Here is a 72,089-nt window from a genome sequence, read left to right as displayed (position 1 = left end):
CTCTTCCTTTTTGCTTCCGAGGGTAAGGATTATGGTGAGTCAGGATTTTGGCTCAAGGTTTGTAGAATGGCTAGACATGATACATGTCGGGGTTTGGTTTGGTTCAAGGATAAAAAGGGATGCCCCACATTATTTCCATGACACAAATGCAAAAATGATGATTTGGAAACTTTATGCAAAACTGGTCGTGCATGCACCTATGCGGACACTCAAGTGTCAAATTTTTATGGTCATGTGATGCTAGGGCTCAGGATTCATTTCCTCTATTTTAAATCAACCCAATGTTTCCAAAATATGTTCTTTTATCAATTTGTGCATTCATCCGAGTCCATTTCGGGCGTCTGGGAAAATCTTCACAGCATTCACCCTTCAGGTGTATACACATTTTTTTCAAAAACTAGTTATGATCAGTGAATTTTTCCAAAGAAAAGTTGGAAGTCATCTCTTTTCAAAAGCATGTTGGTTTTTCAGCTTGACAACTTATTTTTCTTTTTTCTCCTTCTTTTTTTTTTTTATCATTATCATTTGTTTATTTCTTTTTCTTGTTTTTTTTTCTTTCTTTTTTTTTTTTTTTTCATGAGGTATTTTGCTACCTAAACATGTGCATATTTTTGTGAGGTATTTTTGCTATATACATGCATATCCAAGGTATCTTGCCACCTAAACATACATATATATGTTTTGTGAGGTATTTTTTTGCTACATACACGCACATCTAAGGTATCTCTCTACCTAAACATACACATATATATTTTGTGAAGTGTTTTTTTGTTTACATACATGCATATCTAAGGTATCTTTCTACCTAAACATACATATATTTTTTGTGAAGTGTTTTTTTGTTTACATACATGCATATCTAAGGTATCTTTCTACCTAAACATACATATATATTTTGTGAAGTGTTTTTTTTTTTTTTTTTTTTTTTACATACATGCATATCTAAGGTATTTTCACTACCTAAACATACATATATATATTTTGTGAGGTATGACTACCTTCCGAGCTTGCGCTTGTTTTATTTAAATCCCCAGGATCATGAGCAACTAGGTGCATCCTACTATAAAAAGCGATCAAATAACAAACATAGATTCAAAAGGTACTAGGTTGCCTCCTAGTAGCGCTTCTTTAACGTCTTTAGCTGGACGCCTTATGACTTGTCGGTCACTGACCTAGTACTTTCCTTACCTTTGGCTTTGGACCTGGTTGCCTATTGGTCGGCCATGTGTCGTAGGCAATACTCAAACCTTTTTGTGGATGAGCAGAGGTGAACTCTAAAGGTGGTGGCGGTGCGTCTATTGCCCGCTACCGACCATCCCCAGGCTGCTGTGGTGTTTCGCCCTGCGCCTGTCTGGGGCGCAGTACTTCTTGATGAAAGCTCGATTAGTAGGGGGCCTGATGCCCTTGCTGGAGGTGACAGGTACTCCGTAGAACTGACAGAGACCCGTAATTAGAGCTTGACAACTCCAAGATCCTGTTGGACTTCTTCGGGTCCACTAGGTGTCTTGCAGTCGCGATCCCTGCAAACAATAGATGAAATCAGAAATCAGTTGAGCGATGTGCATACTTACCTATGATGACGTGACCTTGCCGGGGGGGTACGGGCACCCTGTAGGACTGATAGAGGCCCGTAACCAGAGCTGGAAACCCCAGGGCCCTGTTGGACTTCTTCAGGTTCACTGGGTGTCTTTGTGGGTGCGATCCCTGCAAACAAATAAATGGTATCAGAAATCAGTTGAACCATATGCATACTTACCCATGTTGGGACGGCACAGACCAACTGATACTTCCGCAGGGGGAGATTGGCATTGCGGTCGCTGGGCAGAATGTTGCTAAGTAGCAATGTCATCTATATCTGTGTAAGAGTGGTCATGTTGGTGCGCATGGTCCGCACTCTTCTCTTTGCAGTGGCATGGGTGAAATCTTGCCCCAGTATGCATAGTAGCTGTGTGATAGCCTCCCCCTCTGGTTGTGCTCGCACAGTTGGCCCTCCTCCAATATCAGGGGGTGGCCCAGGAACCGTTAAAAGGAAACTACTGGTCCCTTAACCGGGAGTGCAAGTCTCGGTTAAGCATTTAAGGACAGAGGACCTTAAATTATCTTAAGGTGTGGATATGGAGCCCACTGAAAGTGAGGACGCGTAGTCCTCTAAAGGCGAGGGCGTGTAGCCCTCTGAAGTTCAGGACGTGTCGCCTTTCGAAGGCGAGGGAGTGTAGTCCTATGATGGCAAGGACGTGCAATCCTCTGAAGGTGAGGGCATGCCCCCCTTTGAAAATGGGGAACATGTAGTCCTCTGATGGCGAGGACGTGTAGTCCTCTAAAGGTGAGGGCGTGTAGCCCTACGAAGGCGAGGACGTGTAGTCCTCTGAAGGTGAAGGTAACTAGTACCCAAGGTGAGGGCGTGTAGCCCTCTCAAGGCGAGGACTTATAGTCCTCTGGAGGTGAGGGCGTGCAGCCCTCTGGTGGTGAGGACGTGTAGTCCTCTCAAGGCGAGGACGTGTAGTCCTCTGACGGTGAGGGTAAGTAGTACCCAAGGTGAGGGCATGTAGCCCTCTCAAGGCGAGGACATGTAGTCCTCTGGAGGTAAGGGCGTGCAGCCCTCTGATGGTGAGGACGTGTAGTCCTCTGAAGGTGAGGGCGTGTAGCCCTACAAAGGTGAAGGCACATGACCCTTTGAAGGCGAGGACGTGTAGTCCTCTGAAGGTGAAGGTAACTAGTACCCAAGGTGAGGGCGTGTAGCCCTCTCAAGGCGAGGACTTATAGTCCTCTGGAGGTGAGGGCGTGCAGCCCTCTGGTGGTGAGGACGTGTAGTCCTCTCAAGGCGAGGACGTGTAGTCCTCTGACGGTGAGGGTAAGTAGTACCCAAGGTGAGGGCGTGTAGCCCTCTCAAGGCGAGGACATGTAGTCCTCTGGAGGTAAGGGCGTGCAGCCCTCTGATGGTGAGGACGTGTAGTCCTCTGACGTTGAGGGTAACTAGTACCCAAGGTGAGGGCGTGCAGCCCTCTCAAGGCGAGGACATGTAGTCCTCTGGAGGTGAGGGCGTGCAGCCCTCTGATGGTGAGGACGTGTAGTCCTCTGAAGGTGAGGGCGTGTAGCCCTACAAAGGTGAGGGTAACTAGTACCCAAGGTGAGGGCGTGTAGCCCTCTCAAGGCGAGGACTTATAGTCCTCTGGAGGTGAGGGCGTGCAGCCCTCTGGTGCTGAGGACGTGTAGTCCTCTCAAGGCGAGGACGTGTAGTCCTCTGACGGTGAGGGTAACTAGTACCCAAGGTGAGGGCGTGTAGCCCTCTCAAGGCGAGGACATGTAGTCCTCTGGAGGTAAGGGCGTGCAGCCCTCTGATGGTGAGGACGTGTAGTCCTCTCAACGGTGAGGGTAACTAGTACCCAAGGGTCCACCCTTATGAGAAAGCAAGAGATCGACTCATCGAGAGGGCCGGTCATCCCAAATCCACAAGATTTGGACATTAGATGTAGGAAATCTATGCAGTTAACATGATTTTTAGGGATGCAGATGCATGCAACCTTTGCCGTGAAATTTGGTAAATGCGGACTTCATATGAAACAATGCAATGTAATGGAAAGTTGTACAATGTTCATGACATTCTTTCCCTATTTTGTGATTTTGATTTTGATTTAATTTTTTTTGGAAAACACAGATTGACTGTCCTTTTGAAAGAGGTGATAATTCATGCAACCTCATCCTATCTTTTTTGCAAATCTCTCCGGGAACTCCCTCAGAGTGTGTGTTCTGTTTGATTTAGTCACTTGACCATTTTGGAGTGACGGCAATGGAGTCGTTTGATGTTTGATCAATCCATTGAAATCCTAGGGTTTGTCCCCCCTTTTCTTTTAAAAACATCGACAGGTGAGAACTTTTGATCTGCCCCTATGTTCACTTGAGGCTCATGCACGATGCCCCTCATTGCCCCAGTGTAAGGCTTTGAGGTACCAATCGTTGTCTTTCGTCATGACCTTGTAGCTGGGAACCTATTGAGTGAGAACTTCTAATCTGCCCCTAGGTTCACTTGAGGCTCATGCACGATGCCCCTCATTGCCCCAGTGTAGGGCTATGAGGTGACCATCGTCGTCTTGTTTTCACAACCTTGTAGCAAGGGAGAATGAAAGAAGCAGTTGATTCTTGCAAAAAAGAATTTTCCAAGGACGAGAAATAATTGAAGGATCTTTCAGTTGATGGATTAAGTCAAATGACTCCTATGTAGAAGCAAGATGTTTTGATGTCTTGATGATGCTAAAGGATCAAGTGCTTCTAAGTTTTATCCAAGAAAATCAAGATATATGATCAAGTTTGATCTCTATAGAATCTTTAGGAAGAAGTTTCCAAATTGAAACAAACAAAGGTTTGACCAAAGAATTCTATCATTTCAATTTGAGATTTGCTCTCTGGTAATCGATTACCAGTAGTTAAAAATGTTTTTATTCAAATTTTTAAAACCTGTAATCGATTACATAAGTCTTGTAATTGATTACCAGAGGGGATTTTCAGAAAATAATTTCCAAGAGACATATCTATTCAAATGTTTTATGAATGGCCATTCAAATGTTTTAAAGAGAGTTTTCATTGCCCAAACAGTTTTACCCTCTCGAAAGATCAAGATTTTTTCTGAACTGAAATGTCTTATCCTCTCAAAAAGATTCCTTGGTCAACCACTTGCTTATTCAATAAGGAATTTTTGATTGATCTTCATTTTACAATCTACCTCTTTTACGAGAGACCTCTTCTTCTCTTCTTCTTATTTCTGAAAAGGGATTAAGAGACCGTGGGTCTCTTGTTGTAGAGGATTCCTGAACACAAGGGAAGGGTTATCCCTGTGTGCATTGTTAATCCGAAAAGAGAGATTGATAGTTCAATTGGGGAATAGTCTTTGCATCTTAATTCAACCCCCCTTTTTCTTAAGGTAACTGAGGCCATTTGTCCAACATCCTATTCTTGATAACTCACTTCTCTCTAAAAAGACAAAATGAGGTCACATGAACGTCTATATTTTTACTTGAAAACACAGTCAATCAAATGCCTTTTTATTTTTTTATTTTGAAACTTATTTTTTTGAACTTTGCTCGTTGTTTTACGGCACCCCCACCAACGTGCAAGATGAGTAATCTCTGATTGAACGGTCTTGGAAGTCAACACTCAGGAGCGCAGGTTGCTTGAGCAAACAGACCAATGGCTTACACCCACATTCCGGTGAAAGTTGAAAATCCTGGTGAGTCATTAGAGACATCTAACAACAGCTTTCAAAATTGCCCCATGTATGGTGTTGCTTGTCAATGTTAGGATTTACACACAATTCTCCTCAAATTTCAGCCGGCATCAATTAGACCTCGCACCTTACGCTTCAGAGCCCTACCATGCTCAATGGAACGCCCCGGGGCTTCTCCGTGACAAGCACACGTTGCGTTCGAGTTGTATTCTCGGAGAAATGGAGGTTGATGAACCTTGGCTAGGGTTATGGCTACCATTGAATTATCAAGTAGATATGGGAGCAAGTCAGCATAGGACACTGGAATTGGGGTGAATTCTACAGGCTTTCTCGCTGCAAAATTCACTTCTTGGTTGGTGTTTTTGGTTTGTGCTAAAGGTGGTGTTCGTCATTGGAAGTGCGGTAGACAGACTTTGTGGTAGATTTAGGGATGGCCTTTGTGGATAACTGGGTGGTGGGTAAGGAGGAGGTTTGTTATTGGCTGAGTAATGACATTGTTGGGTTGGTGGGAAACTTGGCCGTATAGGAATGGCAGTCACAGCATGGGTTTCTCCCTCATCCTCACCCTCTTTATTTGCCCCAGTTTTCTAGTCGTCCTAGTAGGATGATCAAATTTGCCTCTTTTCGGACCCACATTGATCCTTTCACTGGCGAAGACCAAATCTGCAAAGCTTTGAGGGTGCGTAGCCCACCATTTCTTTCATAGTAGAACACCGGTCACGTGTCTACTATCATTGTGATAATCTCTTTCTCTGTTTTTGGGGGTGCTACTTGAGTTTCCAAGTCTCTCCATCTTTGGGCGTATTCTTTGAAAGATTCGTGCCCCCTTTTTGCACACTTTTTGTAGTTGCATCCTATCCGGAGCCATATCAGAATTGTACTGACACTGCTTAACACAGGCAACCATTAGGTCCTTCCAAGAATGGACTCGGGAAGGTTCCAAGTTAGTGTACCAGGTAACAGCTACCCCAGTAAGACTTTCTTGGAAGGAATGTATCAGCAATTCCTCATCTTTTGCGTATTCCCCCATCTTCTGACAATACATCTTTAGATGGTTCTTGAGACAAGTAGTCCCCTTGTACTTGTCAAAGTCCAACACCTTGAACTTGGGAATGACCATGTTTGGGTATTAGGAACAACTTTCCTAGGTTAGCAAAGGCATAATCTTCACCTCCTTCAATGGCCCTGAGCCTTTCCTTTAGATGATCCAACTTTCCCATTCCTGCCATAGTCATGAGGGTTTTTAACCGCTGTGGAATGCAAGAGGTGCAGTTGTGGGTGATACTGAGGGCCCTCCAAAGGGTTTTGTAGGGGTATACCACCAACTGCTTGCCCTTCAGTGGTATATCCGAGCCAAGGCTCGAAGTCAGCTAGATTGTGGTGGGGAATTTCATGTGTCTCCCCCATGGTTTGAGAGATATGTGCCTGATGAGGTTATTGGTTCTCAATGAGTATCGGAGTGGAGTTATTGAGATTTTCATTGAGAGTGTATGCCACATTGGGTGGTGTATAGTTGGGAGGCAAGTCATACTCGTTTTGAATTTGCACATCATGGGGTCATCCGTACTTCCCAAATCTTTGCCTACCATATTTGAGGTCGGATGATTCATTTGCTTGAGGCCAGATGGGAGCATCGGGTTCACCTTAGCGACAGCGCTAATAGCGGCAACTATAACCGCATTGGCTTCCATTATCTTCTTCATGCTCATCATGGCCTTCATCATTGTGGCCATTTGCTCTTTTATGGCCTCCATTTTCGGCCTTCATCTTCTCTTGCACCTCCTCTGCTTCACCCATTACTCTAGCTCTAGCACGAGTTCGGTAAGGGCGCCGTAAAGCGTGTCCTTTTCTTTTTTATAACAATGATTAAGTTCATTTTATTTTATTTTTCAAGGAAAGAATGCAACGAGCAATGCAACCAATGAAAAGCATGGATGCATGCGAATGATGTACAGTTGAAGTATTGCGAATTTTTACGCAAGATATGGGGTTGAATCAATTTAGATTTTCAACATGGTCCATGACATCTTTGTCAAGGTGAAACTGGAAGTAACAAGGACATCAATAATCCTAAATATGTTTGGCAGTAGACGAAGCAGTGATGTGACTCGATTCATCTTTTGCCCCAATTTTGCAAGACGGTTACTTCCATATTTCAACTTGACTTGATGAACCTTTTTGTAAAAGCATGAGCTTGGTTCAACCCTATAATCCAAAGAATGGCAATTCTGATCGCCAATACTTCAACAACATCTCATAGGGATGAATGACTCGGGCATACTTTAAGCTTATGCACGGAAAATGTAATTATGAAATTGAGATGCCCGAAGAAACACCATTTCCTAGTTAACCATGCATTAGGTACCATGTTCAATTATTTTGTTTTTAAGTGAAATGGGTTTATGATCCCAACATGGTTGGCTCATGGTGCCTAACACATGAAACTAAGAATGTAGTGTGAAGTTTCACGCTTCCCCCTTTTTTGTTTTTGTTTTGTAGAGGAAAACGCAAGGATGAGCAAACATGAAAACAAATGGTATGCAATTTTGCAGATCAAAAAGTTTGTTGAACGCATATGCATGATGATGCCATGACTCATGCAAAATGTGAGGCTGGAATATGATAACGGACAAATGCAGGAACGATATGTTCATTATGATGTTATGAAGAGATGCTTATGCGATGCATGATATGAATGCATTTTACGGACACGAGAGCCCGGAAAATTATCTCTTCTTACTTGCGCATTTGGGGGCGCAGTGCCCCATGTGTACAATTAAGAAGGTGATATGGACCTTCCGGCTTCCCGTGACAAAGGACGAGACCAACATACAATGCACGCTAGAGATAAAATGCGGGAGTGACTTGATTCGCACTGATTTTGGAGTAAAAACGTGGGATAAACTCATTTTATTCAAAAAGGTTATAACTAGTCAAGATCTGAGCGACAATACAAACTTTCTAGCGATTTCTAATCATATGGTCCATTAAGTCTATCATATGCTGACAATAGCCGAGAAGCCCATGAATCTCTTCGGGGGCGGAGTAGGTGTCTGCCATCGCCTTGGCCTTGGCTAACAATCGGGGAAGTTCTTGACTCCCGTTCAAGGTAAGAGCAAACCGATCCATCCACATGGTTGCCTCTTGGTGTAAAGAGTCGATCACCCTTCCTCTAGCCTCTTTTTCCGCATATACTTGGGCATACTCATCCGCGATTCTATGCTCGTGGGCCGTGGCTAGACCCAACTCTTCTTGGTACTTGGCGATGATAGCTAACATGTTGGTCTCTGTCTCGCATAGACGCTGAGACAAGCTTCTTTTGGACCTTGAACAAGCAATCAACTCCTCTTTCAGAACCATGCTATGTGCTCGCGACTGGTCCCTTTCTTCCCTTCGCAACTTGAGTTCATTATTGCTACCCCATAGAGCTCCGCGAAATTTGTTCCGGCCATACTCTTCCTTGCGAGCCCTCTTGGTCTCTTGTTCAAGGGCTCTTGCGGTAATTGCATTCTCTTCCCGTAACCCGGCGCACTCCTTCCGAACGTGTGTAGCAGCCAACTTGAACTTCTCCTTGGCGAGTTTTGCCTTTCCTAACTCACTTTTGAGAGCTTGGACTTCTTCGTCCTCTTCCGGTGCTTCAAAATTCTCTTCGCTGACGACTTTCAACTTGGCGAGCCAATCTAAACCTCGTATGCGAACTTTCAGCCATTCGTGGTACCCACCAATGATGCCATTACGAATGCCTCTAAGCTCTTGATCTTTCCTTAACGGGGTTTCCCATGCCTTATGGATTCTTTGTATAGTCTTGGAATTTTGTGCGCCGAGATCCCTCACAAGGAAAGGAGACATGCTTTCTTCCGTCGGTGCTCCCCTCATGGGGTACCCTAGTTGTCTTATAGCGAGCGTGGGATTGTAATTAATACAACCCCTCGTTCCTACCAGCGGAATGTTTGGGTACCTTCCACATGAGAAAAGGACTCCTTCTTTTCCTTCCTTCCATCGGGGGAACCAACTGATTGTTCTACCTCCTATCCCGGCCAAGAGCTGGTCCCAATCCATTCTCCTCTTTTCAGTACACGAGCGATGGCTCAGGAGCGGACATGGATGTCTTGTGTCTTGTTGGAACAAGTGTGAAACCAACCAAACACAGAGGGCGGGTAAGCAACAGATGATCCGTGCGCTACTCTTCTCGCACCTTCGGTCAAATGTGTCAAATAGATCTGCCAAGACAGCTACCACCGGACTTTCCTTGCTATGGTGGTAGGCAAGGAAAGCGTCGATTGCTGCTAGGTCTATCAAACCATCCACGTTTGGAAAGAGGACGACCCCAAAAATTAGCAAAGCTAACACATCCATAAACGGGACCCAGTCTCCTTGATTGGCCATACCCCTCGCCTTGTCTTCTAGGTACTTCTGTGGTAGGCCCGCTATGCCGTTCCGAGTCTGTTTTATGCGGTCCAAACCTCTTGCTGAATCCTTGACCACAGTTGCAATTCTGCTCAAAGAGGGGAGACACCCGGAGGAAAGATATGGTTTTCTTCCCCTGAGAGGACATCCTAGAATTTCCTCAAATTCTTCAATGGTTGGTACTAATTGGAAGTCCCCGAATGTGAAGCATCTCAAAGGCTGGTCGTAGTATTGGGTAAGTGATGCAATGGCTTCTATGGACACCTCTGCTATGGTCAACTCTAAGATCTTTCCGTAAGTCTTGCGGAAGGCTTGCATTTGGAGGGGTTCCATCAACCGCCCTAATTCCTTGATGCTGGTGGTATCTGGGCTTTTGACCTTGACTTGGTAGAACCTCTTGCCGGTTTGATTTGTTCCCATGCTTACTAAAGTGAGATAAAAGCTGGTGCAAATCAAAACTCCGATATCTCATGGGTGGAATGGATGAATGCATGATGGAATGCATATGACACAGATGCAATCTAGGAATGCGGGGGTCCGGAGAATTTGTCCCCTTCTTAGATACGACGTCTAGGGGTAGCAAAATGCCCCAACGCACGTTTTTAAGAAGGCGACACGGACCCTCCGTTGGTTTGTTTACAGTAGGGATCAAGACAGAACCCATATGCAATGCCTATGCAAAAGACACCATGCGGGAATGTACACAGTATGACAATATTTACCGAACATAAGCAAAAGGGTATATGATACTCATGCATGGCAGTGTGAAAAATGGCACGCAGCGTGTTTGCTTCGTGCCCCTATTTAAGGGACCTATAAGGGAGAGAACTAACTAGGCTTTTAGCAATAATCCCCAAGGTAGTTATATCTCTCTTGATGGTTTCTAGAGGTATCATCCCCTTTGAAGAACATATTGTAGCAGTAGGGACTACTAGCAACAATAGGTTTTCAAAGAGAAAAGCTCTAGATGAGGGTTCACTGTAATCAAGCAAGTCGGAGACCTAGCATGATCACAGATTCACCTCCACTCCTTATGCTCCCATGAACCCGGGTATAGGGCCCTTTTTCACTCACAGTGTGTGCAAATAGTGTTGGTGTTTGTGTGCATCAAATGAATAAATATTTACCTCATGCATACATTCTAAAACACACTAAAAGCAACAGATAGTTTATATACACAAGAACATAAGACAAATAAAGGGAAACCAACAAAGGAGAAAGTCATGATAAAACATTGCACAAGATTAAATGGCCTAACTCTCTAAAAATGGTCCCCAATGGAGTCGCCAACTGTCGCAACCTACCCTTCGGCGGGAGGGCGACGCGTGACTCGCGGGATGCGCGTTCCACGAAAGGAATACGCGCGGAGTCGCCACCAACGTTTATTTGAGGAAAACGTCGGAAAAACCGGAAAAGACGCGATCTACGAACTTTTTAAGTGAAAGGTTCGGGAGTTGTATTTACGCACGGGGAAGGTATTAGCACCCCACACGTCCGTCCCAAGGGACGGCAGCCTTTAATCGAATGTGCAAACATGACTTTGATTTTTATGTTCCCTTTTTATGTTCTTATATCCTTTATACCCTTTTTATATTTTTTTCTTTTTTGTGGTCGACAAGGGTGTTTCCCTTTGCTCCTACGTATTCCTCAATTTGTGATGAGGAAATCAGACCTACGTAGTTCTTTCGGAACAAAGTGTTTGGTTAAGTTGTTTTTTGTCTTTTTTGCAAAATATGTTTTTATTTGAACAAAAGGTCATTTAAGGTGTTGGACCATTAAACGGTCTTTTGATTTTGAAAGATGAGAAACGTTAAGGCGTTGGACCATTAACGATCTCTTGTTTTTGAAAGGAGAGAAACGTTAAGGCATTGGACCATTAACGATCTCTTGGGGTGGTCGACAAAAGCGGGGCTTTTGCTCCTACGTATCCTCAATGAGGAACTCAGACCTACGTAGTTCTTTCTTATCAAGTGATTCTTTTTTACTTTAAGAGGTGATCATTTTAAGGCGTTGGACCTTAAAAATGATCCATTTTACTTAGTGAGGAAATGAAATGACAAACTTCGAAAACCTATTTTTTATGGACGAGCTTGACTAGGCGAATTGATTTTAGCCTTTAGTTTCACTTTAGTTATTAATCAATTCGATTAAGAATGAGAAATCCCAAAGAGAAAACGTCCACTTGATTTTCCGCTTTATTTTACTACAAGATGTCTTTTTGATTATTATATTATTTTTTACCTCTTTTTGATTTCCAACGTGGTTACGGCACGACCGAACGGTCGGAATTGATTTTAACCGAAGTTAACGGATAATATAATTCAAACGTTCGGTGGAAATTTATTTTATTTTTAAGTTAAGCGAGAAATGACTTAAGTAAAATGGCTTTAAGCACGTCAACAGGGGGTATAAAAAGTAAACAAAACGAGAATAAAAATGCACGAAACACAATGTGGACCACTACGGGTACATAGAATGAATCGAAAAGCTTGGTTCGAGGTACTTACCCGTTGAAGATCGAAGAACGATGAAGAACGAATGAAGAACGTCGAAGAACGGTTGAAAGCTTTGCGAGATTCCTCACGGAAAACGTTACGGAAACGTTTCGGAAGCGCCTCGGCTTAGATTTTCTTCACGGAAACAATTTTTCCAAGCAAATTCGAAAGAGAGAGAAGTGCCTAAGGGGCTGGACCCTTTCCTTCTTGCTTTCCTCCCCTATTTATAGCAAAATAGGGGAGGTGGTTGCCGCCCAGCTCGCCCAGGCGAGCAGGGTTGCTTCCTCCAGAAGCAACCGCCTTCTGGAGGAATCTTCTGGAGGGCCCAAATGGGCCTGGGTGCTATTTGCACCCCCATTTTTACTAAGTACACCCCCCTCTGCTATTTTTTGGTGATTCTTTTTTCGTAAAGTTACGGAAACTTACGAATTTCGTAACGATACTTGTTTTCTTTCCGTAATGTTACGGAACCTTGCGGATTACATAATCATCCCCTTTTTGACTTACGGAATGTTACGGAACCTCACTTAATTATGCAACGATGCTTCCATTTGATTTCCGGTGTGTCACGGAAACTTACGGATTGTGCATCAATATTTTTTTGGTTTTTCGGCATGTCCTGGAATCTCACAAATTGCCTAATGATGGGTGCCAAGCACCTCACGAGGACCAAAGAATGGTCGCACGTCATCGAGCAAAGGTCCCCGGACGAAATTAGGGTATGACACACACAGAGACAGGCCCAGGGGGATGCTCCACAAGCCGCAGACGCGCCGCCACCTCATCAGGCTGGCCCAGCTGGATCATTTGATACGGAGCAGTATTTGCGGCATTTGGTTCGCCAGCAGGCGGCCAACCATCGGGCGCATGTACAGACCCATGATTGTCTTTACCAGTTGAGCCTCAGCTTGCAGAGCTAGGGTTTTACTTCTTTTATATGCCCTACTCCAGACCAGTTCAGGGCAGAGGTCGCATGGCCTGGAGATTGGCCTGAGGCCCGGGCGCCAGAGGCACCAGCAGAGGCTCCCGACGAGGCAGATGAGGCCCGCGCGGATGAGGAGATGGCCGATTTACTTGATTTCTTAGGAGGGAGCGGAGCCACATGATTGGTAGATCCCTTGGTCCATATTTCTTTTTGTTTCCATTTTTCTTGTTATATATCATCTTATTTTTGTTTGACTAAGGGACTAATGTTTGTTTCGTGTTGATTGACCTTTGTTTTGTACATACATATCATTTGAGTTGTTACGTCGGTACTTGTTTCGTTGTTGTCAATAATGTTCATTGAAATTCCGAAACCGTGTAGAGTTTTTCATTTAGGAACGTCATCCTAAAAAATAAAATGAACCAAAAATCCTAATAAAAAGAGAGAAGCGTTGTAAATAAAAGTCATGTTCATAAAGAAAAGAAAAGGTTTTTATTTATATATGTGTGTAAAAGGAAAGTGTGTATAAAAGGATTCTTGTGTGTAAATGATGCGTGGAAAGGAATTCTTGTGTGTGTGAGCAACGAGTGTATATGAAGAAACTTTTGTGTGAACCATAAGTGTGTGTTGGGAAAAATGAAAAATCTTGGAATGTAAATAGGGTTTGTATATAGGCCGTGTGACATAAAGAGAAAGAGTTCTAATGCGTGTACAGAAAAAGTTTGTCATGTATAAGAATGTAGATGTACAAAGAAAAGTTTTCCTCATAAAGGACCACAGGTGTATAATTTTAGTGAATATATATAAAAATAAAACAAAAAGGAAAAAAGAAAGAAAGACCGCGAAGGTCGACATGTTATATTTAAGAAGTATAAATCATTCGTAAAGAGCAAACGTATCTTCTGGAAACAAGGGACTGATGCTAAGAGTTTATTTTCCAGAATGAACCGAGATAAGGATGGATGAATTCATTGAACTGATGAAACAACATAACTTGGAAACGTTGGGTCTGTCTGTGTAAATTCCCAACCGTAATATCACAATGCCATAAACGGGATGCTTGAGGGCCCACCTGGCTGTAGCCATGACTAATTTTGCACGTTGTTTTAAAATCATCATTGTCACGCGTGCCTTATGGAATAATATGGAAGTTCGGCCCGAAATCGACACCTTGACACCCAAATTTCTTTCGCCCCAGATATCAAGATTGGGGTTCCCACGATAAAAGACCCCATTGAGACACAACCTTAGACCTTTTTGAACCTTGGCCTATAAAAAAGGAATCCTCATCCTTTCCCCCGAAGCAAAGGACAACGGAATCTCCTCAAGGGAGAGCAAATAGAATGCTAAAACCCGATTTCCCAAAGAAAGGGATGGGGAAGGAAAAGTGAAAAGAAAGAAAAGGAAGAAATGGAAAGAAAGAAAAAAGAAAAAAAGAGATTAAAATAAAGAAAAGAACAGAAGAAAGGAAAGAAGGATTCCCGATCAAAGATCAAAAAGAAGTGGAAAGGGAAAAGAAGCAATTCTCGATCAATGAAAGAAAGAGGACAAAAATTCTTCAAGCCTGATTGCCACTCAAAATCATTCTCGACTGGCAATATCCCACCCCACATGAACAAAGAGGAAAAGACCGAAACACCCAGCTTCCTCTCCAAAAACACTAACCTCGAGAAAATCCTATTGGTCTATGATCGTACGTTTGATCTCTGATTCGATAGGAAGTCATGTGCAAAGTAGAGTCATGGTGCAGTTATGGTTTGGGAATAGGATAAAACACTTTCCTGTGTGAGTTTTATACACTATGAGTGATTTATTTTCAGCTTAGCCCGATGTTTCCCCTGCATGTTCATTTAAAAGCTAAAAGTTGGCATCCTGCCCTTCATTCTCGGTTACAAGGAAGATTACCATTGGCACAAGTATATTTTTTCTCTAAGATGTGGTGCTCTCGCGAATGATTTATTTTTCTTTGCAAAAAGCATGTTTTCCTTTTACGTGGAAAAACCCGGTGGACCGTTCGGTCCTGCCAATCTTTTTTCGGAGCCCCATGGATTGCGTTTTCGTTCATGCGTCCTCCACCCACGAGTTTGGAGCCATGCGTAGTGATTGCTTAGTGCAATTCTCCATTCTTAATCTTTTTCGGAGCAACATGAATTGTGTTTTCGTTCATGCGTCCTCCACCCACGAGTTTGGAGCCATGCGTAGTGATTGCTTAGTGCAATTCTCCATTCTCAATCTTTTTTCGGAGCCCCATGAATTGCGTTTTCTTTCATGCGTCCTCCACCCACGAGTTTGGAGCCATGCGTAGTGATTGCTTAGTGCAATTCTCCATTCTCAACCCTTTTTCGGAGCCCCCATGAATTGCGTTTTCGTTCATGCGTCCTCCACCCACGAGTTTGGAGCCATGCGTAGTGATTGCTTAGTGCAATTCTCCATTCTCAACCCTTTTTCGGAGCCCCCATGAATTGCGTTTTCGTTCATGCGTCTTCCACCCATGAGTTTGGAGCCATGCGTAGTGATTTCTTAGTGCAATTCTCCATTCTCAACCCTTTTTCGGAGCCCCCATGAATTGCGTTTTCGTTCATGCGTCCTCCACTCGCGAGTTTGGAGCCATGCGTAGTGATTGCTTAGTGCAATTCTCCATTCTCAACCCTTTTTTCGGAGCCCCATGAATGTTATTGCCTAGCGCTGTTCATGCATCCTCCACCCACAAGTTTGGAGCCATGCGTAGTGATTGCTTGGTGCAATTCTCCATTCTCAACCCTTTTTTGGAGCCCCCATGAATTGTGTTTTCGTTCATGCGTCCTCCACCCACGAGTTTGGAGCCATGCGTAGTGATTGCTTAGTGCAATTCTCCATTCTCAACCCTTTTTCGGAGCCCCCATGAATTTCGTTTTCGTTCATGCATCCTCCACCCAAAGAGTTTAGAGCTATGCTTCATGATTGACTAGTGAGGACCCTCTAGTGCGATCCTCCATTCTCCAGAGTTTTTCATCGTCAAGGGCGGATCCTCTTGACTGGGAAATGTGATCTTTGTTTATTTTCCCGTTTGGTTCCTTTCCCTAATGTGTATATGTATATTATTTATTTATTGTTCTTGTTGTTGTTTGTATTTTGTTTTGTGTTGTGCAGAAAAAAAGAAGGAGTAGAGACGAGAATTATCATGGACTAATCACGGAAAGGGCAAGACGGACAAAATCAGTGTCTTATCTTTGCTTTCCTCTTATCTCCGATAAAAGGTAAGTAAAGAGGGGCAACTGTCATACCCTAATTTCGTCCGGGAATTATTACTTGATGACATGCAACCTTTGGTTAGCCGCTTTGAGATACTTGGCGTCCTTTGATACACAATAAATGAAGTCCCGAGACGTGTCAGAAATCAAAAGGAAGCGGGCTTGCGCGATCCGTAAAATTCCGTAATGTGACGAAAATTGAAAGGAGGTATTTTTCGCAATCCGTGAGTTTTCGTAACTTCTTTAAAAACTATAAAAGACTAAATACATAATCCGTAAGGACTCGTAACCTTGCGGAAGGAAAATAAGTATCGTTACGAAATTCGTAAACTTTCATAACGTTACGGAAAAAGAATTACCAAAAAAGGTAGAGGGGGTGCATTTAGTAAAAAAGGGGGTACAAATAGCAATCTGGCCCACTTGGGCCTTCCAGATTCTTCCTCCAGAAGGCTGTTGCTTCTGGAGGAAGCAACCTTGCTCGCCTGGGCGAGCTGAGCTCGCTTGGGCGAGCTGGGTGGCAAGCTCCTCCCCTATTTTGCTATAAATAGGGGGAGGAGTGAAGAAGAAAAGGGTTCAGCCTTCTTGGCACTTCTTATCTCTCGAAATTGCTGAGGAAAATTATTTCCGCGAAGAAAATCCAAACTGAGGCGCTTCCGTAACGTTTCCGTGAGTAATTACGCGAAGATTCTCGACCGTTCTTCAATATTCATAGTTCGTTCTTCGTTTTCTTCAGTCTTCAACGGGTAAGTACCTCAAACCGAGCTTTTCAATTCATTCTATGTACCCGTGGTGGTCCACATTTTGTTTCATGTATTTTTATTCTCGTTTTCATTCGCTTTTTAGACCCCCTTTTGACGTGCTTAAGTCATTTATTTAAGTCATTTCTCGCCTAATCTAAAAATAAAATAAATTTCCACCGGTCGTTTGAATTGTATCATCCGTTAATTTCGGTTAAAATGAATTCCGACCGTTCGGTCGTGCCGTAACCGTGTTGGAAATAAAAAAAGAGGTAAAATAATAATATAATAATCAAAAAAATACCTTTTAGTAAAATAAAGCGAAAAATCAATCGGACGTTTTCTCTTTGGGATTTCTCATTCTTAATTGAATTGACTAGTCAAGCTCGTCCACAAAAAATAGGGTTTTGAAAGTTTATCATTTCAGTTTCTTACCAAGTAAGATGGATCATTTTTAAGGTCCAAACGCCTTAAAATGACCACCTTTCAAGTAAAAAGAATCACTTGATTCACGCATAAGAAAGAACTACGTAGGTCTGATTTCCTCTTTGATGGAGGGTACGTAGGAGCAAAAGTCCCGCTTTTGTCAACCTCAAAAATATAAAAAGAAATAAAAGTTAAGGTAACACAATTTCCACAATTCTAAAAAATAGGTTGTTGTCCTTTGAGACAAACGTGAGAGGTGCTAATACCTTCCTCAAGCGTAAATACAACTCCTGAACTTAGAATTTTCATTTTGACCGGTTTCCTTCGGTTTTCCCGACGTTTTCCACAAATAAACGTTGGTGGCGACTCCGTGCACCTTTCCCCCTTTGGAAAGCGCACCCGTGAGCCTCGCCTTCGCTCGCCCGCAAAAGGGCACGTTGTGACACTCTCTTTGAGGTTTTGTTATTAATATTAAATCCTGATCAGTTTTTCCCCTTCACCAATTATTTTGTATTTGTTGCTGATATTAATCCATGCATGCTTAATGCTTGATTAATTGTCTCTGTACTTAATTAACGTTCATGCTTAATGGACATGTGAGAGGAATTAATTGGTGTATGTGTTGCTTAATCACATAATGACAGTCTTGTGCTAATTTTCGCTTAGTAAATTAATTTTGGGTTGGATTAAGTGGTTGAGCTGATTAGAGATAAATTCTTGTATCCTAGGATAAGAGACTTGCTTTTGAATCAAGGGGAAACAACATGTTTTAGTTCTATTATTTTTTTCAATTCAAGTTTGCTTGTTGGTTAAATTACATAAACAAACACCCCCCCCCAATTCGTTACTGTTTTATTATTATATGTTATGAACGTTTGTTTGATCATTGCTCACAGGGAGACGACCTAGGATCACTTCCTAGATACTGCATTTTAATTTTTTTTTTATTCGGGTACGGCCCCGATCAAATTTGGCACCGTTGCTGGGGAGTAGTGGTCCAAAGGTTCATAATCATGTTTTTGTGTCTTTGTGTTTGTTTCTGTGTGTTTTTATAAAATCTTTGTTATGTGATTAATTTGCAGTGTCTAGTGTTGTTTGTGTGTGTTTTAGGTGTGTAGTGTTGTGTAATGTTCTGTTTTGCTTTTCAGTCTTGTCTCCTGTTCAGAGGTGTCCCCTGTTTAAGAGTGAAATTTTGTGGTTCCGCAAGGGAAAAGTGTTGTGAATAGTGCTATGAACAGTGCCAGATTTTTCTAATTAATTGGCAATTTTTGTTTTGATAGCTAGAGTTGTTCTTTTTGGCTAATTTTTTGTGTGGTAGTTTCTTTTGATCCATCTTTTGTGTGAAAAATACCAGAAGCACTTGGTGTGGCTGAATTTGACAGATACAAAAAATTTGGGAACTTGTTTTTAGCAAAACTTAAAACGGCCATAACTTTTGCTCCTGTTATCAGAATGACTATTATTATATATGAATTTGGGGTAGAAAACAATTTCCCATGCCATCCCAACTTGCTAAAGCTGGTTGCAGTTCTTAGAACTTAAAAAATAATCTGTTTACTAAGCTTTTTTTTATTTTTTAAGTATTATTGTCCTATTTTTCTAAAGTTTTCTTAGGCAGCTTTCATAGTTAGACTTTGAATTTTTGTCTGAAAATTTTTGTGCTATCTTTTCATGATTTTAGGGTGTTGCTCACAAATTTTCAGCTCATTTGGATATCGTTTGAGTATAGTTGTAGTTTTACCCCTAGCTTTTTACCCTTTTTTACCCCTGGTGCTTGTTTGAGAAATACATGATTTGCTGCATGTAGTGCATGACTAGGGGCAATCCAGGTGATTTACAACCCTTTGATACATAAATAGATAAAACCTTTCATAGATTAGTTAGGAATAGTGTGCATCCTGATCATTCTGTGCATTTTGAGCATTCTGAGCATTCTGTGCATTCTGAGCATTCTGTTGCTGGTGATTCTGAACATTCTGATTTTGAGCATTCGGCTGCTAATTTTCATACTGAGAACATGGCTCAATCTCCACCTCGTGAGAGGACTCTTAGGGAGATGGCTGCACCTGACTTCAGTTATGAAAGCTTGTGCAATCAGTATCCTGATGAGGATGTTCCATATGTTCTCAAGACTGGACTAATACATTTGTTGCCCAAGTTTCATGGTCTTGCAGGTGAAGATCCTCATAAGCATATTAAGGAGTTCCATATTGTCTGTTCCACCATGAAGCCCCCTGATGTCCAGGAAGATCATATCTTTCTAAAGGCTTTTCCTCATTCTCTAGAAAAAGATTGGTTGTACTACCTTGCTCCCAAGTCCATTACCAGCTGGGATGACCTTAATTGGGTGTTCTTGGAGAAATTCTTCCCTGCATCAAGGACCACTGCCATCAAAAAAGACATTTCAGGCATCAGGCAACTTAGTGGAGAGAGCTTGTATGAGTACTGGGAAAGATTCAAGAAATTGTGTGCAAGCTATCCTCACCACTAGATTTCTGAGCAACTTCTTCTACAATATTTCTATGAGGGACTTAGCAACCTGGAGAGGAGTATGATTGATGCTGCTAGTGGTGGAGCTCTTGGTGATATGACTCCTGTTGAGGCTAGGAATCTGATTGAGAAGATGGCTTCCAACTCCCAACAATTCAGTGCAAGAAATGATGCTATTGTAATTAGAGGAGTCCATGATGTGGCCACAGATTCATCTTCATCTGCTGAAAATAAGAAGCTTGAGGGAAAAATTGATGCCTTGGTCAACCTAGTAACTCAGCTTGCCATAAATCAGAAATCTGCATCTGCACCTATTACTGTTGCAAGAGTCTGTGGTCTATGTTCTTCTGCTGATCACCATACAGATCTCTGTCCTTCTTTGCAGCAATCTGGAGTCAATGAGCAACCTGAAGCCTATGTTGCAAACATTTATAATAGACCTCCTCAACAGCAAAACCAACAATAGCAGAATAATTATGATCTTTCAAACAACAGATACAATCCAGGTTAGAGGAATCATCCAAATCTGAGATGGGCAAATCCTCCATAACAACAACAGCAGCAACAACAACAGCCTGTCCCTCCCTTCTAGAATGCTACTGGTCCAAGCAAGCCATATGTTCCTCCTCCAATGCAGTAGCAGTAGTAACAACAAAGACAACAAGCAACTAAGGCCCCTTCTAAACCTTCCTTATAGGAGTTAGTGAGGCAAATGACCATCCAGAATATGCAATTTCAGCAAGAGACAAGAGCCTCCATTCAGAGTCAGACAAATCAGATGGGGCAGATGACTACTCAGTTGAACCAAAATAATTAAACACTAACATGACACTAGCTATTATAAACCTTTGGACACTACTCCCCGGCAACAGCGCCAAATTTGATCGAGGTCGTACCCGAATCAAATAAACATGAAAATGCAGTAACTAGGAAGTGATCCTAGGTCGTTTCCCAACGAGCAATGATAAACCAAATGTTCATAATACACTTGCAGTAACAGTTACGATTGGGGGGGTTTGTTTGTTCTATGATTTAAAGAATAGAACAAGTAAACTGGAATAGGAAACTAATAATATTAAAAACGGGTTGTTTCCTCTTATTCAGAAGCCATTCTCTTGTCCTGGGTTATGGAGAATTTGTCCCTAACAGTTAACCACTTAATCCAACCCTATTTCAATTTACTAAGCGAAAATCAACTTAGGGTTGTCAATACGTGATTAGGCAACACATACACCAGTTAACCCTTCGTCCATTAAGCATGAACGCAAGTTAGGCTCAGAGGCAATTAATCGAACATGAAGCGTGCACAGATTAATATTAACGAATGTGGGTTAACTGGTGAAGGGAAAACTGCCAGGAAGCCACATTATAAACAAAACCTCGAAGAGAGTTGAGTTTCGTCCTCAAAAGGAAACAACACCAGAATATTTAGCCTTCCATAGATTCAAACAGAAAACGTAAATGAAACTAAAAGCAGAAATGTAAATGAAACATAAACGAAAATGAAAGCAGAAGAAGAAACAAGAATGAAATTGTAATTAGAAGCAGAAAATGGAAAATTGCATTACGTGAACAGTAGCATTAGAACAGAAAAACGTAAAACCCTAAACAATGCTCTGAATACTGAATAGCCTCCCAGAATAGCCTTGCATGAATCCCAAGGCTACTATTTAAAAAGAGTCACTCAAAGTAACTGAGCCCTATTACATTATTCTGGCCCAAAACGAAATAAACACTGAACCACATAAAATAAAATTGCAATCTCCTAATTAGAAATTAACTAAAGTAAGCGCTGCTTTATTTGCCCTCTTTAAGTCCACAACCAAAATCCGGATTAAGCCCAATGTTTCATTAATTCCTGAAATTAGATTAAAAACATCAAATTAGTTGAATGAGCCCAAATAATAAAACTGCCTAATTAATTTGACAATTAAGACTAATCAGTAATTAAAATGGTGCAAAAAGGGTTTAAGAAATAGAAGAAAATGATGGCACATCAAAACCCCCCATACTTAGCCTTTTGCACTCTTGGGCAAAATGAAACAAAGAACAAAATCCAAGGATATCAAAGAGAGACAAACAGAAACATTCACATATTCCTCAATGAACATCAAGGAATGAAAGGAATGGGTAACATCTAACATCTAACATAAGGAGATCCGAAAAGTCAAGACATTCATGAAAATCATCCAAGCAACCCAATCATGGAAAAATAGTTAATCAGCTCAAGAATGAAAAGTGATAAAGCCTCACAAGATATACACTCTATCTCTCAAGTGTCTAGGTTACTATTTACCCTCAAAGCACCCATGAAAACAAACACCACATAAACTTGGCAAGATTCTAAAACTGACAATCGATCCATAAACACAAGCACATGAGGATCAAAAGGTAAACTCATCACATTCAAATTGAGCTTTCAAAACTATCATGACATGTAGAGGAAAAGCAAGGATTTCAAATCGCAAAATGTCAAGAGGCTTTTTTTTATTTTTTTAAGAAAAAAACAATTGCCCATTTCTTGAACATATCCTCTAATTCAAAGAAAAAAAAAACATGCAAATTTGTACATGCACATAGAAATGACCTAAAATATTAAACTAGAAACCCAACAAAATTAACAACATTAACAAATTAACAAAACCAGCAGAACTAGCAAAACCAAAGAACACTCCCCCCCCCCCCCATACTTAAACAACACATTGTCCTCAATGTGGCACAATTAAAAGATTAAAAGCAATTAAACCATCAAATAGAATCGGACAAATGTAATAAAAGCAAAGAAGGAGATAGGAAAAGAAGAACTCCCTAAGTCATGGTGGAGGAAGAGTAGGGTGGATTAAGGAAGTCTCTTCCACCACTTCGTCCACTAAAGAAGGGTTTGTGAGGAATGGCTTAAGTCAATGTCCGTTGACCTTGAAGCTCTTGTTTGTGGAGTCGCTTTTGATCTCAACTGTACCATAAGGAAAAACATTAGTAACAACAAAAGGACCAATCCACTTAGACCTCAACTTACCACTCATGAGTCCAAGCCTAGAATTATACAATAACACTTTTTGCCCAACCATGAAGTCCTTCTTAACAATCATGCTATCATGGAACTTCTTGGTCTTTTCTTTGTAGAACTTGGCATTCTCGTAGGTGTCTAGGCGGATTTCATCTAACTCACTCAGTTGCAACTTTCTTTCCTCACCAACTTGATCCATAGAGAAGTTGCAAGTCTTCACTGCCCAGTATGCTTTGTGCTCAATCTCCACTGGAAGATGACATGCCTTTCCAAAGACAACCCGATAAGGAGACATTCCTATGGGTGCTTTGTAGGCAGTCCGATGTTCCCAAAGAGCATCATCAAGCCTGGTACTCCAATCTTTCCTGCTTGGCTGCACTATCTTTTCTAAAATTCTCTTGATCTCCCTGTTAGAAATTTATGCCTGTCCATTGGTTTGGGGATGGTATGGTGTGGATACCCTGTGTACAACCCCGTACTTTTTAAGCAAGGCATGCATTGTTCTGTTGCAAAAATGAGTTCCATGATCACTAACAATTGCTCTAGGTACTCCAAACCTGCAAAACAGATTAGATCTAACAAAATCTGCAACAACCTTAGCATCATCAGTTCTAGTGGGCTTGGCTTCCACCCATTTTGAAACATAGTCAACTGCAAGGAGAATGTAAACATAACCAAAAGAGACAGGAAAAGGGCCCATGAAATCTATACCCCAGACATCAAACACCTCACAGAATAGCATAGGTTGCTGAGGCATTTGTTGTCGCCATGTAAGTGTCTTTCCTACTCTTTGACACTACTCACAAGTGCTGCAGATCTTCCACGCATCTTTAAAGATGGTGGTCCAATAAAAGCCACAATCAAGCACTTTGCGAGCTGTCCTTTGAACACCCAGATGACCTCCCGGTGTGGAAGAATGACAGAACTACAGGACTGAGTCAGTCTCATGATCGGGAATGCATCGTCTAATGACCTGATCACTGCACAATTTCCACAAGTAGGGGTCATCCCAAATAAAATGCTTAGCATCACTTTTAATTTTATCTTTTTGGGCCTTAGATGCTAAGGGAGGAAAAATAGAAGCAACTAAATAATTGACAATGTTAGCAAACCAAGGAGTTGAAAGAGAGTCAAAAATACTATACAGTATATACAAATGATCATCTGGGAAATTTTCCCAAATGGGTGAATCCGCATTAGATACACGTTCGATCCGACTCAAATGATCAACAACTAAATTTTGTGCTCCGCTCCTATCACGGATCTCGAAGTCAAACTCTTAGAGCCAGAGCATCCATTGGATCAACCTAGGCTTAGAACCAGCCTTCTTCAACAAGTACTTTAGAGCTGCATGATCAGTATAAACAATAATGCGGGTACCAAGCAAATAAGATCGAAATTTTTCAAGAGCAAAAACTATGGCTAGAAGCTCTTTCTTAGTAGTAGTATAATTCGCTTGGGCAGCATCTAAAGTCCTAGAAGCATAATATATCACCCTGGGCAATTTATCAATTTTATGAGCAAGGACAGCCCCCAATGCATAATTTGATGCATCACACATAAGCTCAAAAGGGGTTGTCCAGTCGGGTGCCTGGATGATGGGGGTGGTAGTCAGCGCTCTTTTGAGGCAATCAAAAGCCTCTTTGCATTTGTCATTAAAGTCAAACTCCACCTCCATTTGCAACAAGTTGGACAGTGGAAGGGCTACTTTGCTAAAATCTCTTATAAAGCGCCTGTAGAATCCTGCATGACCAAGAAAAGATCGCACCTCTCGCACACAAGAGGGGTAAGGCAATTGTGAAATAACAGAAATTTTTGCAGGATCTGCTTCAATACCCTTATTGGAAATAATGTGGCCTAAAACTATACCTTGCTCAACCATAAAATGACATTTTTCAAAATTTAGAACAATATTAGTTTCGATGCATCTATTCAAAACTTTTTCCAAATTATCCAAACAACTATCAAAAAAGGATCCATATACAGTGAAATCATCCATAAACAACTCTATGCAATTTTCTAAGAAATCACTGAAAATACTAATCATGCACTGCTGGAAGGTACCAGGGGCATTGCACAGGCCGAAAGGCATCCTCCTATAGGCAAAAGTGCCGAAGGGGCAGGTGAATGTGGTCTTTTCCTGATCCTCAGGAGCAATAGTAATTTGCATATAACCAGAAAAACCATCAAGGAAATAGTAGTGAGATTTATCTGCCAGGCGTTCAAGCATCTGGTCAATGAATGGCAGGGGAAAATGGTCATTTTTGGTAACCTGGTTCAGCCTCCTATAGTCGATGCAGACTCTCCAACTGTTCTGCACCCCAGTAGGAATCAGCTCCTCCTTCTCATTTTTTATCACTGTGAGGCCGGTTTTTGTAACATCCTAGAAATTTCTACCCGGAGTTTTCGGAAACAATGTATTTTGAATGATATTATATATATAAGTATTATTCAGTGTATATGCATATATGTTCTTGGTCGAATAGGAATAGCGGGGGCAAGATATGCGGGTTAGGCTAATTAAGGAAGAGAAATCCATAACTGGGAGGTTATGGGTTAATTCTTAATTAATTAGTCTAAAAATCATCGTTTTGCGTGCGACTTGGAATTTAATGAAACCAACCTCTGAACCATGCTCGGGGTTTTATTCTGAGCGTTTTGATATATATATATTGCTTGCTTTCAAAAACTGGCCCCGACGGACGCAGAGAAACGCGAGGAACTGGAACCAGAGAAACGGCATGCAAACCGAGGCAAGATTTTAGCGTTTCAAAGGTCAGATTTCTCTCACTTTTGTGGCTGAGTATGGGTCACAATCAAAAGGGAAAGTGGGCCCTTTTTGCTCCACTCAAATGGGGACATGTGGCAGAGCTTAAATAAAATAATAGAAAAAGAGAAAACCCTTTTATTTAAAACCAAAAAGCTGTTCTCTCTCCTCACTCAGCCAAGAAAAAAATTCAGAAGCTCTCTCTCTCTCTCACGTTGCCATTCTCTTCTCCTTCATTCTCCATTGAAGCTCCAAACAAAGCTTCAACCTTTGGTGCTCATTTCCGCTCCAAATCGCGAAAGGAGGGCATTTTTGGAGTCCTGAAGTGCGTGTCTACGAGTGGGACTTCGAAACTTCAGGTTTGGGTGGACTTCTTTCTCCTTTGATTTTCGTGGGTATGGGGTTTTGGGAGATATGATGGGTAGTCTTGCTAGGTTTCTGCTGTATGATGATTATTTGTGAAGAAATTGTGGAAAGCATGTTGAAATTGCCATGTTTGGATGAGTTAAACATACCCATTCTGTTTTAGGGTTTTTGTGATGATGTTTGTGATGTTTATGTGCTGAAATTGCCTATGGAAACTGTTAGAGATGAAGGGTAGAGTTAACCTAGGGTTAGAAAGTGAGAATGTGGTGTTGTGAGTGGAAAAAGAGTGAGGCTTTGAGAGTTGGAAGGTTAAATCTGAATTCTATGGTAAATGGAGTTTAAAGTGAGTTAATCCTAGCTTGAAATGTCATTTAGGACTTATGAGAAAGCTTGGACTGTGCTAGGGAGAAAAACAAACGACCAAAGTGAACCAAAAGCCATTTCTAGGGCAAAATTGGGTGTTGAGGAGTCAAATTTTGATTCGGTGGAATTTTAGGTGTAAATCCAGTTTGAGCAAGTTTAGATTGATGTTATAGACTTGTGTGAGGTGAGAGTTTGCTTCAAATTTGTCCCATTCTCAATTTCACTTCTAAAGCCTAGAAAATCCATTAAATTGAGGGGTTTTGGACAACTAGATTTTGTGTTGCTGTGGTTTGAAGCTTGACTTTGGTTTAGACATGATTGATACATGATTTGGGACTTGTAGGATTTGATTTGGGCAAGATTGGATGAGGGGAAGTGTGATTTTCGAAATCTGCACTTATGCAGAATTTTGCTGTCAAAATAGGTGCAGCAGGATTTTGGCCTTGTGCAGAAAAATGCTTTTGTGTGGTTAGCTGTGGAAAGAGTAGTACAAAATGAGTTCTGGATGTTTTCTAGTAGATCCCAACGGTCAAAATGTAGGCTTATGTACTATAGACTTCTAGTAAAATTTTGGAGTCGATCCAACGGTTAACGAATTGGATCGAAGAAATTGTTACTGGGGTCTTTAAGTGAGAAAAGCTATGATTTTGGTTGGTGTTTTGGGCAGAGTTTTCTGCCTTTTCCCTGTTTTGCTTGGCTGTGATAGCTTGTGCTGTTTGAATGTTGTATTACTTTGATGTTGGGAAAGCTTGGGAGGATTGATGGGGACCCGGTGTTGAAAGAAACGAGGATATGGGCTACGTGGAAGTACGTGAGCTCAGTTGGAGGTGGGCAACAGGGGATGGTGGGTTTATGCGCGCTTTGTGGATGTGGAAAACTTGTTGTGCACCATCGCCCGACCGCCACCTAGTACCACATGTAATGGGTACCCCATAATCCTACAAGCTTGAGATGAGGAAGTGTAGAAGGGTGAAACTTCAGGTGGGGTGCTATTGCCCAAAACCAAGCTTGACCAATCCCGATCCAACCCGGGCATAGTCGGTCAGTGAGAACCTGTGATGTACCTAAACAGGCGAGCTCCTGGCAGTCAACAGATAAAAGGAACAAAGACCACAAAGCAAGGAAGCTTGTGGTGGCTGGCCAGCTGTGAATTTTGTGTGATATGTGGGTTGTGGCCTCTGGTAATCGATTACCAAGTGTGGGTAATCGATTACAAGGCTTAAAACTGAAGACAGGAGGCTAAGATGGTCTCTGGTAATCGATTACCATGGGGTGTAATCGATTACCAGGCTTGAAAACGAAATCAGGAAACTAAGGGAGCCTCTGGTAATCGATTACCAGTCTGTGTAATCGATTACACAGAGGAATGGGTCACAGGTAATCGATTACCAGGTATGTGTAATCGATTACACAGTGCATTTTTGCAGATTTCATGTTCTGAGGCTGTGTAATTCGAGTTTAGCCTCTGGTAATCGATTACCAAGTATGTGTAATCGATTACTAGAGATGAAAAGCCTTAAGATACCCCTTTTAATTGCATGTAGTGGTTATGAGACGCATTGTGCGGCGGCATAGTTAGATTCTTGTGAAAGAGTCTACCCCTTTCTTTTCTTTCTTGTAGATCGTGATGGCGGCGCAGCTAATCCGTGATCGAGTAGAGATGGAGTGCCTAGAGGGAGCTTGGGAGACCCTCGAAGGCAACACGAGGTGCCGATTTCGGGGCACCATTCGATTCACGGCTACTTCTTTGGTGCATCCAGATGAACCTGCACGGACGCTTCAGCGCACGGTGGAGTGGATACTACCCACGCCTACACCATATCGTCTAGCGGAGCCCGTCCAAATGATCAAGGTAACGTCATCTGAGGAAGACCCTGAGGAGGATCTGGAGGAGCTACCTCCTGAGCCTGCTATGGATGCCCTTGACTTTCTAGAGGGTGATGAGGATCCACTTCTTGAGGTGGATTCTCCAGAGGAAGTCATGTCGGCATCTGAGGTAGACTCTACGGAGGATAGTGGCCCGGGGGAGATGGCGATCAGCGGAGGCTCTTCATCCTAGTGGACAGCTCTTTGGATTCGTTTTGTATACTTTTTGAGGGTGGGTGTATCTAGGACTGACTGTTAGGTTTACCTTTTTGTTTTTGTATGGGTAGACCTGATGTATAGGAATTTGATGATTGTATACATGTGGTTGAAGCCACCACCATGGACACCTTTGCTCTGGATGACACTGTATTTTGTAAAACTCCCATATTTTGAACAGCTTCAAATGATGAATGTATTTATGATCAATCTTGTTACTCGAAAAGAAAGCATTTGCAACTTTATTTGTAAAAGAGTTTATCGACCGCATTTATTCTTTTATTTTCACGTGACGACCTAAAGTAATGGCTGGTATATTATTCCTTTTGAAACAGTAAAATAGTTTAGAAATTATGAGCGGTAAGAAAGAAATGACTCCGAATAGAGTTGTGAACTGGCCATTCAGGACTCTATAGTGAGGATTTTCCTTCTAAACCTAATCATTGTGAAAAGAGAAAGAAATGAAAAAGAAAAAGAAAAAAAAATTTACCATGGTTTTCGTTATTTAAATCATTACTATTAAACCAGTCATTAATTTAGGGACACCACAATTGGTGGTATCAGAGCAAAAGTTGGATTCTAGTGAACCTGTTTATGGTCTTGCTGTGTGAATGCTGTGTATCTCTGAAACTTGGGAGTAGGTTTCGGGGAGTGACGTTAAGTCACGCATTGTGTGTATTTCTGCCTTCTTGTCTTGAGCATGGATGTGTGACTGATTCATAGGATTGTTGTGTGTATAATTATGTATAAAGAGAAGGATGTTGTTATAACTGTCATAGCCTGTGTGGTACACTCTCTCTTTAGGATTTCTTGGGTGCTAATAGTTTCCCTACAGGATAGGTATGGCAGGACGTGGTAGGGATCAGAACCGTGATGTCCTTGACCGCATCACAGCTGTGCTAGAAACTCTAGTGCAGGAACGTGATGTGGAGCCGGCGGAGTATCGGGGACTCATGGCTTTCCGTAAGAACCACCCGCCAAAGTTCAGTGGAGACTATGATCCGGAAGGTGCTAGGTTGTGGTTAGCTGAGACGGAAAAGATTTTCGAGGCGATGGGTTGCCTTGAGGAGCATAAGGTTCTTTATGCGACATTTATGCTCCAAGGGGAGGCCGAGAATTGGTGGAAGTTCGTGAAGCCTTCATTTGTTGCACCTGGAGGCGTGATTCCTTGGAATGCCTTCAAGGACAAATTTCTGGAAAATTACTTTCCACGAGACCTCAGGAAGCGGAAGGCGAGGGAATTTTTGGATTTGAAGCAGGGAAACATGACTGTCGGGGAGTACACGGCTAAGTTTAATGAGCTTCTGTAGTATTGGCCTCAATACCAAGATGCTTGGAATGAGGAAGATTTATGTGCTCAGTTTGAGAACGGGCTTCGGTTGGAGATCCAACAGGCGGTTAGTTATATGCAGATCACGGATTTTAATCAGTTGGTGACAAAGTGCAGGATTTTTGAATATAAGATGAAGGAGAGGCAAGCTAGAGGCGTTGGAGGACCTCAGAGAAACCATCCTTTTAGAGGAAATGGTAACAAGAGGATGAAGCCGTATGCTAGCAACAAAGGGAAGCAACCTATGGCTACCTCCAACATGAGCCAGTCAAGGGGGACTGGGGTACAGTGCTTTCAGTGTAGGGGACCGCACCTTAAGAGGAATTGCCCACAGCTCCAGCAGACACAGGAGAACCATTGTTATGTTTGTGGCAAGGTGGGCCATTATGCTCGAGAATGTAGGGTGACCGGGAGGCCGACAGTGACGGCCAATTCCAACACCGTCAATCGTGGACCCACTAATTCCACAAGGAGCGGTAATGTTAGCAACAACAACACTAGTGGTGGAAGACCAAAAGTACCCTCTTGGGTGTTTGCTATGAGTGGTTCAGAAGCGGCTGCCTCCGACGATTTGATACGGGGTAAGTGTTTGATTGCTGATAAACTACTAGATGTACTTTATGATTCAGGTGCCACGCATTCTTTCATATCTCATGCCTGTGTGGAGAGGTTGGGGTTATGTGCGACGGAGTTACCATATGATATGGTGGTGTCTACTCCGACGAGCGAGCCTGTAACCACCTCTCGGGTGTGTTTGAAGTGTCTTATAATTGTTGAGGGTCGATCTTTTATGACGGACTTGATTTGCCTACCTTTAGCTCACCTAGATGTGATCTTGGGGATGGATTGGTTATCTACTAACCATATCTTTCTAGACTGTAAGGAGAAGATGCTAGTATTTGGTGGAGATGTAGTTCCAAGTGAATCTTTGAAAGGGGATGCGGCCAACGAAGGAACGGGGGGTGTTCGAACTTACATGGTGTTGTTCTCTATGTATGTGGAAGAGGACGCTGAAGTTAGTTGTATACCGGTGGTGTCAGAATTTCTAGAAGTTTTTCCTGATGATATTTGTGAATTACCACCTGAGAGAGAAGTGGAATTCATTATTGACTTGGTGCCTGGGGCGAATCCAGTGTCGATTGCGCCTTATAGAATGTCTCCGGTAGAACTAGCAGAGGTGAAGGCACAAGTGCAGGACCTTTTGAGCAAACAATTTGTTCGTCCAAGCGCATCACCGTGGGGAGCGCCGGTCTTGTTGGTTAAAAAGAAGGATGGAAGTATGAGAATGTGTGTAGACTACCGGCAGCTAAACAAGGTCACTATCAAGAACAAATATCCTCTACCAAGGATAGATGATTTGATTGACCAATTGAGGGGAGCGATGGTATTTTCAAAGATAGATTTGTGATCGGGGTATCATCAAATCCGAGTTAAGAAGGAAGATATCCCAAAGACTGCGTTTCGGACTCGGTATGGGCACTACGAGTATTTAGTCATGCCATTTGGAGTGACTAATGCTTCGGCTATTTTCATGGATTATATGAACCGTATATTCCATGATTACTTGGATCAGTTCGTGGTTGTGTTCATTGATGATATCCTAGTGTATTCGAGGAATAAGGAGGAGTATGAGAAGCACTTGAGGATTGTGTTGCATATCCTGAGGGATAGGAAGTTGTTCGCCAAACTGTCAAAATGTGACTTTTGGTTGGAGAAAGTGCAGTTCTTGGGGCACGTGATTTCTAAGGACGGGGTTGCAGTGGATCCGAACAAGGTGGAGTCGGTTATGGAGTGGCAACAACCGACAACTCCAACGGAGGTTCGAAGTTTCTTGGGGTTAGCTGGCTATTATAGAAAATTCATTGAGGGATTTTCTAAATTGGCATTGCCCCTAACTAAATTGACCCGTAAGAATGAGAAGTTTGTTTGGAATGAGAAGTGTGATCAAAGTTTCCAAGAGTTGAAGCGGCGGTTGACGACAGCTCCAGTGTTAATTTTGCCCAACCCTAAGAGACCATTTGAAGTGTATTGCGATGCAAGCGGGCAAGGCCTAGGATGTGTGTTGATGCAAGAGGGAAGAGTAGTGGCTTATGCTTCACGTCAATTACGTCCTCATGAAGTTAACTATCCGACCCATGACTTGGAACTAGCAGCAGTGGTCTTTGCTTTAAAGATTTGGAGGCATTACTTATACGGTACTCGTTTTGAAGTTTTCAGTGATCACAAGAGTCTCAAATACTTGTTCGATCAGAAGGAACTCAATATGAGGCAACGAAGATGGATGGAGTTCCTCAAGGATTATGATTTTGGTCTTTCCTACCATCCGGGAAAGGCTAATGTAGTAGCCGACGCGCTAAGCCGGAAATCTTTACATGTTGCGACTATGATGAGTTTGGAGCAGAGATTGATAGAGGAGTTCCGAGATTTGAATCTAGCAATCGAGGTGCGACCCAAGAGCTTATTTGTGGGAGCGTTGCAGATTACCAATGAATTTGTAGACCACATACGCGAGGCTCAAGAGGATGACCCGTTTTTGCAAAGCAAGGTGTTAGATGTAATGGGGGATAAGGATGTGGAGTTTGAGAAGGACGCAACCGGGTTAATTAGATTCAAGGGGAGGATATGTGTGCCATCTTTAGATGATTTGAAAGTTAAGATCTTGGAAGAAGCGCACAAAAGTCATCTTAGTTTCCATCCTGGAATGACTAAGATGTACCAAGATTTGAAGAGAAGTTTTTGGTGGCATGGCATGAAGAAAGATGTAGCTGAATATGTAGCAAGATGTTTGACATGTCAAAAGGCTAAGGTTGAGCACCAGCGACCATCAGGAGAATTGAAGCCATTGGAAATTCCGGAATGGAAATGGGAGAGCATATCTATGGATTTTGTATCTAGTTTACCCAAGACTAGTCATGGACATGATGCTGTGTGGGTCATAGTAGATCGACTCACCAAATCTGCTCATTTTATTCCGGTGAATATGAAGTATAGAATGGAGAAGCTAGTGGAGTTGTACATCAAGGAAGTAGTGAGGTTACATGGAATTCCTTCTAGTATTGTATCCGATAGGGATCCGAGGTTCACTTTGCGATTTTGGACAAGTCTACATGAAGCCTTGGGGACAAAGCTGAAGCTTAGTTCAGCTTATCATCCTCAAACAGATGGTCAGAGTGAATGAACCATTCAGACTCTAGAGGATCTACTTCGGGCGTGTATTATAGAGCAACAAGGTAGCTGGATGGATTGTTTGCCATTGATTGAGTTTACTTACAACAATAGCTACTAAGCCAGTATTGGTATGGCCCCTTTTGAAGCTTTATATGGACGAAAGTGCAAAACTCCTATTTGTTGGTATGATGATGGAGAAGCAGTACTTCTTGGACCTGAAATGCTACAACAGATTAACGAACAAGTGAAGTTGATTCGAGAGAAAATAAAAGCATCTCAGGATAGGCAGAAGAGCTATTATGATAGAAGGAGGAAGCCACTAGATTTTCAGGAAGGAGAGCATGTGTTTTTGAAGGTTTCTCCCGTAACCAGAGTCGGAAGAGCTCTCAAATCTAGGAAGTTGACGCCCAAGTATCTAGGTCCGCATCAGATTTTGAAGAAGATTGGGCATGTAGCTTATCATATCGCCTTACCTCCGAGTTTATCAAATTTGCATCCTGTGTTTCATGTCTCTCAACTGAGACGGTACAACCCAGATCCATCACATATACTTGCAGTGGACGAGGTACAGGTGAAGGATAACCTCACCTATAAAGCACAACCTCAGAAGGTCACTGACCAAAGAATGAAGTCGTTGAGAGGGAATGAGATCGCGTTGGTGAAGGTGCAGTGGGGAACCGATGAGGGTGATTCTACATGGGAGTTGGAGGATAGGATGAGAGAATTGTACCCAAGTTTGTTCATCGAGTAGTTAATTTCGGGGACGAAATTCCTAAAAGGGTGGGAGTATTGTAACATCCTAGAAATTTCTACCCGGAGTTTTCGGAAACAATGTATTTTGAATGATTATATATATAAGTATTATTCAGTGTATATGCATATATGTTCTTGGTCGAAGTAGGAATAGCGGGGGCAAGATATGCGGGTTAGGCTAATTAAGGAAGAGAAATCCATAACTGGGAGGTTATGGGTTAATTCTTAATTAATTAATCTAAAAATCATCGTTTTGCGTGTGACTTAGAATTTAATGAAACCAACCTCTGAACCACGCTCGGGGTTTTATTCTGAGCGTTTTGATATATATATTGCTTGCTTTCAAAAACTGGCCCCGACGGACGCAGAGAAACGCGAGGAACTGGAACCAGAGAAACGACATGCAAACCGAGGCAAGATTTTAGCGTTTCAAAGGTCAGATTTCTCTCACTTTTGTGGCTGAGTATGGGTCACAATCAAAAGGGAAAGTGGGCCCTTTTTGCTCCACTCAAATGGGGACATGTGGCAGAGCTTAAATAAAATAATAGAAAAAGATAAAACCCTTTTATTTAAAACCAAAAAGCTGTTCTCTCTCCTCACTCAGCCAAGAAAAAAATTTAGAAGCTCTCTCTCTCTCTCACGTTGCCATTCTCTTCTCCTTCATTCTCCATTGAAGCTCCAAACAAAGCTTCAACCTTTGGTGCTCATTTCCGCTCCAAATCGCGAAAGGATGGCATTTTTGGAGTCGTGAAGTGCGTGTCTACGAGTGGGACTTCGAAACTTCAGGTTTGGGTGGACTTCTTTCTCCTTTGATTTTCGTGGGTATGGGGTTTTGGGAGATATGATGGGTAGTCTTGCTAGGTTTCTGCTGTATGATGATTATTTGTGAAGAAATTGTGGAAAGCATGTTGAAATTGCCATGTTTGGATGAGTTAAACATACCCATTCTGTTTTAGGGTTTTTGTGATGATGTTTGTGATGTTTATGTGCTGAAATTGCCTATGGAAACTGTTAGAGATGAAGGGTAGAGTTAACCTAGGGTTAGAAAGTGAGAATGTGGTGTTGTGAGTGGAAAAAGAGTGAGGCTTTGAGAGTTGGAAGGTTAAATCTGAATTCTGTGGTAAATGGAGGTTAAAGTGAGTTAATCCTAGCTTGAAATGTCATTTAGGACTTATGAGAAAGCTTGGACTGTGCTAGGGAGAAAAACAAACGACCAAAGTGAACCAAGAGCCATTTCTAGGGCAAAATTGGGTGTTGAGGAGTCAAATTTTGATTCGGTGGAATTTTAGGTGTAAATCCAGTTTGAGCAAGTTTAGATTGATGTTATAGACTTGTGTGAGGTGAAAGTTTGCTTCAAATTTGTCTCATTCTCAATTTCACTTCTAAAGCCTAGAAAATCCATTAAATTGAGGGGTTTTGGACACCTAGATTTTGTGTTGCTGTGGTTTGAAGCTTGACTTTGGTTTAGACATGATTGATACATGATTTGGGACTTGTAGGATTTGATTTGGGCAAGATTGGATGAGGGGAAGTGTGATTTTCGAAATCTGCACTTATGCAGAATTTTGCTGTCAAAATAGGTGCAGCAGGATTTTGGCCTTGTGCAGAAAAATGCTTGTGTGTGGTTGGCTGTGGAAAGAGTAGTACAGAATGAGTTCTGGATGTTTTCTAGTAGATCCCAACGGTCAAAATGTAGGCTTATGTACTCTAGACTTCCAGTACAATTTTGGTGTCGATCCAACGGTTAACGAATTGGATCGAAGAAATTGTTACTGGGATCTTTAAGTGAGAAAAGCTGTGATTTTGGTTGGTGTTTTGGGCAGAGTTTTCTGCCTTTGCCCTGTTTTTCTTGGCTGTGATAGCTTGTGCTGTTTGAATGTTGTATTAATTTGATGTTGGGAAAGCTTGGGAGGATTGATGGGGACCCGGTGTTGAAAGAAACGAGGATATGGGCTACGTGGGAGTACGTGAGCTCAGTTGGAGGTGGGCAACAGGGGATGGTGGGTTTATGCGCGCTTTGTGGATGTGGAAAACTTGTTGTGCACCATCGCCTGACCGCCACCTAGTACCACATGTGATGGGTACCCCATAATCCTACAAGCTTGAGATGAGGAAGTGTAGAAGGGTGAAACTTCCTGCTTTTATTCGTTGACCACAGAGTGGTACCTAGAGATATGTCGCGGGGGTCAGGAGACCTTGGGGACGTCAGGTGGGGTGCTATTGCCCAAAACCAAGCTTGACCAATCCCGACCCAACCCGGGCATAGTCGGTCAGTGAGAACCTGTGATGTACCTAAACAGGCGAGCTCCTGGCAGTCAACAGATAAAAGGAACAAAGACCACAAAGCAAGGAGGCTTGTGGTGGCTGGCCAGCTGTGAATTTTGTGTGATATGTGGGTTGTGGCCTCTGGTAATCGATTACCAAGGGTGGGTAATCGATTACAAGGCTTAAAAATGAAGACAGGAGGCTAAGATGGTCTCTGGTAATCGATTACCACGGGGTGTAATCGATTACCAGGCTTGAAAACGAAATCAGGAAGCTAAGGGAGCCTCTAGTAATCGATTACCAGTCTGTGTAATCGATTACACAGAGGAATGGGTCACTGGTAATCGATTACCAGGTATGTGTAATCGATTACACAGTGCATTTTTGCAGATTTCATGTTCTGAGGCTGTGTAATTCGAGTTTAGCCTCTGGTAATCGATTACCAAGTATGTGTAATCGATTACTAGAGATGAAAAGCCTTAAGATACCCCTTTTAATTGCATGTAGTGGTTATGAGACGCATTGTGCGGCGGCATAGTTAGATTCTTGTGAAAGAGTCTACCCCTTTCTTTTCTTTCTTGTAGATCGTAATGGCGGCGCAGCTAATCCGTGATCGAGTAGAGATGGAGTGCCTAGAGGGAGCTTGGGAGACCCTCGAAGGCAACACGAGGTGCCGATTTCGGGGCACCATTCGATTCACGGCTACTTCTTTGGTGCATTCAGATGAACCTGCACGGACGCTTCAGCGCACGGTGGAGTGGATACTACCCACGCCTACACCATATCGTCTAGCGGAGCCCATCCAAATGATCGAGGTAACGTCATCTGAGGAAGACCCTGAGGAGGATCTGGAGGAGCTACCTCCTGAGCCTGCTGTGGATGCCCTTGACTTTCTAGAGGGTGATGAGGATCCACTTCTTGAGGTGGATTCTCCAGAGGAAGTCATGTCGGCATCTGAGGCAGACTCTACGGAGGATAGTGGCCCGGGGGAGATGGCGATCAGCGGAGGCTCTTCATCCTAGTGGACAGCTCTTTGGATTCGTTTTGTATACTTTTTGAGGGTGGGTGTATCTAGGACTGACTGTTAGGTTTACCTTTTTGTTTTTGTATGGGTAGACCTGATGTATAGGAATTTGATGATTGTATACATGTGGCTGAAGCCACCACTATGGACACCTTTGCTCTGGATGACACTGTATTTTGTAAAACTCCCATATTTTGAACAGCTTCAAATGATGAATGTATTTATGATCAATCTTGTTACTCGAAAAGAAAGCATTTGCAACTTTATTTGTAAAAGAGTTTATCGACCGCATTTATTCTTTTATTTTCACGTGACGACCTAAAGTAATGGCTGGTATATTATTCCTTTTGAAACAGTAAAATAGTTTAGAAATTATGAGCGGTAAGAAAGAAATGACTCCGTATAGAGTTGTGAACTGGCCATTCAGGACTCTATAGTGAGGATTTTCCTTCTAAACCTAATCATTGTGAAAAGAGAAAGAAATGAAAAAAGAAAAAGAAAAAAAAATTACCATGGTTTTCGTTATTTAAATCACTACTATTAAACCAGTCATTAATTTAGGGACGCCACAGTTTTCTTCGGGACTACCTGGACGGGACGCACCCATTGGCTGTCGGAGATAGGATAAATGATTCTAGCTTGCAAAAGCTTGGTTATCTCCTTCTTCACTACATCAAGAATCACCGGGTTGAGTCTTCTCTGTGGCTGTCTTTCTGGTTTAGATCCATCCTCTAAATTTATTCGATGCATACATGTGGATGGGCTAATACCAGGAATGTCAGCCAAGGTCCATCCTATAGCCTTCTTATGCTTCTTGAGAACAGACAAGAACTTCTCCTCTTGCTCATCAGCAAGGGAGGCAGATATAATTACTGAAAAACTTTTGCTATCATCCAAGTAAGCGTATTTTAAATTTGATGGCAGAGGCTTCAATTCTGGAGTGGTCGGCTGGATAGTGGTAGAAGGAGATGGTTTCTTAGCCTATACCTCATAAAGAAAGTCAGAGGTATGTGTACTTCCTGAAACATGGTTAGTCCTATCTGACTCTATAAAATCAATCTCGAGAGGTAAAACACCACCACCACCAGACATGCAATCAATATCAATTTCAGATTCACTCTCAGCATCAAATTCATACATATGATCAAGTACAATTTCAGACTCAATGCATGAAGAGTGAGAGGCATGCAGATTAGAATAAAGATCAGTCATGTATTCATCAACAACATGGTCAATTATTTCAGCACGAAATACAGAAAGATCTTCATATGGGTGTTTCATAGCATCCAGAATATTAAAATGAACAGTTATATCACCAAACTCCATGGACAGTGTGCCTGCATATACATCTATCTTAGTTCTAGCAGTTTTCATAAAGGGTCTGCCTAGAATGATGGGAACTGATCCTTGAGAAAATCCATCCTCCATATTCAAAATATAAAAATCAACAGGGAAAATCAGTTCACCAACTCTAACTAAGACATCTTCTATGAAACCAACAGGATAGGCAACACTTCTATTAGCTAAATGAATTACCACATCAGTTGACTGCAAGGGACCTAGAGATAGAGAATTAAAAATAGACAGAGGCATAACACTAACAGAAGCTCCTAAATCTAGCATTGCATTGTCAAACTTACTATTCCCTATAATACAAGGTATGCTGAATGTACCTGGATCTTTACATTTTTCAGGAATTTGGGGGACAAATTTACCAATCAATCTGGAGACATTTCTGCCCATGCTAATTTGTTCACTTCCTTTAAGCTTCCGCTTATTAGTCCACAGCTCCTTCAAGAATTTAGCATATCTTGGAATTTGCTTTATTGCATCCAGCAGAGGTATGTTTACCTCTACTTTTCTAAATGTTTCCAATATCTCTTTCTCTACCTCTTCCATTTTTTTTGTTGGGAACTGCTCTTGGAGGGAATGGAAGAGGGATGTGCTGCTTCTGCAAATCATAATTACCAGTGGAAGATTCACCTGCACAGAAATTGTTAGGTAAATTTTTGTCATCACCTTTGTCTGGAGTAAAGTGAAGTTGGGCAGGTTCATTTGTAGATGAGTAAGGTGCTACGGGTTGAGGTCCTTGACACTGCTTTCCCGACCTCAATGAAATGGCACTGACATTTTTGGGATTTTGGACAGATTGAGAAGGCAGCTTGTCAGAATTTTGGGACTGTTGTTGATTTAATTGTGTAGCCAATTGTCCCATTTGATTAGTTAAGCTCTAAATGGAGGCTCTGGTCTCTTGTTGAAACTGCATGTTTTACATAGTCATTTGCCTCACAAGTTCTTCGAGGGAAGGTTGCGGAGGAGCCTCAACTATTTGTTGTTTCTAGGGCTGTTGCTATTGTTGGATTGGTGGAGGAATGTATGGTCTGCTTGGGCCAGCACCATTTTGGAAGGAAGGAGCAGGCTGTTGTTGTTGTTGTTGAGGGCTAGACCATCTGAGATTAGGGTGATTCCTCCATCCAGGATTGTATCTGTTGCTGGAGAGGTCATAATTGTTCTGTTGTGGTTGATTTTGTTGCTGAGGTTGAGGAGGTCTATTGTAAATGTTTGTAGCATAAGCTTCAGGCTGCTTAATTGCTCCAGGTTGCTGCATGGAAGGGCAAAGGTCTGTATGGTGGTCAGCAGAGGAGCATAAACCACAGACTCTTGCGACAGGTACAGATTTCTGATTCAAGGCCAACTGGGTTACTAAGTTAACCAATGCATCTAGTTTGCCTTCAAGCTTCTTAGTTTCCGATGATGCAGATGAGTTTGTAGCTACCTCATGCACTCCTCTAATGACTATAGCATCATTTCTGGCACTAAACTGCTGGGAGTTGGAAGCCATCTTCTCAATTAAATTTCTGGCTTCAACAGGAGTCATGTCTCTAAGGGCCCACCACTGGCAGCATCTATCATACTTCTCTCCATATTACTGAGTCCTTCATAAAAATATTGGAGAAGAAGCTGCTCCGAAATCTGATGGTGAGGGCAACTGGCACATTGTTTTTTAAATCTCTCCAAGTATTCATATAGGCTCTCTCCACTAAGTTGTCTAATACCTGAGATATCCTTCTTGATGGTCGTGGTCCTGGAAGCAGGAAAATTTTTTTCTAAGAATACTCTCTTAAGGTCATCCCAGCTCGTGATGGACCTTGGAGCAAGGTAATACAACCAATCCTTTGCCACCCCCTCTAAAGAATGAGGAAAAGCCTTCAGAAATATGTGATCCTCTTGGACATCTGGAGGTTTCATGGTGGAGCAGACAATATGAAATTCTTTCATATGTTTGTGCGGGTCTTCACCTGCAAGGCCATGAAACTTTGGAAACAAATGGATCAGTCCAGTTTTAAGAACATATGGGACATCCTCATCAGGGTATTGGATGCACAAGCTTTCGTAGGTAAAATCAGGCGCAGCCATTTCCCTTAGAGTCCTCTCACGGGGTGGAGGTTGTGCCATGTTCTCGGAATGTTCAAAATCAGAATGCTCAAAATCAGGATGTTCAAAATGACCAATAACAGAATGCATAGATTCACCAGTAATGGAATGCTCAGGATGATCAAGAGGTATAAAATGATGCCTAACTAATCTATGAAATGTCCTATCTATCTCAGGATCAAAGGGTTGTAAGTCAGTTGCTTGATGGAAGCTTGCTTGTGGGGCTTCTATGGAGGCTGGATCTTTGAGCTTCAATGAGGTCCTTTAATGGTGATTTTCCACCATGGAGATGCAGCGGAAGACAAAGTAGAAGAGGTAAGAGGAGGCGCCATCCACTAGGGAATAAGCCATGGAAGAAGGAGCTTCATGACCAAGATGAGCCTTGGATAAGAAGCTTGGAAGGATGCTTCAATGGAGGAAAAGAAAGAGAGGGAGAAAGAGAGAGAGAAAGAGAGAGGGGGGAGCACGAAATTGAAGGAATAAAAGAGGGAGTGAAGTGGAACTTTGAAGTATGTCTCACAACACTCTCATTCATCAAAGTTACAACAAGTGTTACACATGTTTCTATTTATAGACTAGGTAGCTTCCTTGAGAAGCTTTCTTGAGAAAACTTCCTTGAGAAGCTTCTTTGAGGAAACTTCCTTGAGAAGCTAGAGCTTAGCTACACACACCCATCTAATAACTAAGCTCACCTCCTTGAGAAGCTTCCTTGAAAAGATTCCTAAAGAAGCTAGAGCTTAGCTACACACACCTCTCCAATAGCTAAGCTCACCTTCTTGAGATGAGAAGCTTGAACGTAGCTACACACCCCCTATAATAGCTAAGCTCACCCCCATGACAAAATACATGAAAATACAAAAAAAAGTCCCTACTACAAAGACTACTCAAAATGCCTCGAAATACAAGGCTAAAACCCTATACTACTAGAATGGCCAAAATACAAGGCCTAAACGAAGGAAAAAACCTATTCTAATATTTACAAAGATAAGCGGGCTCATACTTAGCCCATGGGCTCAAAATCTACCCTAAGGCTCATGAGAACCCTAGGGCCTTCCCTTGGATCTCTGGCCCAATCTACTTGGAGTCTTCTATCCAATGCCCTTGCGGGGTAGGATTGCATCATTGCCTCTAGTCATACACTACATTCAACATGCACAACTAGTTGCCTTGTCATGTAAATAAAGGTGTAGGTTTGAACTACAGCTACCCTCAAATGATATCCAAATGACTTGAAATTTTGTGATCAACCTTATAAAATGATGAGAAGATAGCACATAAAATTTCAAACAAAAATTCAAAGTCTAACTATGGAAGCTAAAAATGGTAGGTTGAGAAAAATAAGTGAATAAAACTTGAAAAATAAAAAACTTTTGACAGAATCACTTTTTTTGGATGATGGAGACCTCAGTCAGCCTACAGCAAGTTGCCATAGTGTAGGAAATTTTTTTCTACCCCAAATACATATATAATAATTGCGATTTTGATAACCGGAGCAAAAGTTATGGCCGTTTGAAGTTTTGACAAAAACAAAATTTGCTACTTTTTTGGAACTTTCAAATCTGACCAAACTAAAGGCTCTAGCTATTTTCCTCACAAAATATAGATTAAAAGAAGTTACCACAAAAAAATTCAGCCAAAAATAACAACTCTAGCTACTAAAACAAAAAATCCCAAATAATTCAACAAGGGTGGTCGCTAAAATCCGTCGCTGCATGATTTCTACTACTACTCTATTTTGCCGCAAGCAAAAGTGGTCGCTAAGTCCGTCGCAAAATACTATTCACAGCAAAACACCCAAAACTGAAACAGGGGAAGTGCTTAACAGAAAAACTAAAACAAAACACACACTAAACAAAATACCAGGATACTAAACAACACTAACACACATACTAACACAACACTAACAATTAAACATAAAACACAAAATAATTAAACACTAACACGACACTAGCTATTATAAACCTTTGGACACTACTCCCCGACAACAGCGCCAAATTTGATCGAGGCCATACCCGAATCAAATAAACATGAAAATGCAGTAACTAGGAAGTGATCCTAGGTCGTTTCCCAATGAGCAATGATAAACCAAATGTTCATAATACACTTGCAGTAACAGTTACGATTGGGGGGTTTGTTTGTTCTGTGATTTAAAGAACAGAACAAGTAAACTGGAATAGGAAACTAATAATATTAAAAACGGGTTGTTTCCTCTTATTCAGAAGCCATTCTCTTGTCCTGGGTTATGGAGAATTCGTCCCTAACAGTTAACCACTTAATCCAACCCTATTTCAATTTACTAAGCGAAAATCAACTTAGGGTTGTCAATACGTGATTAGGCAACACATACACCAGTTAACCCTTCGTCCATTAAGCATGAACGCAAGTTAGGCTCAAAGGCAATTAATCAAACATGAAGCGTGCACAGATTAACGTAAATGAAACTAAAAGCAGAAATGTAAATGAAACATAAACGTAAATGAAAGCAGAAGAAGAAACAAGAACGAAATTGTAATTAGAAGTAGAAAATGGAAAATTGCATTACGTGAATAGTAGCATTAGAATAGAAAAACGTAAAACCCTAAACAATGCTCTGAATACTGAATAGCCTCCCAGAATAGCCTTGCACGAATCCCAAGGCTGCTATTTAAAAAGAGTCACTCAAAGTAACTGAGCCCTATTACATTATCCTGGCCCAAAATAAAATAAACACTGAACCACATAAAATAAAATTGCAATCTCCTAATTAGAAATTAACTAAAGTTAGATTAAAAACATCAAATTAGCTGAATGAGCCCAAATAATAAAACTGCCTAATTAATTTGACAATTAAGACTAATCAATAATTAAAATGGTGCAAAAAGGGTTTAAGAAATAGAAGAAAATGATGGCACATCAACCTGTCAAGCTTCATTCTACACCTAAAAAAGAGGATGAACTAGCTGAACAAAAGAGAAAGCTTCCTGATCATGAGGGAGTTAACAAAAATTTTCATGCAGGTGGACCTTCTTCTAGTAGTTCTGACATGCAGCAGCCTCCTATCCCTTTTCCATTTCCACCTAGAGCAATTCTAAACAAAAAGATGGAAGAAGTGGATAAGGAGATCTTAGAGACTTTCAGGAAAGTAGAGGTGAACATACCTCTGCTAGATGCCATCTAGCAAATTCCAAGATATGCCAAGTTTCTAAAGGAGTTGTGCACCCACAAAAGGAGGCTCAAAGGCAATGAAAGGATTAGCATGGGCAGAAATGTGTCAGCATTGATAGGTAAATTTGTTCCTCACATTCCTAAGAAATGTAAGGACCCAGGTACTTTCTGTATACCTTGCATTATTGGGAACAACAAATTTGAGAATGCCATGCTAGATCTAAGAGCATCAGTTAGTGTCATGCCTCTGTCCATTTTCAATTCTTTATCTCTTGGACCTATGCAACCTATGGGTGTGGTGATTCAATTGGCAAATAGAAGTGTTGCTCACCCCACAGGTCTCATAGAGGATGTGTTGGTTCGGGTTGGTGAACTTATTTTTCCTGCTGATTTTTATGTTCTTGATATGGAAGAGGGATTTTCCCATGGTTCAGTTCCAATTATTTTAGGCAAGCCATTTATGAAAACAGCCCGAACCAAGATAGATGTTTGTGCTGGCACATTGTCTATGGAATTTGGTGATATTGTTGTTCATTTTAACATTCTTGATGCCATGAAACATCCATCTGAGGATCATTCTATTTTTCGTACTGAGATACTTGATCAGATTGTTGATCATTATATGTTTGATTCTGATTCTCTTCATGGTAGGAAACATCCATTTTTATCTGATTTGCATACTTATCATTCCTCATTGATGCAATCCTACCCCGCAAGGGCATTGGATAGAAAATTCCAAGTAGATTGGGCCAGAGATGCAAGAGAAGGCTCTAGGGTTCTTATGAGCCTTATGGTAGATTTTGGGCCCATGGGCTAAGTACGAGTCCACTTATCTTTGTAAATATTAGATTAAGGTTTCATTATTTTTGGGCCTTGTATTTAGGGCTCCATAATGTAGGTAGGGTACCCTAGAAATATAGGATTTTTCAGCCCTTGTATTTTAGGGCACCTAGACTAGTTTTTGTATTAGGGGTAGTTTTGTAATTTCACATGCACTAAGTGGATATTTGATGTGTGTGGTTGGAAATAAATTTAATTGAATTGGTAGAAGCCCAATCCAATTAAATTTTAGAGGGGGAGGTGAGCATTTGCTTACTACACCCCATTGCCACATCATATAGTCACACTTTGTGCATGTCTTTCATGCTTTTCATGCCTCATGACACCTAAGCACACTTAGTGGAGAATCTTGGAATTGATCTTGGATTAGTGGACTGAACCATAACTAAAATTCACTAATCATAATTAGTGAAATTTTGGCTCCAAAGTTTGGCTCCACAAATTCAATTTCAAATTCCAGTGAAATTTGAATTTCCCTCCAATTTTGTGTGACACTTAGGCTATAAATAGAGGTCATGTGTGTGCATTTTTTTGAACTTTAATCATTTGAATATTAAACTTCAGATTTCAAAGCTCATTTGGAGCACAAAATTTCGTGCTCTTCTCTCCCTCTCCCTTCATTCATCTCCTTCTTCCTCCAAGCTCTTATCCATGGCCTCCTATGGTGGTGAGCTTCTTCTAGACTCATCTTCTCCTTGAAGTGGCGTCTCCTCTCTCTCTCCCTTCTCCATTCCGCTGCCATTCATCTTCCAAGAAGCAAAGGAATCCATTGATGAAGAAGATCCTAGGCCTACAAGCTCCAATGGAGCTTGCATCACTCATGCATTGAATCTGAATCTGAGTTTGAATTTGATCCTGTATCTGATTTTTATTTTGAGAGTAAATTTGAAATTGAGTCTGGTTCTAATTTTCTAGGTGTTGTACCTCTTGATGTTGATTTTTTAGAGTCAGAATGCACTAACCATGTTGCAGGAAGTACATATACTTCTGACTTGCAAGCTGATTCTTTGTATCAACAAATTCTAGAACACAATCTCCCTTCAGAACATGATCTCATAAGAAATGATGCCTAATTTCTATATGCTTGGTTCTAGAGTGTTAAACTGGATTTTTGGATAGATTGATTGCACTTGTATTGTCACACCTAATAGGTATATGATCAAGAAGGATTCCATAGTCAGATAGTTGTTGCTTCATCCATAAAATTTGGGCACAACAACTGTCAGCAGAAATATATTCCGCTTCAGCAATAGATAAAGCAACACTATTTTGTTTCTTACTATGCCATGATACAAGAGAAGATCCAATAAATTGACATGTCCCACTTGTGCTCTTTCTATCAGTTTTGGATCCGACAAAGTCAGAATCAGAGTATCCTATTAAGTTACATGTTGAGTTCTTAGGATACCATAATCCTAAATTGATTGTTCCTAATAGGTATCTTATGATCCTTTTTACTGCACTCAAATGTGATTGTTTGGGGTTGGATTGGAACCTAGCACGCATGCATACACTAAACATGATATCCGGTCTACTAGCAGATAAATAGAGAAGAGATCCAATCATACCTCGATATCGTTTCATGTCTATAGACTGACCAGATTCATCTTTTTCTAAGTAGCATCCAGTACTCATAGGTGTAGCCATGTGCTTTGCACTTTCCATCCCAAATCTTTTGATCAATTCTTTGCATTATTTTGCTTGGTTGACGAATATACCTTCTTTAGTTTGCTTGATTTGTAACCCCAGGAAGTAATTTAGTTCGCCCATCATCGACATCTCAAATTCGCTTTGCATATCAAGAGAGAACTCCCCTTTTGAGATTTCACCAATAATGTTGTCAAGGGGATGATCTCTTAAAGCTTTCCATTCTCTTGGAAGTTCATCATTTGATTTGGCTTCTTCTGGAGGATCTTCATTGCTTCCTTTTCCTTTTCCTTTAGAATCTTGTCCATAAATATCCATTTGTTCTAAAGATTCTGCAATATCATCTAAAATATCCTTTCTTGGAGGAATAGCATTAGACTCATCAAAGGAAACATGAATAGATTCTTCAATAGTCATAGTTCTCTTATTATATATTCTATAAGCTTTATTATGCAAGGAATAACCAAGGAAAATTCCTTCATCTGACTTAGCATCAAACTTTCCTAAGTTTTCTTTTCCATTGTTTAATACAAAGCATTTGCAACCAAAAACATTAAGGTGTGAAATGTTGGGTTTCTACCATTAAGCAGTTCATATGGAGTTTTCTTTAAAATGGGTCTTATTAAAGCCCTATTCATGATATAGCATGCAGTATTAACGGCTTCAACCCAAAAATATTTTGGAAGAGGAGAGTCATTTAATAAGGTTCTAGAAATTTCTTCCAAAGATCTATTTTTCCTTTCAACAAGTCCATTTTGTTGAGGGGTTCTAGGTGCATAAAAGTTATGTTCAATGCCATGCTTATCACAAAATAATTCAAATTCTTTATTTTCAAATTCACCCCCATGATCACTCCTAATAGATATAATTTTGAGATTTTTCTTGTTTTGAATCATTTTTGCAAGTTTCCTAAATGCTTGAAATACATCATTCTTATGAGTAATAAATAGTATCCAAGTGTATCTAGAATAGTCAACAACTATAACAAGGGCATAGTAACTTCCTCCAAGACTCATGATTCTAGAAGGGCCAAACAAATCCATGTGTAGTAATTGTAAAGTTTGAGTAGTTGAAACAATGTTTTTGGATTTGAATGAAACTCTAGTTTGTTTTCCCTTTTGGCATGCATCACATAGTCTATCTTTTTCAAATTTTAGTTTTGGCAAACCAACAACTAAATCTTTTGAAATTAATTTGTTTAAGTGTTCCATGTTAATGTGAGCAATCCTTTTATGCCATAGCCATGGATCATTATATTTGCTAAGAAAACGTTGATTATCACCTAGTTTTTGACTTAAGGATCATTCTACCTTTGTTGTTGTCACCATAGGTTACATGCCCGCTTTTCTTGGGAGAGATATGTGTGAATTTTGATGCATCGCCCGTCATATGTTTTGAGCACCTGCTATCTATGTACCACTTTTTCCTCAAGGGTTCCTAAAAGATCAACATTGTGACTTAGGTACCCAATCTTTATTGGGTCCTTGAGTGTTAGTGTGAACAATAGATCATTTTGGGACCCAAATCATCTTAATATTGTTGCAATTTTTCCTAAAATAGCATGTAGATATGCCATGCCCTTTTCTTCCATAGTAAAAACATGTAATGAAAGGATAATTATATTTTTGTGTGGAGGAAAAGAAATTTTTATAAAGCTTTTGTTGTTTTTCTGGTTTATATCCAATCCCTGCTTTATCAAAAATACATCTTTTTTTTCCTAATATAATATCTAGGTTGTTTTTGCCACTTGAAAATTTGGCAAGTGAGTTTTTCAGATTTTTAATTTCTTCTACATATTTACTACAACATTCACATGAATTTTCTTTTTCAATAGTCATAGTAGAAGCATGAACTTTATCACTTGATTTAGAGATTGACACTTTAGACTTAAGATGATCTAACTCTTTATTTAACTTTGAAATCTCTTTCTCTAAATCTGAAATAGTTTTCTTAGATGAAGAAACAAGTTTTGCAAGTTTAATAGATTCACTATGTAATTCAGCAAATGCATCTTGTAACTCATCAAAAGAAATAGATTTGTTAGAAGATGTTACCTCTTCATCACTTTTGTAGTTTTTGCCCATTAGACATAGATTAATCACTTCTTTTTCAGAATCATCAGACGATTCTAAGTCGTTATCATCCCATGTAATGTAGGCCTTCTTTGCCTTCTTTTCTCCAATGTTCTTGTTTTCGAACTTCTCCATTATTTTCTTAAAGATTGGACAATCAACCCTTAGATGTCTGAGTTGATTGCACTCATAGCATCTTGGAGCCTGAGATGATTCTTCAATCCTTCTTTTAGGTTTGAAGTTTTGTCTTCTTTGAGTTTCTCTCATCCTAAGAAATTTGTTGAATCTTTTGACAAAGAGACTAAGTTCTTCATCATCATCCAAGTCAATTGAATCTTCCATATCACTTTCTTCTTGGATTGAAGATGAGGCTTTAAAAGCAATTCCCTTCTTCTTCTTATCATTTTCTTCATGTTGATTTGGTCTTTGCAACTGCATCTCATGTTCCTGTAATTTACCAAACAATGTGGCAAGAGACATACTAGATAAATCTCGAGATTCTGTGATGGTTGTTACCTTGGGTTGCCATTCTCTACTTAGACATCTCAAAACTTTATTTATTAGATCCTCATTTGGAAATATTTTTCCTAAAGATGCAAGATGATTAACTATGTGTGTGAACCTCTTTTGCATGTCTTGTATACTTTCATTTGCATTCATCCTAAATAGTTCATATTCATGAGTTAATGTGTTTATCCTAGATCTTTTAACATCTGTTGTGCCTTCATGTGTTACTTGTAGGGTATCCCTTATATCCTTTTCACTTTTAAAGTTTGATACCCTAAAGTATTCATCCATTCCTAGGGCAGATGTAATTATGTTTTTGGCTTTTAAGTTATATTGTACTAGTCTTCTTTCTTCCTCACTCCAATCTTCCCTAGGCTTTTCTATTGTTGTATTTCCAGCAACCATGGTGGGAATATAAGGCCCTATTCCTATGGCTTCCCAAATGTTTAAATCTATAGCCTCTATGAAGATTTGCATGTGGGTTTTCCAATAGTGGTAACCCACTCCATTAAAAATGGGAGGCCTATTAATTGAATTGCCTTCAGGGAACAAGTAGTTTGATGAGGCCATTAATTCTTGAAGCTTCTAAACTTTGTACAAGAATGAAGCTCTGATACCACTTGTTGCACAAGTGGCCTCAGATATCTTAAGAAGGGGGGGTTGAATTAAGATAGCACAAATTATTCCCCAATTAAAAATTCTACTTTGATTTTAACCCAAGTCCCAAGATTCCTTTTAAAATGAATTCCTAAATAATATTTCAAATCAAACTTACTGAATAGAAACAATAAGCAACAATAAATAAAATAGTTTAAGGGAAGAGAAAGTGCAAACACAGTTTTTATACTGGTTCGGCAAAGTTCGTTGCCTACATCCAGTCCCCAAGAAACCCGCTTAGGAGTTCCACTATCTCACAAATCCTTTACACCTTCTGAAACACACAAGGACAACCCTTCCTTTGTACTCAGATGCTTTACAACAAGAGACTCACAGTCTCTTAGCCCTTTTTCAAAAGTAAGAAGAAGAAGAAGAAGAAATGATCTCTCTTGAAAGAGACAGATGTTACAATGAAGCCCTCAATTCCTTATTGAATAACACGAGTGTTTGGCCAAGGAATTTTTGAAGATAAGATATTTTTGTTTGAAAGGATTATGCCTTTTGTGAACAGTGAAAACTCTAAAGAAAATTCGTGCCCAAGTCACCTATTTAAATGCCATTGATGGCCATTCAAAAATCCAATGAAAAGTTGTGACTGTTGGCAGATTTTCTCGAAAATCCTCTCTGGTAATCGATTACAGCATTGGTGTAATCGATTACACAATTATTTTTTTTCAAAATTCAAATGTCCAATGTTCAAAAGCTATGGTAATCGATTACATATGATGTGTAATCAATTACACACTTACAAAATCATTTTTAACTGTTTTAAAGCATTGGTAATTGATTACATAGTTTTGGTAATCGATTATAGCTTTGAAAATATTTCCAAAAAGCTTTGTGGCCACTAGTAATTGATTACAACCTCTGGTAATTGATTACCAGAGAGTAAAATGCTTGGATAATTTTGTTTAAGATAGAAACTCACTTGGCCAATCATTTGTGTTTTTCAAAAACTTTTCTAAGAGTCTATCTTAATTCTTATCTTGAGATCTTTGCTTTGCTTGACATCTTGCTTTCTTCATCCTTGAAATTCATCTTTAATGATCTTTGGAATTCCTTGGCATCATCAAAATAATTCTTAAATTTTGTGGCATCATCAAAATAATTCTTGAAGCTTTGCTTCTACACATTGATTATAGGAGGCTGAACCAAGCAACCAGAAAAGATCATTTTCCCCTGCCATTCATTGATCAAATGCTTGAGCGCTTGGCAGGTAAGTCTCATTACTGTTTTCTTGATGGTTTTTCTGGTTACTTACAAATTCATATTGCTCTTGAGGATCAAGAAAAGACCACATTCACCTGTCCCTTTGGCACTTTTGCCTATAAGAAGATGCCTTTTGGCCTATGCAATGCCCCTGGTACCTTCCAGCGGTGTGTGCTTAGCATTTTCAGTGACTTTTTAGAGAGTTGCATAGAGGTGTTTATGGATGATTTTACTGTTTATGGATCCTCTTTTGATGCATGTTTGGATAGTCTGGATAGAGTTCTTAATAGATGCATTGAAACTAACCTTGTGCTAAATTTTGAAAAATGTCACTTCATGGTAGAACAAGGTATAGTTTGAGGGCATATCATTTCCAGTAGGGGCATAGAGGTAGACCCTGCAAAGATAGTTGTTATTTCTTGGCCATGCAGGGTTTTATAGGCGCTTTATCAAGGACTTTAGCAAAGTGACCCTACCACTATTCAATCTGCTGCAAAAGGAGGTGGAGTTTGATTTTGATGACCAGTGCAAAGAGGCTTTTGATTGCCTCAAGCGTGCGTTGACTACCACCCCTATCATTCAGGCACCTGATTGGACAACCCCATTTGAACTGATGTGTCATGCATCCAATTATGTATTGGGGGCTGTCCTTGCTCAAAAGATTGACAAGCTGCCTCGGGTGATCTACTACGCTTCCAGAACTTTGGAGGCTACCCAAGCAAATTACACTACCACAGAGAAGGAGCTATTAGCGATAGTTTTTGCTCTTGAGAAATTTCATTCATATTTGCTTGGTACTCGTGTTATTGTTTATACTGACCATGCAACTCTGAAGTACCTGTTGAAGAAGGCTGAATCAAAGCCTAGATTGATCAGGTGCATGATTTGGCTCCAAGAGTTTGATTTGGAGATCCATGATCAGAGCGGTGCACAAAACCTTGTGGCTGACCACCTAAGTAGGATTGAGCGTGTGCCTGAGGACTCACCCATTCGGGATGATTTTCCGGATGACCATTTGTACATTTTGTATAATATTTCTGATTCCTTCCCCACTCCTTGGTTGCTAATATTGTGAATTATTTGGTTGCTTCTATTTTTCCTCCCTTAGCATCTAAAGCTCAAACTGATAAAATTAAAAGCGATGGTAAGCACTATATTTGGGATGACCCCTATTTGTGGAAGTTGTGCAATGACCAAGTTATTAGGAGATGCATTCCAGACCATGAGATTGACTCGGTCCTGCAATTCTGTCATTCTTCCGCCCCAGGTGGCCATCTTAGCATACAGAGGACAACTCGCAAGGTGCTTGACTGCGGTTTCTATTGGCCCACCATCTTCATGGATGCGTGGAGAATCTATAGCACTTGTGAGCCTTGTCAGAAAGTAGGCGGCTTACTTTCATGGAGACAGCAAATGCCTCAACAACCCATGTTGTTCTGTGAGGTGTTTGATGTCTGGGGTATAGACTTTATGGGGCCTTTCCCTGTCTCTTTTTGGTTTTGTCTATCTTCCTGTAGAGATAGAGCACAGAGCCTACTGGGCTGTAAAGACTTACAACTTCTCTATTGATCAGGCTGGAGAGGAAAGGAAGTTGCAAATAAATGAGCTAGATGAGATCCATTTAGAAGCCTATGAGAATTCCAAATTCTACAAGGAGAAGACCAAGAAGTTCCATGGCAGCTTGATAGCTAAGAAGGACTTCGTGGTTAGACAGAAAGTTTTATTGTATAACTCTAGGCTCGGACTCATGAGTGGTAAGTTGAGGTCAAAGTGGATTGGTCCTTTTGTGGTGACTAATGTTTTTCCTTATGGTATAGTTGAGATCAAAAGTGAATCCACAGATAAGAGCTTAAAGGTCAATGGACACCGGCTGAAACCATTCCTCACAAATCCCTCCTTGGTGGATGTAGTGGTGGAGGATACCTCCTTACTTCACCCTACTTCTCTTCCGCCATGACTTAGGGAGTTTTCTTTTTTTGTCTCCTTCTTTACTTTTATTGCACTTGTCCAAATTTATTGATTGTTCTGATTGCTCTTGATCTTATGATTATGCTACATTGAGGACAATGTGTTGTTTAAGTGTGGGGGGGGGGGGAGATTGTTCTTTGTTTGGGGTTTTCTAGGTTAATTTTGTTATTTTGGTTTTATGTTTTGTGTACAACATTGCATGTTTCTCTTTGAATTCTAGGTTATGTACAGGTAATGGGTAATTGTTTTTGAAATAGGAGTTTCTTGGCATTTTGTGAATTGAAATCCTTGTTTTTCTCTACATGTCAAGTTAGTTTTGAAAGGTTGAATTGAAAGTGATAGATTTACCCTTGGTGAGATTTTGAGCCATCATCATCTACTCTATTCGATATGTTTTGCTCCATTGATTGCTTGCACAATAGCCTTGGCTTGACTCTTGTTGATACTTCTTGGTTCACATGCATGTTGGGAGATAATTTAGGCATTTTGTTCTTATAAGCCTCTAGCCAAATGAGCGTGCCTTGAATTAATTCCTTTGATAGCCCCTTTGAGCCTATGTTCCCTTTTCTTTGTTTTGAAGCTCATTACAAGCCTTAAGTGAAAAACCATGATCTCACCCTACCCTAAGGAATTTTGGAGCTTTGGAATTGTTTTGGGAATAAGTGTGGGGGGGGGGGGGGGGGGGTATGTTTCATTGGATGATATGATGCTTGATGATGTATTTTTTCCATGCTTGATGTATATGCATATATTGCCTAATTATTGCTTTATTTTTCAAATATTCAAACTGCTTTCAAATGCTAATTTCCAAAAAAAAAAACAAAAAAAGAATGAAGTTGAATAAATGAGGTCTTGTTTTGAGGATTTGGTTGATTTTGTTGATATTGGAGGTTTTGGGTTTACTTTTTATGCTTAATTTTTAATTTTGGTTTTGGGTTTACTACTTTTGTGTTGGATGTTGCCCATTCCTTTCATTCCTTGAGATTCATTGAGAAATATGTAAATGTTTTTGTGTTTGTTTGTCTCTCTTTTAATGTCTTTGGATTTGTTCCTTACTCTGCTTTTTGATTTTTCCCAGGAGTACAAAAGGCTAAGTGTGGGGCAATTTGATGTGTCATTATTTTCTCATATTTCTTACTCCTTTCTGTCACCATTTTAATTACTGATTAGCCTTAATTGTCAAATTAATTATGCAATTTTATCATTTGGGCCTACTTGACTAATTCTGTGTTTTAATTTAATTTCAGGAGAATTATAAGCAATTGGGCTTGGATCCGGAATTGGGCTGAACCGGCTTGGACATGAAGAGGGCAGACAATTTTATTTGTCGTCCAGTTTTATTTTATTTCATTTTTGGACTATATTTTTGTAATTGGGCCACCAGACCTTATTGGGCCCAAAAATCATATTTGTAAGCTTTGGGGCCTAGTGACCTTTAGTGAGCCCAGTTGCTAGGGTTTTAAGAGTGGCTAGTTACTGTTCACGGAGAAGAGACAAATTGTAGGGTTTCATTTTTAGTTTTCTCAGGTTACTATTCACGCATGGTACTGTTCACGTAGAACTCCATTTTCATTTTCTACCTTTAATTCCAGTTTCCTTTTCATTTCTATCTTCTAATTTCAATTGATTTTCTGCCTTTGATTTCCTATTCGTTTCTGCTGTTAATGGAAGGCTGAATCTCTAGTGTTGTTTTCTCTTGAGGATTAAGCATAGCTCTCTTTGAGGTTTTGTTATTAATATTAAATCCTGATCAGTTTTTCCCCTTCACCAATTATTCTGTATTTGTTCCTAATATTAATCCATGCATGCTTAATGCTTGATTAATTATCTCTGTGCTTAATTAACGTTCATGCTTAATGGACATGTGAGAGGAATTAATTGGTGTATGTGTTGCTTAATCACATAATGACAGCCTTGTGTTAATTTTCGCTTAGTACATTAATTTTGGGTTGGATTAAGTGGTTGAACTTATTAGAGATAAATTCTCGTAACCTAGGATAAGAGACTTACTTTTGAATCAAGGGGAAACAACATGTTTTAGTTCTATTATTTTTTTTCAATTCAAGTTTGCCTGTTGGTTAAATTACAAAAACAAACAACCCCCTTAATTCATTACTGTTTTATTATTATATGTTATGAACGTTTGTTTGATCATTGCTCACTGGGAGACGACCTAGTATCACTTCCTAGATACTGCATTTTAATGTTTATTTGATTGGGGTACGGCCCCGATCAGTGCTCTGAGGCCTTTCTTTTCTTTAGGCTTGTAGTACTTCTTTTTGTCCTTGGACTTCTCTTAATTTGGGCATTCAAATTTCAAGTGTCTAGGTTTCTTGCACTCATAGCATATTCTGGAGCTTTTGTATTTACCTTTCTTCTCCTTGAACACCTTCTTACATGGGTTCTTCCACTTGGATCCATTTGTTTTCTTCCACATCTTTCTGATCTTTCTTGAGATGATAGCAAACTCATCAGGTTCTTTCTCAGATTCTTCATTAGAGTAACTTTCTACACTTAGAGCTTTGGACGAGCTTCTAGATGCTGATTTTGAAGATGAATCCTTGGAGGATGATGTTTTCTTGGTCTTCTAGATGCTAAGAGCCAGAGACTTCCTTTTCTTAAGTCTTTCATCTTTCTGAAGTTCTTGTTCATGAACTTAAGAGTTCCAAGGAGCTCTTCAAGGGACATGGTGTCATGATTTTTTAGGGCTCTTAAAGCTGTTACATGCGGTCTCCATTTTCTAGACAAACTTCTCAAGATTTTATCAATATGATCATAATTATCAAAATTTCAACCTAGAGATCTTAGCTCGTTTAATATGGTTTGGAAGCAACTAGACATACATTGTATGTCTTCTCCTTCCTCTATAGTAAATAGTTCATACTTGTGTGTGAGGAAACCTAGCTTGTTCCTTTTTGATGGAAGCTTACTTGTGGAGCTTCTATGGAGGCTAGATCTTTGAACTTCAATGAAGTCCTTCAATGGTGATTTTCCACCATGGAGATGCAACGAAAGATAAAGGAGAAGATGTGAGAGGAGGCGTCATCCACTAGGGAATAAGCCATGGAAGAAGGAGCTTTGCCACCGAGAAAGTGCCTTGGATAAGAAGCTTGGAGAGAGTGCTTCAATGGAGGAAAAGAAAGAGAGAAAGAGAGGGGGGAGCACAAAATTGAAGGAAGAAAAGAGGGAGAGAACTTGAACTTTGAGTTGTGTCTCACAAGACTCTCATTCATCAAAGATACAACAAGTGTTACACATGCTTCTATTTATAGCCTAGGTAGCTTCCTTAAGAAACTTCCTTGAGAAGCTAGAGCTTAGCTACATACATCCCCTCTACGAACTAAGCTCACCTCCTTGAGAAGCTTCCTTGAGAAACTTCCTTGAGAAGATTCTTGGAGAAGCTAGAGCTTAGCTACAAATACTCCTCTAATAGCTAAGCTCACCTCCTTGAGATGAGAAACTAGAACTCAACTACACACACCCCGTATAATAGCTAAGCTCACCCCATGCCAAAATACATGAAAATACAAAAAAAGTCCCTAATACAAAGACTACTCAAAATACCCTGAAATACAAGGCTAAAACCCTATATTACAAGAATGGCCAAAATACAAGGCCCAAAAGAAGGAAAAACCTATTCTAATATTTACAAAGAAGAATGGACCCAACCTTGGCCCATGGGATCAGAAATCTACCCTGAGGTTCATGAGAACCCTAGGGTCTTCTTTAGCAGCTCTAGCTCAATCTTCTTGGAGTCTTCTATCCAATACCCTTGGGGGTAGGATTGCATCACTTTTTACCTGTGATGACCCTTTGTATGTTATGGCAAGGGTGTCCCACCTCTTTTTTCATCCATTGGAAAACATGAGTTGAGCATCAATCTTTGCTTTTTCTTTTTTGTCCACCTATTCCTAGGGATATCATTTAGATCTTCATCAAATAGAATATGATTTCCATTTTCCACCATGTCCCACATGTCAATGCACATGGATTCAAAATATGCAATCATCCTCTTCCTTTAGTAGTCATACTTGATGCCTTTGAACAAAGGAAGTTTGTTTGTGGAATGAATGTAACACCCCAAGTTTTAAGTACTAGGAATATACCATAAGGAGAACTTTTATTAGGACCCTTCTGTTATATTTTTTGTAAATATTTGTTATTATTATTTGTATATTATTGGTTGTATCCTAAGCATGCACTTGTGTTGTGATAGTGTGTATGTTCCTATGCATATGTGTATTTTGTGTATATTATTATTATTGTTGTCGTTGTTGTTGACATCCTTTTTATTATATTATATTATTTTTGGTGGTAGAAAAGTATTATATTAACTTCTTATAGTTAAAATGCTTGAAAAGTTGTCCAAGTCTAGTGTTAGTTTTATGATGACAACCATAGATAGACCACCTCATATCTTGAGTTATATTTGTTCGTTTGAGGTGTTTCTTGCATCGATGGAAAGCTTGCTGCAATTCACTCACACACCTTAGAAACCAAAATCAACTTTTATCTTACAGAAAATCAGCTCCAAAGTAGGTCACTTGATCATGAAAAGCGCTTTAAGTCCCACATTGGACAAAATAACCTCATTAGCCCCTTTCTTTCCCTATATATAGAGGAGACCAACAAGGATGCCGCAAAATAGTCCCTAACTTAAAAGATGCCAGAAATCATGCTTAAAGTGTCCATGCATTGCAAAGGTTGTGCCTAGCACGATTTCTGGCAGCGCAGATTCCTCCTTGGATTCCTTGTCATCTTTTGATTCCTCTGGTTTTTTCTCTTCTTCTTTCTTTTCTTCTTCATTTGCTTTTTTCTCCTCCACTTTGTTTTCCTCTGATTTTTTCTCTTCCTATTCAAAACACAAAAAAAAAAAATCAGAACCCAGAATGCTACATTGATGGTAATTGAAGTAAAAAAAAAGAGGAAAAGAGAATGGTTATGCAGACCTCGCCCATTGGTGTTGACAGCTACAGAGATAAGGTTGTAGCTGTGGATTTTTGGTTCTTTTTATTTGTGCAAGTGTGTGTGAGTTCTTTTTCGTATATATGCCTCAATTGGTTCAAAACCATCAAATTTGAAGAAGTCACTCATTCTATCATCATTAAATGACGTGACACTAAAATTGACCTTATTAACAACATTACTTTAAAATTTAACGGAAAGACTATTTTGCAATACTTATGTAAAAGATAGGGACTATTTTGAATTTTTCATTAAGTTAGGGACTAATATGCAACAGGGGTACAAAGTCAGGGACTAAATTGTCTATTTACTCGTTTTGTTATCATCAAATGACGTGGCATCAGGCACGTCCACGTGTCATGCCACGTCATCCTTTAGTGCCACGTGGATAGTCCACGTGGCACTAAAATTGACCTCACTAACGGCATTACTTTAAAATTTAACGGAAGGACTATTTTGCAACACTTATGCAAAGATAGAGATTATTTTGAATTTAATATTAAGTTAGGGACTAATATGCAAAATAGGTACAATCTCAGGGATTAAATTGCCTATTCACTCATTTATTTTCCTAAGTATTTTTTCTTATCCCTTTGATGAATGAATGACAAGGTGTTACATATTGTTTTTTAATATTGACTTCTATATACTCTCTCTTCCTTTCTGTTTGCCAGCATTTCATCAGCTTTTGGTTACAACAACAATAGCGAAATAACAGTCTTTCATCTAACGAGGAGTATAGACTTATCATAAATTTCAGGTGAGTTAGGTTTGGAAGGGAATCAACTCAATTTTAACTACATTCTAGCAGATTATTAACATGGAAAAGTATTCTTACCCTTTGAAATTGCTTAATCAACTCAATTTTGTTTTGTTGTGTGTCTTTGTGTATAAAGTTTTTAATTGTTATTTATATTATTGCTTTTATTTTATTATTATTGTGCCCATAGAAAGTAAAGGGGGGAGAAGATCACAGTGGCTATGGCATGGAGCTGAAGGAGGTTGATAATTTCTGATTGCAGCAGAAACACAGCAAAGATACCAATGAAATTAATCACATCAAAATCACCTCTACACAAATATATAATCCCAGCAGAAACAAAATCTGTAGCTTTTATATTGTTTGCGCCCCTAAACAAGTTAGCTTAAAGTAGTTTAAATATTTTTCTGTCTTTATTTTTTTAATTTTAATTTTACATGGCACTGTGGCATTTGATTCCTCCCTTGCCAATGGAAGTGGTTATATTTGTTGTTCATACTAAGAAGCTATTTTCAGCTGAGTTATTGTTTGATTTGCTTAATTATTGTTCCTGTTGTAGCTTGAACAAATAGAATGCAGAGTTAGTAATGTTGAGAGAGAAGCAAAGTTGCTAAACGAACAACTGAAACATCTTACATAAGGATCAGCTTGATGAGGTTTGGGAGTCTGATTTGCGGATTTCATAATTAGAATCTTTTGTCCCGATTTTAATTTTATTAATTTGATACTAATATTGTATGCAAGTAACTGTATAAAAATATAATATACATATATCACAACACACGTTAAATCTGTTAAAAAAATCTAAATTTGATCCCAACTCATTTATGCACGGTTAATTAAATTATTAAAAGAAAAAAATGAAATATAACAAATGATATGAAAGAAAAAAGATCTAAATTTGATCCCAGATAATTTATACACAATTAATTAAATTATTAAAATGAAAAATGAAATATAATAAATGACATGAAAGAAAGATAAAAATATTGTATAAATAAAATATTGTATGAATATACAATTATTTGGCTAAAAATATATATCTTATCTGTTTGTAACAAGAATATGGCAAAAGTAAAAATAGATTTTTTTAATTGGGAAATGTTTAATATTTTGTAAATATAAAACTATTCAATACTTATACTTTTTGAAATACTTCATACTTTGAATGTATTGACGAAATATAAAAATCCTTAATCGTGGCATGAAACTTAGCTTTCTTTGAATACAAAATTCCTTTAATTGTGGCATGAAACTTTCCTTTCATCGAATAGCCGCAAAGGAAAGGAGACACGTGGCATGAACGATGAACCACACACACACACCACGTTCTCCGATTGCCATTGGGTCGGTGGTCAATTTTTCATTCTTTCTCTAAGGAATATTGCATCTTCTTATTATAGTTATGCTACTAATAAAATATGAGTCCCTTTACACCTTAGTTATAATAACATTTTTTACAGAATAAAAATACTCTAAAAAGTGTATTATTTAATATATTAAAAACATAAATATTTTTTTTGTATTCTTAAAATCTTAGTAAATATTTTAAGGACACTTAAAATATTTAGTTATTTTTATTGTGTACAAAAACTACCTTAAAACAATAATATAGCTTACTTATAGTGTGTTTAGATAACACCCAAAGTTGATTAGGAAAAAAAACACTAGAATCAATTTTATTTCACAAAATCAAGACGATATCATGAAAAAGTACAAATTATTATTTGTTATTTGGCGCAGACTAAAATAAATTTCTTTGTAATTGGTGGTGAAATAAACATAACCGAATATCAAGGAGCGGGTGAAGTGTCCAATGTGGTTTTCGATTTTTCTGTAAGGACTGCGACTATGTGAGAAGATAACTTAAAAAAGAAGATCATTTCTCCTTAAATTACTAAGGCCAAATTTAGATGAGTTTATTAACAAATACTTACAAGAAAATAAAATGAAATTAATTAAAAGGGTAAGCAAATCAAACTCTTTTCATAAGTTAAAATTTATTTATACACATCAAACTTTTTAGAAACTTTCTTATTTAACTTCTCCGTTGAGTTCAGATTGTTTTGATTTTGTACAATAAAGTTATGTAATCATGATGCTTTTCTTTAATTATTATGTTTTTTAAAAAAAAAATATTTATTATGGCTCTCAGAACCTTTTCTTTTTTATTTTCGGTGTATTTTAGTTATTTCTCTTTATATTTATGGGTGAAAACAAATTATACTTTGAATTTCTTATTTATTGTAATTGAAAATACTCTACCAACTTTAATGTTGAGATTCATACGGGAGACAAATCACATCGGTAGTACAATGAAAATTAGAAATTATTATTATTATTATTATTATTATTATTATTATTATTATTATTATTATTATTATTATTATTATGTGTTGTTGATTTAACTTTAGCAAATGTGTTTATTTTTTATCTTATTAACTTTTCAACTTATTATATATCCTTTTTGATGTTTTATTTTTTAAATCAGACATATACAATAGCGAGTAATTATATAAAAAATTATCTATTTGTATGTCAATCCCATAATTGATGTTTCCTATACCAACTTTAATGCTGAGATCCACTCGGGAAACAAATCAAGTGGGTAGTGCAATGAAAATTGGAATGTTTCTCTGCTTTCTCTTTTTGTATTTAATTAATTAATTTATTTATTTATTTTGTCATCATCATCATCATCATCATCATCATCATCATCATCATCATCATCATCATCATCATCATCATCATCATCATCATCATCATCATCATCATCATCATCATCAGTATTATGTGTTGTTGATTTAACTTTAACAAGTGTATTTATTTTTTATCTTATTAACTTTCCAATTTATTATATATCCTTTTTTATGTTTTGTTTTTTAAATCAGACATATACAATGATGAGTAATTATATAAAAAAATTATGTATTTGTATGTCAATTCTATAACTGATGTTTCCTATACCAACTTTAATGCTGAGATTTATAAAGGAGACAAATCACGTTGAGTGCAACGAAAATTGGAAAGTTTTCCTACTTCTCTTTTTGTATTTAATTAATTAATTTATTTATTTTGTTGTTATTATTGTTATTATTATTATTATTATTATTATTATTATTATTATTATTGTTGTTGTTGTTGTTGTTATTATTATTATTATTATTATTATTTTTTGTTGATTTAACTTTAACAAGTGTATTTATTTTTTTATCTTATTAACTCTCCAACTTATTATATATCCTTTTCGATGTTTTATTTTATAAATTCACATCAACCTTTGAGGTTTGGTTAATCTGAGTATGCACGGGTTACTGACTAGTTTCTTCTTAAAATAAGAAAAAAAATTGTTTTTTTATCAATTTAGATAAACACCTTAAAAAATACAAAAAATATTTATTTTATAAAAATAAAATTTATTTTAACAAATAAATTTAAACAAATTAATACTTATGATCTCATTGCTCCTTCAGATTGCACAAAACACTTTTCCTCCTTCACAACAACTTTATTTTCCCCTCCTCCGATATGATGACATCTAGTTCAATGACGTTAGCATCAATTTGAAAATAGATATGATACAATGATTTAATCGAACTAGTCATATGTTCGACTTCTGATCTTACCGACTGGCTTGTTTCGTGTTGAGTAGCATGCTACGCCAAGCAAAAGGCATGGCATGCAAGTTAATCAATCAATAAATCATATATAACAACACATTTTCTAGTGCAATGCCTTTCTAAATTTTTTAAATAATAATAATTTAAAAAATAAATACAGTTATTAAAAAATGATAGAATAAAAAAAAACTAATACTATAAAGTAGTGGGAGGTTAAGGTAAGTTAAAAGAAAAAGTAATAATTTAAGCAATGGTTTAAAGATAAAATTATCCAATGTAAGTGGAGAATGATTAGTGGAAGATTTAATTTTTTTATTGTTTTAACATTATTAAGAATAAGGATAAAATGATTTAAAAATGTGGAGACAAAAAATAGTGATGATACAAAGTTGTATTTCTTTTATATATTGATATAATTTATTAACATCTATAAAGTAGTAAAACTGATTAAATTAAAAATAAAACCCACACTAATAAAAGATATATTTAAGTGAGTTAAAGAAAATATTGGGAACGTTTCTCCTATTTAAATGATTTCTATTATCCTTCCCCAATCATTAAACTGATCTACAAATGTAACTGGAACCACAATTTCAAAACTTTGCTAACACGACTCTTCAAAAGTTCAAGCACTAATTTTTACATGCGTGTCACCCCATGTATATTCCCATGCCAAGACCCTCAGTAACTACATTTCCGTTACCAGCCTCAAACCCCATCTTCCCTCGTTCGCATAAAACAGTTACACTTGTTTCTTTCTCCACTCATTTAAGAAATCTTTTCTCAAACACCACCCCATCAAAACACACAATGTTCCGCATAAACAACACCCTGGTCGGAATCCTCCACACACTCCCCTTACTCCTGAGTATCGCCGCCATGGGCGACTCCGCCTACATCCGCGTCCATGGCGACTGCCAGAAGGTGCTCCAGTACCCGCTCCTCTTCGGCGGCCTCTTCATATTCGTCATCTCCACCCTCGGCCTAGTCGGCGTGCTGTGCCGCGTCAACGCCGCCCTCTACCTCTACCTCCTCGCCACGTTCTTCGTCATCCTCGCCTTCTCGCCGTTCACCATTGTAGCGCTCTTCGTCACCAGAAACAACGCGCCGGATCGGGCGGGGCCGTCGGTGGGGTATGGAGTAGGGGATTTCTCGCCCTGGCTGCAGCACTACGTCACCGACCAGCGAAACTGGGACGTGGCCCAGAGTTGCTTGGTGCAGAAGCGCGTGTGTCACGGCCTCGCCGTGGACGCTAACAATAATGACTCTCTCGCTTTCAAACGGTTAACTACCACGCAGGTTTGTAACGGTTCCCGTTTTGTACATGTCACGGAAAAACTCAAACTTGCACATTTTGTTTTGAAAAAAAGTAAGAAATAATGGTAGCTTTTGTTTGTTAAAACCAGATACCATGCATGTCACTCTGTAATCTCAGTGTTTTTTTTTTTTTTTTCAAGTTGCTATTCAGCACGAAAGAATATACACATTATTTCTTGCGTAATTAATGTTGATTAAAGTAATTAGAAAAATATAAAAGATAATAAGGCATAAATCACCTTTACGAAAACTGATTCGCAACAATTAGTATTTTTTTTCTTTTTGAAAAATAGTATTTGTTACGAGTGTGTCTTGCGTCTAAATCACACGACTTGTTATTCGAATCAAATTCTGTCTTTGTTAGTTTTTTTAATCAGGATTTACTTTAGAAAACCACTAACAGTTTATTTCGCTTTTTGTACAATTCGTGTTTTTAGTTTTTGTAACTAATATCACAGTTCTTTTATTTTTTTTACTAAAATTTAAATTTTTTCCATAAAGATTCACAAATTTTAACAGTTAAATAATTTCTATGGTGTCACTCTAATATATGTTATATGGTAATTAGATTGTTGAGTGTTGATTATATATATATATATATAATGATTTCAAATAATTATATTCTTAAATATAATTTGTTTTTTCCTTTTTCTTTTGGAAGGAAAATTATATATTGTTTCAACTGACCTCAAATAAAAATGGGTTAATCAACCCCATCTTAAATAACCAGAATATAAATAATTTTCTTATATTTTGAATTATATCATTATGACTATCACATTTAATATATTATCTTTAATTTTAATTTCTTAAAATTTTATAATTTTTAAATAAAAGTTAACAATTAACATTATACTAAAATGCATAAATATATGTAAACAAATTATACATATTAAAATCTTAATAATAATTTTTTAATTGATCATAAAAATTTATATTCTTTATTCACTTTAGGTAAATGGTTTTTATTTATTTTAACTTTAGAAAAAATATTATTAATTTTTTAATTGATTGAAATACATAAAAATTAATTTTAGGTAAATAGCTCTCATTTTACATTTTAAATATAGATAATAAGAACAATTGGATTGTAAAGTCAAATGTAAAATGAGAACTATTTACCTAAAGTTAAGTTTTATATATTTCAATAAATTTAAAAAATTAAAATTCATTTTTCTAAAGTTACAATAAATTAAAATTATTCACCTAAAGTTTTTTATGGTAGTTATTTACCTAAAGTGAATAAAGAATTTAGAGTTTTATAATTGATTAAAATACTAATTATGAATATTTTAAAATTTTATACTTTGTTTACATATATTTATATATTTTAGTATAATTTTAATTATTGATTTTTAATTAAAAATTAAAAAAATTAATTTTATACATAAATGGTATGAAAGTAAATAAATGATATGCATTAAATGATTATTTAACCCCATTTTTACTTGGGGTCAATTAGACAAATGCTTTTATAAAATGTTGAAACTCGGTTGTAAATTTTTACTAGTTCAGAAAATTCCTGTGTATCTTAGATTTCCTAATTACCTTCCTCTGTGGCTTAGATAAGATTGAGGCTAAATGAAATAACGATTAATTTTTCTATTTCAATAAATAATAATTCGCGTGAATGGAATAGAAAAAAGAATATGATTTTTATGCATTATCATTATAAAAATAGATAATAAATTTTGATATTTTTTCATATTCCTTTCTTTTCTCTTGTTATATCTTTTTTTTTATTGAATATTTTTGAATCGGGATCAAAGTCAGTACGGGTCAATTATAAGACAATTAACATTACTTATTTTTCTTTCTATCTATTTTACCCCCATTTTTTTTATTACATTACTTATTTTTTCCTTCTATCTTTTGTTATATTCATTCTATATATATTTTTTTCATTACATAAATTTCTCCACACAGATCGGGTGCTGTAAGCCACCGTTGCGATGTGGATTCACAAAGAAGAACGCTACGTTCTGGGAAGCGCCAAAAGCGGGTCCATTAGCGAACGACACTGATTGCAGGACATGGAGCAACAGACAAGACAAACTGTGTTTCAACTGCGATTCGTGCAAAGGAGGAGTGCTGGCCAACATCAGAAGCCAGTGGAGACATCTCACCATATTCAATGCATGCGTGCTCGTGCTCGTCACCATCATCTATGTCTTGGGCTGCTACGCCATCAGGAACAATCGGTTGGAGTACTCCAACTACACCACCCAGAGAAAGATCAGAATGAGAATACCCTCCACAATAATTTGACCATTGAAGCCATACATGCGCTTTCTCATTTGTGTGCATGTTACTATATACTATACTATTACTAGCGAAGACGGCTCTAATGCAGTAGCAGTAGTAGTAGTAAGTATTTTATTTTATTTTCTCTTTCCACCTCGTCAATTATCTTATCAATACTTGTCTTTCTCTTCCTTCTTTAAAAATTTAGAATAATGATACTTGAATATTTCTTTATTTTAATTTTTTTTCTAATATCTCTTATTTATTTTTATTTGTTTCTTTTTATTATTACATCATAAATCCTCTTATACTTATATTAATTTTTTTTCTCTCATTCAGTGTCTAATAGTATTGGGGTTGCATTGATTTATCTTTTTTCAAAAATTTATACATAAAATGATGTGTACAATATATTTTCTCTCATTAAGGATTCTCACTAGCATTGTTTTTCACCATTTATAGGTAGCAATTAATATTCGAAAATGCTCCACATAATCGTTTTTTTTAAAAAAAATAGGCGTAGGTAATAGACTGATATAGGCAATATTCATCAATATGGTAAGCGGTAGTAGCATGCCAAACTCGTGTAATGATTTGTATACATATATAAATGGTAGACAAATTGTATCAAAAAAAATTGGTTCAATAAAAAGAGACAGGAAGAGAAGAAAAAAGTGTATGATATTTGTTAATGTGAGAAGAGAGATAAAAAAAAATAGTACTGTAAAAGGCGTTATGAAAAAAATATAGTGTATATATAAATAGGTTAAATTAGTAGTTGGTCTTCTAATTTATTTTTTAGGTTTGATTTAATTCTTTAATCTTTTTAATCAATTTACTTTGATCTTATTGTATAGACGAGGCCAATATTATTAAGAAATCGTACTTTGTGGATGCTTAAACCTACTTAGTAATGGTTTTGAACCAGCACAATTTAGACATCAAATTTAGAAGATATGACTCTTAGTAATGGTTTTGAACCAGCACAAAACGCTCATTTAGACATCAAATTTAGAAGATATGACTACTCAAATTAATCTAGTCAGTAAGACAAATTGATTTGATTTTAAAATTAGATAATCAAATTGAACTCAAAAGAATTAGAAAACTAAATTAAACCAATTTTAAAAATTATAGGATCAAATTGAACCAGAAAAAAATAAAAGACTAAATCAAACATAAAAAATAAATTACACACAAAAAAACTAATTTAACCTATATAAATATTACAACTCTCTAACTAAAAATTATGCTATTTGGTTTCATACTACATTTTTTTATAATATTAATTGATATGATCTTAATATAAATTTTAAAAGAAGTAAAATGGATTGTTTTTTTGGTAATGCAATGGATTTTAGATTTATAGTTGAACTCAAATTTCTATTTAAGTACAATAAATAAATGAGTAAATAATGTATGTAGTGATAGTGTGAGGATTTTATATTATCATATTCAATCACAAATTGACATAAATTTGTTAATTTTTATAATAATTAATTACCTTGTGTTATATAAATGATAATTTTTGATTGATTGTGTAATTTTTTTATATTTAAGTTCTAATTATAAATAAATAAAAATTGATTTGTTTTATGATCAAATTCTATTTTTTTAGATTCCAATTTCCAAAAAATATGTTACTATACTTGATTGATAACCATAGAAAGACGTGAAAAAAGTCTAAACATGATAAATGGAAGAAAAAAAAGGAAAAAGGTAGATACAAAGTGACATATTTAATAAATAATATGAAAAAAATGAAGAAAAAATAGGAAAAAAACGAAGTAGAAATGATATAGAAGAAGAATTAAATGTATGTTTATAATAATCCAAATGAGATAGAAGAAGGAAGGGTGTCATTTTTATTTGTGCCTTTCTATTTATAATCGAAACTCAAATGTTAAAAGCTTTATTTTGGGTCACTTATCGTCTTAATAACTATCAAGAAAGTAATTTTCGAAACCCATTTCAATATCATATTACGTTACAAATAATAGTGCACATGTTTGGTAGAGATTTGACAAGTTGAAAAGCACTCAAGCGCTTGAGAAATCCTCCCTTAAAAGCTACCTCTCTCTTGAGGCTAGAACAAGCCACCTAAGTACTCTTGAGCATACATTCTAGTTGATGTGAGACTTAATTTAAGAACCCTATAATACCCAAGTTCTTATCATACACCATCCTTGAGAATCAATGTCTTTATTGACTGTATTTTCATGACACTTTATTCAACTTTTTCAGTTAGTCATTTTGTTAGTATTTTTTTTAAAACATCCACAACCAGTTATGATAACAATTGATGATAAGCACACCCAAACAGACTTTGTTAATATCCTATACTACTTAATGTGCAACTTAGGCACCCTATAATACCTAAGTCCCTACCATTTTTTTTTATCAGCCAAGTCCTACCATAGCAATGAGACACCGACAACCTTATGGCTAGATTGTCGGTTAGATTATGTGATGTTTCAAGTCAACCTTTCTCCATATATATTTATTTTTGAGATGCCAACAACCAGCTTTATAAGCACCTAAGCACTTGGAGAACCCTCCCTTAAAAGCTAGTTGTCAAGGGGGAGAATACAATCACTTGCTTACTCCACCAGACATATCCCATACTAATCAATGTGAGACTCAAACACCCTACCCTATGATACTGAAGTCCCTATCACAAGTTCACTAAATCAATAGGAAACCCATGCAAGTACAACATGCTCACATTGCTTATGATAGGATAGCTATGCTCCCTATTTTGTTGAACAATAGGAATGAAAGGAAATGGTGAGAGTACACAAACATTGAGCCTGCTTTGGGAAAGAATACAATATAAAAAGAGTAACATGACAAACAAGCTTTGTCTTATAATTGTCACTATCGATTCATAAAACAAAGAGGCTTAAAGGCTTACACAAAAAAGATGTGATATTTGTTGGATCAAGTGGCCTCAGAATAATTAAGAATGGGAGGTTGAATTAATTATTCCTAAACCTTTACTAATTAAAAATTTACTTTTCTAAGGCTTTTACTATGTTGTTAAGTAAATAAAAAGTAGAAAAGAAACTTAACCAAAAGTAAAAACAGGAATTAAAATGCACAGCGAAAATTAAAAGAGTAGGGAAGAAGGAGACAAACACGCAAGAGTTTTTATACTGGTTCGGCAACAACCCGTGCCTACATCCAATCCCCAAGCGACCTACGGTCCTTCAGATTTCTTTTCCAACCTTGTAAAAATCCTTTTACAAGCAAAGATCCACAAGGGATGTACCCTCCCTTGTTCTCTTTGAAAAACCTTTCCTATAAAAATGGGAAATGCCCTACCTTTGAGTGCGGTTTGAACTATTGATTTACGTAATTGGAAGTAACCAACTAGGTTTACGGCGAAACCTAGAAATCGATCACTGATCCAATTGGAGTACCTCTACAGGATAGACCTCAACAGAAAACTGAAGAGTAACGGCAGCAAGTGATTGAGTTCAGTAGTTCCTCATATAAAATTATTGACTCTCGAGATATAGTAATATGGAGAAGACAAAATTGTTTCAAGCACCGACAGAACCGGAAGCACCCTTTGTTTCAAAGGATGTACCCATCACTAGAACTGATCCACAAGAGATGTACCCTCTCTTGTTCTCAGTCAAACCCAAGTAGATGTACCCTCTACTTGTACCACAAAGGATGTACCCTCCAATGTGTTAAGACAAAGTTCTCAGGCGGTTAAACCTTTGAATCTTTGTGAATGGGGATACAAAAGAATTCTCAGGCGGTTAGTCCTTTGAAATCTTTTGTATATGGGAAATGGAAGAATCAAAAGAATTCTCAGACTGTGTCGTTTTGAATTCTTTGACAAGGGAGAAGGGAGACACAAAAGAATTCAGGCGGTTAGTCCTTTGTTCTTTTGGAAAAGGGAGAAGAGAGACACAAAAAGAATTCAGGCGGTTAGTCCTTGGCGAATTCTTTTTGGCAAAGGGAGAAGGGAATGAAAAGGATGAATAGCACAAGTTTTCAAGGTTTAGAAAACCAGAAAACTTTGGAAAGCTTTTGGCAAAAGGAAGAAGAAGAAGTTCAAAGAGACTCAGAAATCAATGTGGAAAAATTGCTTGTGTAAAAAATGAATTGGAAAATATAGATGTATATCATATCTGAAATGCAAAACTAAGCATTGCTTTTATAGACTCTTCATGTCTGGTCAAGAGAACCATTAGAAGAGTTATGACCTTTTAGAAAAACTTAAAACCAATTTGAAAAAGTCAAAAACTATTTGAAGGGTTACATCTTTTGATTTGTTCAAAAACTATCACTGGTAATCGATTACCAAATCAGTGTAATCGATTACACAAAGCTTTTTTGTGAAAGGATGTGACTCTTCACATTTGAATTTGAATTTCAACGTTCAAGCACACTGGTAATCGATTACCAAAACATTGTAATCGATTACAACATTTTGAAATCAATTGGAACGTTGTAAATTCAGTTGAAAGCTTTTTGAAAACCATTTTGCTACTGGTAATTGATTACAATAATCTGATAATCGATTACCAGAGAGTAAAAACTCTTTGGTAAAAAGGTTTTGAGAAAAATCCATGTGCTACTCAGTTTTTGAAAAAACTTTTTCATACTCATCTTGATTAAGTCTTCTCTTGATTCTTAAATCTTGAGTCTTGAATCTTGATCTTGATTCTTGGAAGCTTGAATCTTGAAACTTGATTCTTGAAATCAAATTTCCTCTTGAACCTTGAAGTGTTCTTGATTCAATCTTGAACTTATTCTTTGATTCTTGAGATCATCATCTTTGTTATCATGAAGTGTTCTTGACCTTTGAGCTTTTTGTCATCACCTTTGTTATCATCAAAACTTCTTTGAATCAATCTTGATTCATCATGAAGCTTGCTTCTACAATAACTTGAACTTTTGAAAATGTCAACGTATCATCATACAAATGAAAAAGTTGAGCTAACTTGCATTCGTATCACTACTAAAGGATAAAAAACATATTTAATGGTCCAAAAATACAATACATTATATATAATGCTACTGGTATTTATCTATTGCATATTCAATGTAACGACATTTAAATGCAGAGAAATGAAGCACTTTAAAGAGTCCTTCCATTAATGTTTCTTGAGAAAAAGATTATAAATAGCGAGAAGAAGACATTTCTTGATCATTGCATATTCAAAAGTCACATTTGTTCAATTTCCAACTATCTCACAAGTCTTGTTCCTTTATTGTAAATATCTTAGAAGAAAAACCTATTTTTGTGCTCAAAATATTTCATCCAACTTTGGTTATTTGTAAACCTTTTTTTATCTAAACACTTGTAGTGTGTTTGGTTGAGAGAATGAAAATAGAGAAAATCTATATAAAGCCTTACAAATGAGAAGGCCTATGAAATCCCTAAAATGCCCATGCCTGAGAGTTTGACACGTGGCACATTTGCTAGTTTTTTGGGCATTTCAGCTTTAGTCTTTAACTTCTGTTGGTGGATGCAAGTGGCTTCTTCTCCAGCCTTTTCCGATCATTTCCCCACCAACTTCAAACCTGCTTCCTTCATTTGTTTCATTTCCCCACCAATTTGCTTCATCTATTTCCTTTCTTTCTTCTTCATCTTTGTCTCCTCTTCACTTCCACTTTTTGCTTTTGATTTCGGTTGAGTTTTTCAACTGCCGAGGGCTTCCATTTCGTGTTTGCCATATGAGGTTTTGCTTTTGTTTCCTTCATGCTTAAACACTTGAAGTCTTCTTGCTTCTTACGTTTCCCATTTGTGTTTCGTTAATGTTGTCATGCATTTTACTCGGTGTTTTCCAGTTTTTGTTTCTTTTTGCTGATATTTCTGATGATGTTTTTTCATTTTGGTCAACTGGAATATTGTTTGATTTCTTACATGTTTGGTTGCTTATGGATGTTTTTGTGTGTTGTTGTTGATTTGTTGTTCACAGATATCAACGCCTTTTGCTTTGTTTGTGGTTTTCCCTCTTATGAGCTGATCGACGAAGAAGCATCCACGAGGCAAGTTTTATTTTTTTTGTTTTGTTTTTTGCATGTTTCATGGCTAGTTTTTTTTCTGAACCTGATATTTTTGATGTTGTTTAGTGTTTGACAGAATAGTATACGAGGTAAGCTATGTGGAAGCAATGCCTTCCAAGATTATTTTGATGATGCCAAAGAATCAAGAGTCAAGCAAGTTTCAAGAATCAAGATCAAGATTCAAGATTCAAGATTCAAGATTCAAGTAAAGAATCAAGACTCAAGATTCAAGAATCAAGAGAAGACTCAATCAAGATAAGTATTAAAAGAGTTTTTCAAAACATTGAATAGCACAAGAATTTTTCAAAAAGAAAAATCTTTTACCAAAGACTTTTACTCTCTGGTAATCGATTACCAGAAGGCAGTAATCGATTACTAGTAGCCAGCATTGTTTTTAAAACTGATTTACAAAGTTGTAATCGATTACCATAATCATGTAATCGATTACCAATGTTTTAAAACGTTAAATTTCAAATTTTCAAGAGTCACAACTTGTGATAAAAAAATTTCAAATCATTTCAAACTTGTGTAATCGATTACACAATACTTGTAATTGATTACCAGTGTTTCTAAATGTTTTGATTTTCAAATTTAAACATGAAGAGTCACATCTGTTGATGT

The 72,089-nt window shown here is 38.4% G+C and overlaps 1 protein-coding gene, 1 long non-coding RNA gene and 1 other non-coding gene across 3 annotated transcripts; all 3 read left to right on the top strand.

Annotated features, from left to right (window-relative positions):
- The first annotated feature begins 40,024 nt into the window (after positions 1-40,024).
- On the top strand, positions 40,025-40,131 carry LOC114404110. The gene has a single exon (XR_003664817.1). It is a non-coding gene; the product is annotated as a small nucleolar RNA R71 (small nucleolar RNA).
- An 18,038-nt stretch (positions 40,132-58,169) lies between these two features.
- LOC114404100 lies at positions 58,170-58,673 on the top strand. The gene is made up of 2 exons (XR_003664816.1): positions 58,170-58,257; positions 58,448-58,673. It is a non-coding gene; the product is annotated as an uncharacterized LOC114404100 (long non-coding RNA).
- Positions 58,674-62,552: 3,879 nt separating this feature from the next.
- On the top strand, positions 62,553-65,627 carry LOC114404092 (tetraspanin-11-like). Its single transcript, XM_028367205.1, has 2 exons — positions 62,553-63,176; positions 65,121-65,627. The coding sequence occupies exons 1-2, from the start codon at positions 62,688-62,690 to the stop codon at positions 65,460-65,462; spliced, it is 831 nt and encodes a 276-aa protein (XP_028223006.1). The 5' UTR covers positions 62,553-62,687; the 3' UTR covers positions 65,463-65,627.
- The last annotated feature ends 6,462 nt before the right edge of the window (positions 65,628-72,089 follow it).

The sequence above is a fragment of the Glycine soja genome, unplaced genomic scaffold (assembly GCF_004193775.1).
Source record: "Glycine soja cultivar W05 unplaced genomic scaffold, ASM419377v2 Super-Scaffold_81, whole genome shotgun sequence".
In the NCBI taxonomy this organism is placed as follows: Eukaryota; Viridiplantae; Streptophyta; class Magnoliopsida; order Fabales; family Fabaceae; genus Glycine; species Glycine soja.
The sequence above is the reverse complement of the archived record's forward strand: the minus strand, read 5'-3'. Positions and strand labels throughout refer to the sequence as shown.

What these genes read in the sequence shown, in the direction of transcription:
- LOC114404092 (XM_028367205.1), top strand. Translation starts at nt 62,688, where the DNA reads ATGTTCCGCATAAACAACACCCTGGTCGGAATCCTCCACACACTCCCC. An exon ending in AACGGTTAACTACCACGCAG is followed by an intron (nt 63,177 to 65,120) that starts GTTTGTAACGGT and finishes TTCTCCACACAG; the next exon opens with ATCGGGTGCTGTAAGCCACC.